The 70,449-nt window shown below is 47.5% G+C and overlaps 4 protein-coding genes and 1 pseudogene across 5 annotated transcripts; 3 read left to right on the plus strand and 2 right to left on the minus strand.

Annotated features, from left to right (window-relative positions):
* The first annotated feature begins 14,473 nt into the window (after positions 1–14,473).
* On the plus strand, positions 14,474–16,554 carry LOC147966941 (uncharacterized). Its single transcript, XM_087530985.1, has 6 exons — positions 14,474–14,638; positions 14,715–14,873; positions 14,934–15,131; positions 15,267–15,334; positions 15,411–15,927; positions 16,324–16,554. The coding sequence occupies exons 1-6, from the start codon at positions 14,474–14,476 to the stop codon at positions 16,552–16,554; spliced, it is 1,338 nt and encodes a 445-aa protein (XP_087387111.1).
* A 735-nt stretch (positions 16,555–17,289) lies between these two features.
* LOC147966942 (uncharacterized) lies at positions 17,290–25,938 on the plus strand (annotated as a pseudogene).
* Positions 25,939–26,698: 760 nt separating this feature from the next.
* Positions 26,699–30,596, plus strand: LOC147966943 (uncharacterized). 2 transcript variants are annotated; one of them, XM_087527417.1, is made up of 5 exons: positions 26,699–26,895; positions 27,024–27,505; positions 28,326–28,482; positions 29,126–29,342; positions 29,425–30,595. In XM_087527417.1, the coding sequence occupies exons 3-5, from the start codon at positions 28,380–28,382 to the stop codon at positions 29,924–29,926; spliced, it is 822 nt and encodes a 273-aa protein (XP_087383543.1). In that variant the 5' UTR covers positions 26,699–26,895; positions 27,024–27,505; positions 28,326–28,379; the 3' UTR covers positions 29,927–30,595. The 2 variants fall into 2 exon arrangements, with proteins under 2 accessions (XP_087383543.1, XP_087383544.1); XM_087527418.1 differs by lacking the exons at positions 26,699–26,895; positions 27,024–27,505 and having other exon boundaries at positions 29,425–30,596.
* Positions 30,597–32,814: 2,218 nt separating this feature from the next.
* On the minus strand, positions 32,815–35,127 carry LOC125530471 (uncharacterized). The gene is made up of 3 exons (XM_048694862.2): positions 34,781–35,127; positions 34,421–34,644; positions 32,815–33,717 (listed from the first exon to the last, which is right to left on the minus strand). Exons 1-3 carry the CDS (start codon positions 35,046–35,048, stop codon positions 33,043–33,045), a joined length of 1,167 nt encoding a protein of 388 aa, XP_048550819.1. The 5' UTR covers positions 35,049–35,127; the 3' UTR covers positions 32,815–33,042.
* A 3,787-nt stretch (positions 35,128–38,914) lies between these two features.
* On the minus strand, positions 38,915–41,276 carry LOC125530470 (uncharacterized). Its single transcript, XM_087529181.1, has 3 exons — positions 40,942–41,276; positions 40,579–40,802; positions 38,915–39,930 (listed from the first exon to the last, which is right to left on the minus strand). The coding sequence occupies exons 1-3, from the start codon at positions 41,204–41,206 to the stop codon at positions 39,250–39,252; spliced, it is 1,170 nt and encodes a 389-aa protein (XP_087385307.1). The 5' UTR covers positions 41,207–41,276; the 3' UTR covers positions 38,915–39,249.
* Between the last annotated feature and the right edge of the window lie 29,173 nt (positions 41,277–70,449).

The following is a 70,449-nucleotide window of genomic DNA, read 5'->3' on the forward strand; positions in this document are numbered from 1 at the left end:
TAGGGTTTTACGCATCCGTGCGGCCCGAACCTGGGTAAACTGCTCGTGTGCTTCGCCTCGATCTGCTCTTCGTGCGCTCTCCGCCCCCCCCCCCCCCCCCCCCGCCGAACCAAAAGGGGCTTGGTCCGCCGGTCCCATAGGTGTTCGTGGGTCAGTTTCCCCGACATCTTTGGCGCGCCAGGTAGGGGGTGCGTCGAGGTTGTGTGAACCTGATCCGGCGTCCACATGAGCTAGATCTTCATCATCTTCATCGACATGCCGCCGAAGAAGAAGGCTTCGGAGGTGGCTGCTCCGTCCGCGCTGAACCCACCGCCGCCGGAGCAAACGGCTGGTGGGGTAGACGCCGGCGGAAGGGCGGGTGTCGACGAGGGAGCTCATGGTGCTGCCAGGTCCAAGGACAAGGCTGCGCTGCACATCGGCGGCACAATCGGCTCCTACAACGACCGGGCGCACTCCAAGACCTCGGCGTCCGTACACGCACCGTGCCCATCCCAGGAGGCGCGGGACTGGCAGCGTTATGGTACTCACGGTACCATACGTTCGCTGGATCAAGATCGAGCTGGTGGATCTCGGAGTGCTCAAGACCAGCACGCGCGCCAACATGCTGGCACGAGCAGGGCACGGTCGCCTGGACGAGATACTGCTCCTTCTAACATAGTTAGAAGTCCGAGCATATCCCGCTCCTCGCACCGTTCGCCGCCGCCACCCACCACTTCAGCAGAAGCTTTGGCGCGAGCTCAACTGCTCCTAGACTACCCTCCAGCGGCAGACAAGATCGATGACTGGAGGGCCACCATTCAGAGTCTCATCGGCTTCGCCAACGGCGACGCTCCACGGCAGCCGAGCACATCGCAGCCGCGGCAAGTCAGCCAGGCACGAGCCGGTGGCGACAAGACCGGTGGGGGTGCAACCACCGTGCACTCTCCGCCCCGAAGGCCAAGATCGCCGACTCGTCGGATCCACCTCGACTCCGACTCCACCGCATCATCAGATCCACGAGCTCGTCGCGATCAGCGCCAAGTTCTTCACGAACAACAGCAAGAAGACGCTCGTACCCGCATCGAGCGCCAAAGAGAAGCGCGGCGTCAATCAGACCTGCGCGCTGGGCCCTCTGTCGACACGCATGCGCCAGGGGAACCAGGCGACTTGCCGTACGCGGTAGGTTGCCCTGCGTTTACTCGTGAGCTGCGGCAAGTCCAGTGGCCCAGCATGAAGAATTTCAAGCCAGACGTACCCGAGAAGTACGACAGCAAGTCGCACCCGTCGGAGTTCCTCAGCATCTACACCATCACGGTGCAGGCTGCTGGGGGGCGGGACGACAAGGTCCTTGCCAACTACTTCCCGCTGGTGCTCAAGCCCAACGTCAGGTCCTGGCTCATGCATTTGCCGGACAACTCCATATCCTCCTGGGCAGACCTATGCCATCGGTTTGTCGGCGCCTTTACAGGCGGCCACAAACCTCATGGCCAAGAGAGTGACCTTCACCTGCTCGCCCAGAAGGAAGGAGAGCCCCTGCGCAAGTACATCCAGAGATTCAGCCGTGTACAGTACAACATCCCAGATATCCACCCTGCCGCGGTCATCAGTGTGTTCCATCAGAACATGCATAACCGCAGGATGCGGGAGGAGATGGCCATGTGCAAGATCAGAGACGTTAGTGAGCTGTATGCCCTGGCCGACAAGTGTGCACGTGTTGAGGAAGGGAGGAAACTCCCCGGAGAGAGTACAGGAGCAGGAGGATCTGACAGTGAGGATGCTGCCCCGGCAAAGAAAAACCGGCGGCGGAACAACAGGAAGAAGAAAGGCAAAGAGGTGCTAATCGTTGAGCAGTCCGGCAACGAAGGTGGCGCCAAGAAAGCCAAAGTTGGTAGCTCCGGCAAGGAGATTGCCGCATGCACCAACTGCCAGGCTGTGGCGGTCGCCGACAAACAGGACGGCACCGACAAGCAGTACTGCAAGATCCACCGCACCAAGGGCCATGACCTCCAGAGCTGCAAGAAGGTCGAGCAGCTTGTCCAGCAGCAAAAGGCTGAGTACGAGCGACGCAACAAGGAGAGGGCCCAAGGAGGCGCTGGAGAATCCGGCAAGAAGCGTGCCGGCCGGGGAGGACGCCGCGGCAAGGCCAAGCAGCGGCAAGGAGACAGACCTCCCCGCGGCCGCGACAAGGATGAAGATGACAACGACGAAGACGAAGACATGGATGATGTCGAGACCAGTGAGCAGGAGTTCCAGAAAGCCACAGAGGTCTTGTGCATTGACGACGGTGCTTCTCTGCATACTTCGCACCGCCAACTCAAGCAGTGGGTGCGAGAAGTCAATGCGGTAGAACCACCTGTCGAGTCACGCAAACTTCTGAAATGGTCCAGCACGCCTATCATATTTGATATTGAGGACCACCCTGATCGCACAACTGCGGTCGGGTGCTTGCCGATGTTGGTTTCACCAACTATCCGCAACCTCAAGGTCACTAAGATGCTAGTTGACGGCGGGGCCAGCTTGAACCTGATCTCCTCCGCTGTACTCCAGAAACTCCAGATCGCTGACAGCGAGCTCGAAGAGACCGGCACATTCCAAGGAATAAACCCGGGAAGGAGCAAGCTGAAGGGGAAGGTCACACTGCCAGTAACATTTGGCAGCGAGTTGAACTTCAGGACTGAGAGGGTCACTTTTGACGTTGCCGATTTTCCATTGCCTTACAATGGGATACTCGGCCGTCTAGCACTCGCCAAGTTCATGGCAGCTTCTCACTATGCATACAACATGCTGAAGATGCCAGGCCCGATAAACGTCATCTCTGTCCCTGGCGACAAGAAGGATGCTCTTATCTGCGCCGACAAGATCTACCGGGAAGCGGCAGCCGCAACAGACCGCAAATCACTTGCCGCTGAAGCTCTCGGGGGGAAGAAGAAGTCCAAGTCCGGCAAGAGTTCTGATGCCCACTCCGGCAAGAGCACCTCTTCGGAGTGCTGCGCTACCGTCGAGGACGCACCATCGAGCTCCACCGGCAAGTGTAAGAAGACAATGGCAGCTCCGCCAGAGACGAAGAAGGTGTCCGCCAAGGAGGACAGCACTGGTGGTACCTTCACCATCAGTGCCACGCTTGACCCTAAATAGGAAAGCGCGCTCATTGCTTTCCTGCGGGCGAACGTCGACGTGTTTGCGTGGCAGCCGTCTGACATCCCCGGTGTTCCCAGGAAAGTAATTGAGCACCACCTTGCCGTTTGTCCTCATGCGCGGCCCGTCAAGCAGAAGGTCAGGAAGCAAGCAGTGGAGCGCCAAGAATTCATCGCAGAAGAGATCAAGAAATTGGAAGCAGCAGGCCTTGTCAGAGGAGTGCTCCATCCTACATGGTTGGCCAATCCTGTAGTCGTGCGCAAGGCAAACAGGAAATGGAGGCTTTGTATCGACTTTACCGATGTTAATAAAGCTTGTCCCAAAGACCCATTTCCCTTGCCGCGCATTGACCAGATTGTTGACTCCACGGCTGGATGTGACTTGCTTTCATTTCTTGACGCATACTTAGGATACCATCAAATCTTCATGGCAGAAGAGGACGAGGAGAAAACCGCATTCATTACTCCCTGTGGCATGTACTGTTTCATACGGATGCCTTTCGGATTAAAGAATGCTGGTTCAACATTTGCAAGAGTAGTCCATGTCGCTCTCGAGCCACAAATACACAGAAATGTGGAAGCCTACATGGATGACACAGTGGTCAAGAGCAAGGACAGGGCAACTCTGATTCAAGATTTAGACGAGACCATTGCAAATCTGCGCAAGATCAACCTCAAGCTCAACCCCGAGAAGTGTGTGTTTGGAGTCCCCTTCGGCAAGCTTCTCGGGTTCTTCGTGTCTTAGCGGGGAATTGAAGCCAATCCCGATAAGATCAGGGCCATTGAGCAGATTGAAGCACCAAAGCGCGTCAAGGATGTACGAAGACTTGCCGGTTGCGTGGCTGCTCTCAGCAGGTTTATCTCTAGGTCTGCTAAGCGCGCCCTGCCGTTTTTCAAAATATTGAAAAAGGCAGGTCCAATGAAATGGACTCCGGAAGCGGAGGCTGCGCTGCAGGACTTGAAGAGATACCTGTCCTCCACTCCAACACTTGTCGCACCTAAGCCACAAGAGAAGTTGCTGCTGTATATAGCGGCAACCAATCAAGTGGTTAGTGCTGCGTTAGTAGCAGAGAGGGAGGCAGATGACGAGTCAGCAATCGCGGCAAGCGCATCCAGCGACAAGCAGGGGGCTTCCCCGACAAGCTCTGGTCCCGACAAAGATGGATCTGCGCAGGTGCGTGAGGAGATACAGAAGAGAATGGTGCAGCGCCCAGTTTACTTTGTCAGTTCCCTTCTGCAGGGGGCTAGGTCAAGGTACTCTGGTGTGCAGAAATTGCTTTTCGGCCTTCTCATGGCCTCGAGAAAGCTGCGCCATTACTTTCAAGCACATGAGATCACAGTTGTCACTCGTTTTCCGCTGAAGAGGATACTACAAAACCCAGAAGCAACAGGCAGGATTGTCGAGTGGGCACTGGAACTGTCAAGCTTTGGCCTCAAGTTTGAAAGTACTTCAACTATCCAAAGCAGAGCATTGGCAGAATTCATAGCAGAGTGGACGCCAACACCAGACGAAGATATTCCGGAGAGGAGCATCCCCGCCAAGGAAACAAGCAAAGAGTGGCTGATGTACTTTGACGGTGCCTTCTCGCTGCAAGGCGCCGGTGCTGGCGTGCTGCTTGTCGCACCCACCGGAGAGCACCTCAAGTACGTAGTCCAGATGCACTTTCCCAAGGAGCAAGCAACAAGCAATACTGCAGAGTATGAAGGCTTGCTTGTCGGTCTCAGGATCGCGGCAGACCTTGGGATCAAGAAGCTCATTGTCAGGGGTGACTCGCAGCTTGTCATCCGCCAAGTGAACAAGAATTATCAGAGTCCGTTAATGGAAGCCTACGTTGACGAAGTGAGAAAGCTAGAAGAGCACTTTGACGGCCTACAGATGGAGCATACTCCAAGAGCTCAGAACGACATTGCCGATGGCCTGTCAAAGTGCGCTGCACTTAAGTTACCTGTGGAACCAGGGATCTTTGTGCTCAAGCTGACTCAACCGTCCGTAACGCCGTCAACTGGACAGAGCAAGAAGAGGAAGTTGATTTCTGGTGATTATTTTCCGGCAGAGCTTCCCGGAGCCGCCGCCAAGAAGGTCCCCAAGATCAACACCAAGAATGCTGAGGAGTAGTCTGCTCCGGCAAGCCCTAGGGTTTGTTCCGTTGAAGCAGACGCTCCCGACAAGTTTTGCTCCGGCAAGCTTGCCGGGGAACGTCAAACTCCGGCTGAGCCGCAGGTTCTTGTCATAGAAGCGGATGTTCCCGCAGCAGCAGATGTGCCTTTAGTCCTTGTTGTCGAGCCACAAGCTCCAGCATGGGCATAGCAGATTGTCCGTTTCCTTCAGACATGAGAACTTCCCGAAGAGCAAGAAGAAGAGGAAAGAGTAGCCCGGCAGTCAAGTATGTACCAGTTTGTCGACAGCACACTGTACAGAAGAAGACTCAACGGTGTGAAATTGAAGTGTATTCCCCGGGAAGACGGACAAAAGCTGTTGGCAGAGATACATGGAGGCATATGTGGTCACCACATTGGCGCGAGAGCACTTGCCGGCAAAGCATTCCGGCAAGGTTTCTTTTGGCCGACAGCCCTCCAGGATGCAACTGCACAAGTAACCAAGTGTGAAGCGTGCCAGTTCCATTCCAAGCAGATACACCAGCCAGCTCAAGCTCTCCAGACGATCCCTTTATCCTGGCCATTTTCGGTCTGGGGGATCGATATCCTCGGCCCCTTTCCCCGAGCTGTCGGGGGCTTTGAGTACTTGTACGTCGCAATCGACAAGTTCACAAAGTGGCCGGAAGTGGAAGCAGTGAGGAAGGTGACAGGACAGTCAGCAGTCAAGTTCTTCAGGTCGATTGTTTGCCGCTTCGGGATCCCCAACAGGATAATCACCAACAACGGTACGCAATTCACGAGCCGCACCTTCATGCAGTACGTCCAAGATCTTGGCGCCAAGGTCTGCTTCACTTCTGTTGCTCACCCGAGAAGCAACGGTCAAGCGGAGAGGGCAAATGCTGAAGTGCTGCGTGGGCTCAAGACCAGGACTTTCGACAGGCTGCACAAGTGCGGAAGAAACTGGATCGAGGAGCTGCCGGTGGTTCTTTGGTCGATCATAACAACGCCAAATCGAGCCACTGGCCAGGCACCTTTCGCTCTAGTCTATGGAGCAGAGGCAGTTCTCCCCACGGAACTCGTATACGGGTCGCCTCGAGTGCTCGCTTATGATGAGCTTGAGCAAGAGCAGCTGCGACAAGATGACGCGCTGCTCCTTGAGGAAGACCGTCTTCAGGCTGCTTTATGAGCTGCTCGCTACCAGCAAGCTTTGCGCCGCTACCATAGCCGCAAAGTTAACGCCAGAAGTCTCGAGGAAGGCGACCTTGTTCTTCGGCGCGTTCAGTCCGCCAAGAATTCCAACAAGTTGATGCCGAAGTGGGAAGGCCCTTACCGGGTGAAACAAGTCACTAGGCCTGGCGCTGTCCGCCTTGAGACCGAAGATGGCATGCCAGTGAGCAACTCCTGGAACATAGAGCATCTTCGTAAGTTTTACCCGTAGGGCGCGGTTGTCGGAACCCGTTCCGGCAACCACCTTTTGTACAAGTCTTGCCGCTGTTGCATGTAATCCTTTGTACAAAGCCGGGCGCAGACCCCGTGCATAAAGCTCATGTGCTCCGCACATCTTGTCAATTTTATGCTTTCTATCTTTTGCATATGTTATCTGACATTTTGTGCAGCACCTACCCCCGGTAAGCAATAACGAGCCATAAGGCTCCATATCTTTGTTTTCTCTTCTCTCTTTTTTCTAAAGGAAAGAAAAGTTCCCTCGCCCACAAATTTGCCGGGGGGAAAGGAGAAGATAATGGTATGGACCAGGCGTCGTTCAAGAAAGTTTCGCCTTGCCGGGAAGCAAACAACAGAAAAGCTAAGTTGCCAAAGTTTGAGCAATCAGATTTTTTAAATTTTTAAGTTATCTTCCTTGAACAACCGTGCTTTGTATGGAAAACCTGTGCGCGGAGGAACCAACTCGTAGCTAGTTGCTCCCTTACTTTGTTTCGAGTCCGCTCAACAACTTAAGTGAGCTGCGACTAGCCGCGACAAGGTTTCTTGTCGGTAGCGGCACCACCAGCAGGCTGCTGACGTCCCGCACTCAGCGCTCGCGGCTAAGGTGCCTGCGCCGGCAAGTTCCCTAAAAGCGTAGGGCAAAAACATACAAAGGAAGGGGTCAAGTAAAGGAAATAACATTGCAATCATTACCCAGAATAAAGTTATATTACAAGATAGCTTGTCGCGGCTCTAATAGACTGTTCTCATGACATGACTAGCAGCGACAAGCAAAGAAGAAAGCGGGCGGCCTAATCTACGCGATCGCCCTCAACCCTCTTGATCCCGCTCACCCTGTCCACAATGGGTGCGACAAGGGCCTTGAGCTCCTCCAGATCAGCATCCGGTGGCAAGGACCTGAGGACGTTGGTGAGGCGGAGGCCCGGGTTTCGGAAGGCCACCTTCATCAACACCTTCTGAAGAGCTCCCACGCAGATCTTGCGCGACTCGTCGGCCAGCTGCTTTGGGATCTGCTCCCGGAGTCGCTGAAGGGCCGTCGCCACGCCTTTGAAGAACAAAGTGAGCTTGGCGCTGGGTTGGAGGTTCTCGTCGGAGGATTACCCAAGATGCACCATCCCCAGCTGCGCCAGCTCCTTATCGATGTCTGCGGCGACGTTCACGAGACCCCTCGTCCAGTGCTCCACATTCTCTAACAAGGTTTTCTGGGCGGCAGCAGCACTCGCCAGCAGCACCTTGTCGGCCTCGATCTCCTCCTTCAAGGCCACCTCCTGCTCCTTGGCACCGTCCAGCGTCTTGGTCAAAGCAGCCAGCTTCAATTCAAGATCGGCGTTGGAGTCCTTGGCGGCGCTGAGCTCTTTGCCCTTCTCGACGAGGCGAGCCTGCAGCTCTGAGTGGCTGTCGGCGTCCTTCTCTCGCTCAAGCTTGAGCGCGGCAAGCTCTTCGCCGCTCGCCTTGAGATCGGCCTCCAGCTGCGCTACCTTTGTCTCCAGCTCTTTCTTGGCGGCCTCAGCAGTTGCGGCAGCATCCTCTGCTTGCTTGAGCGCTTCGCCAAGTGTTCGCTCGCGCGCGGCAAGCTCCTCCTCGTGGCTGTCGAGGTTCACCTTCCGCTGCATCAGCTCGCCGTCCTGCGCAGCCAGCTTCTCAGCGGCAAGCCGCTGTCGCTCTTCGACATCAGCCTTCTCGAGGAGGAAAGCCTGCTGCTCCTCGGCGAGTTGCTCCCGCTCCTTTGCCAGGGACCGGAGAGCTTCCTGGTTATGACTCCGGAGCTCCTCCGCGCGCTTCTCGATGTCTACTCCCGCCTTCGCGACAAGCGCCTCGCGGGACTCCAGGTTGGCTTGTCGGGCGCGGTAGAGTGACACCAGTTTCCGCAGCAGCCGCTCCTCCTCGGGCTCACTGCTGCTGCTGCTGCTCGGCGCGTCAACCAGCTTCAGCCCGGCGGAGGCAAGCACCTCTCCGTCAAGGCTCTCTCCTTCGACTGGCGCCCTGGAGCTCGACGCCCAGGGGAGGTTGATGAAGATGTCGTCGCCGGCCTTCAAGTAGATGCCTGGCTGGGGCTCTTCGGAGCCTGACGCTGCGGCAGCGGCGGAGGGGTCGGCGGTCGGCGCGGCGTCTGGCGCTCCTGCGGCCTTAGGGCCGTCAGTACGATCGCCAGACTCCCCGCCTGCTTCTGCGGCGGCAGCATCGGCGGCCTCTGCGTCGGCGGGCTCGTCAGCGCCAGCTGCTTCTTCGGTGGCGGCGACGTTGTCAGCGGCAACCTCGGTCTCCATCGGCTCCGCAGCAGATGGATATGACGGCCGGAAAAGAGAGAAGAGTCAAGCAAGATCCAAAGAAGAAGATCAAAAGAAGAAGAATCCAAGGGAAGATTTGAAGCAACAGGATTACCTGCGCCGGGCTCTGCAGTCGTGGTCTCCACCGCCGGAGGGCCGCTGGTGCTGTCCCTTGCCGGAGAAGTCTCCCTTGCCGGAGAGCTCTCGATTGCTGGAGAGGTCTCCCTTGCCGGAGAACTCTCCCTTGCCGGAGACCTCTCCCTTGCCGGAGGACTCTCCCTTGGCGTTTCAAGGGCGGCCTCCGGGCGCTCCTGGGCGGGCTGCTCTGCTCCTACACCAACCAACAATCAGATGTCAGCAAAGAAATAAGATCCAAGCGCGCCCAACAGCGAAAAGCGAACCAAGTACTTACGCTGGGGGCTGCTCTGGACAACAGTTGCCGGGTTCGGCAAGGTTGTCTCGGGCGCATCCCCTGCTGCCGCGGTGGGTTCGTCCTCGATGATAATCACCGGGACCTTGGCTCTCTTTGCCTCTCTCTGGGCCAGAGTCCTGAAAAGGAATAAGTTCAGAGAAAAGCAAATAAGATACAAGACAAAACAGCAAGAATTGAAGAACTACAAGTGCAACAAGGGATCTTACTCTTCTTCTTCCTCGTCGGAGCTGAACACGGAGAAGTCGAAGTCTGGTTCCCTTGGCCGCTTGGCGGGAACAGTGGCGGTGGCCTGAGACGACCCCGCTCCGGCTACCGCCGCGGCGTGAGAAGCGGCAGGAGCAGAAGCGGTGGTCTGGCTGGACCCTGCTCCAGTTGCCGCAGCAGCGTGGGGCGCTCCCGCGGCAACAGTGCTTGCCGCGGTGGAGCGTCTCACGCGGCGCGGCGACTGTCGACTCGCCCGCCGCCCCGCTACGTCCCCGGCCTTGCGGAGACGCCTTCTTGGTGGAGATGGAGGCGCTGCTTGCGGCGTGCTGTCTGAGGATGAGGAGGAAGAAGAGTTGATCTCCAGCGAGCCGCTCGTATCCTCGGCGGGCTCGCTCGGCTCGGTGTCACGCCCGGCAACCTCCTTCTTGCCGGCAAGCTCTTTCTTGTCGGCAAGCTCCTCTCGCTCGGCACGGTTTGCTGCCTCTGCCTTCTCCATGGTGAATCCGAACTCGCCCGCAGCTGCGGCTGCCGCCGCCTCTTCCAGCCTGGTGGCGATGCGCTTCAACTCCTCCTCGGTGGTGTCACGAGTGAGGCCATTCTTCTCGTCAGAGCGGATCGGCACTTCTACCAAGTTGTCGAAGAAATCCTGCATGACGTCGTCGGCAGGCTCTTGCCAAGTTGGCACAATTCCATGCGAGTCGCACAGCGGCATCATTGCCCGGATGCGGTCGAGCGCGGAGTTGTTGCACAATGGAACGACGCCCTGCGGCAACCTAAAAACTTCGGGATGCTCAGGATCATACTTGAAGAGCTCCTGGAGCATCGCGTTGAGCTCCAGGGTGGTGAAGTTGTAGTTGAGGCCCGGACGTAGCCTCATGATATCCGCCGCATTCTTGAACTCCCAAGCGGGCCTCCTCCGTTCCTGCAGGGGGGCGATGCGGCGGCGAAGGAAATCTGCGCCAGCGGCGCCTACAGTGAATCCGGCAAGCCTGAGGTGTTGGATCCTGGTGATAGCAATCTTCAGCCTACTGTCCTCCGGGGCCACGTCACTCCAATCGCTACCGCGTGTTGCTGGGGCTTGGCGCCGGGCGGTGAACGGCTGCGGGTTCTCCTCGACAATCCAGCACCAGTCTGCTCTCCATTCCTCCCACTTGCCGCGGAACTCGCCCTCCAGATAAGAGTCCTTCTTGCCGGTCCCCGAGACCCAGGCGATCCCGCCAGATAAGGGCTCTCCTCTCTCTACTCGGGGCATGAAGAAGTGGCGGAAAAGGGCTACGTTGGGATGGACTCCGACAAAGTTTTCACAGAGATGCGCGAAAACCACCATGGTCAGAACGGCATTGGGGGTGAAATCAAGGAGGCAGAGCCCGTAGGTGTTCATGATGTCACAGAAAAATTCAGAGAAGGGCGGGCAGAGCCCGCAGTAGAAGAACACGACAAAGAAGGGATATCCGTTTGGAGCCATTTTATGAGCAGCGGCTGGAAGTACCTTCATGCTCGGATGCGCTCGCATCTCCGTCGACCAGAAGAGGTAGTAGTACTCCCTCAGCTCCTTCGCGGCAAGCTTGGGGGGGGAGATTGCCCGCTCCTTCCGCAGCGCCGCAAGCCACTGCGCCTCGGTCGACTTCACAGCCTTCCCCTTGTCGGCTTTCGGAGCCATGGCGGAAGTGGTGGAGGAGGTCGACGGCGTTGGTGGTGCTGGTGGCGATGGGGGGCAGGGCGCTGCTCTCTCTCTACTTTGGGAAGACGGGGGAGCGGCGGAAGTTTTCGAGATTGGAAGTAGCAATGGGCGAGTAGGGCGCACTACCCCTATTTCCCCTGCTTATAAAGAGGGAGGGGGCGGACGTTCCGCTTTTCCGAATAAAGAAACCACCCACGATCTCTCCCACGACGCCGCAATCAACGCGTGCCGTTCAGGGAGGGTGCGGTGGATATGGAGTGAGATACGGCGTAATCCAGGCCGCGCGTGCCCGTGCCCTGTTTTGGGCCTGGCCCAACAGCGCTCGGCACCGTGTATGGCCCAGGCCCGGGGTCTCCTGTCGGTGTACTAGAGTAGGGGTACCCTAGTATCCCGAACTTGTGCACGGGCAGTCGCAGCACCCTGCGGCAAGGCTTGCCGGGTGACCGCCAAGGTCCTCCGTGGTTCCTTTGGAGCCATTCAAGAACAAAGTATCCAAGCCAAGGAGACAAGACCTCGGCAAGAGAAGCTTGCCGGGAAGGCCAACCAAGGCATCTCAAGGAACTTGCCGCAACGCACCACGCGTCCCGGCAAGGCCCGGTGAGCGACAAGCTCCCGGACGCGACAAGACAATAACCGCGGCAAGCCCCCACTCTGTACCTGCACCCCAGCACATCCGCCAACGTGTCGCTCTGGGACCCTTCCGGGCGTACGTGGCGGGAGGCTGTGCAGCCAGAGGTACACGGTGGCAAGCGGCGCTGACAAGATTGCCATCGTGGCAAGCAGTGGCGTCCCTGGCGGTCCCTTTCTGCACCGTCTAGGCGACGCAGACAGGCATTTAATACCCTTGTCCCCTGTCGTCAGGGTTAGGTAGGATACACTGTAGTAAGCGGCGGTGCCAACCGCACCGCCTTTCCATTTCTGCCCTTGCCTACGTTGCCACCTGTCGGTGACCCCTTGAGCATATAAAAGGAGGCCCATCCGCAACGTAGAGGGGGAGAACACTCACTCACGCTGGGTCTCGCTAGCTGCCTGTGTGTACTGTAGCACTCGGCGCTCCCGAGCAAGAACTCAATACAATCCACAAAGCAGGAGTAGGGTTTTACGCATCCGTGTGGCCCGAACCTGGGTAAACTGCTCGTGTGCTTCGCCTCGATCTGCTCTTCGTGCGCTCTCCGCCCCCCCGCCGAACCAAAAGGGGCTTGGTCCGCCGGTCCCATAGGTGTTCGTGGGTCAGTTTCCCCGACACCTTATATACATGGGTGGCGCCCGTCGATTTACAGAGTCCCGAGACCGGCTCATAAGCGTGTCCGGTTCGGTCTCCACTCTTTCTATCTTACAATACAAGTTACATACCAAAAGCCTGTTTACAGCTACATGCCTTAAACCGGTTCTGGGCCCTGGGCCTTTACATAGCATCCTCATCTGTCTTCATGGGCTTCAAGCATAATCAACTACTGATGAAGTTAACCCGGCCTCTTCTGGCTGGTTTACGCCCAGTAGTAATATCCCCAACATTAGGCCCCAGATTGATTTGAACAGGTTCATGTCAATCCTTAGTAAAAACTTCATCTTCAACATCTTCTCATAATTTGGTAAACCGCCGTGACGTCATCTTCTCAGACCGTGGTAAACCGTCGTGACATCATCTGTTATTAAAAACTATGTATGACACCTCTTCATTAATGGGTCTCTGACAATCGAGGCGATAGCTCCGCCTCACTTCCAAATTTCTGGCCCCTCGATTTTCGCGCCTGACACTTATCCCTTGCCTTTATAAATAGGACTGAGAGGTCATTTTCACCTTTTCCCCCTCGTGCCCCTTCGCGTCGTCTTCCTTGTGCCGCTCAGCCTCTGAAGCTCCGCCGCCACCGTCGACCGTCGCCTCTGCTCCGACCCTTGGTCACTGCATCACCCTGAACGCACCAGAACACTGTGGCGCCTTCCCGCTTCCTCATCAGCTCTGGTAAGTTCTCTGCTTTTTCCGCCATAGATCTGTTCTAGGGTTTCGATGTTCTTCGGCGTTCATCAACGTTCTTTGTTCATACGATGATTCTTGACAAAATCTTGAATATCTGTTCTGCATGATGATAGCTTTTAACTTCTGTTTCCATTTATGCATCTCAAAATAGAAGATCTCATCTGAACCTTCACCCATTGATTCAGTACTACTTCTTAGGCTTTGAATATATTTCCTTTTCTGATATGCCTCAGATCCAAAATTGCAACATTAACTTGCGAAACCTGTTTTCCTTCACTTACACATCTGCAGTCTTGACTCTTTGATGTTAGACTTGGCGGTTTAACTTTTTAGAAAAAACAATGACAACCCTGTATATACCATTAGTCCCCTTGTTGAACCGCCAAAACCTTTGCTAGGGCACTGTTTCATTGTTAAACTCCGGTTTATAGATAGCTGCCTCCGGTTTAGCATTATACTTATGCCTTTGCATCACCGTATAACTACCCAACGTAATTCTTGAACCGGCAATTATTATATTATAGATCTTTGTTGCCATGGCCAAACAAGTATATGAATGCAACTGGGCGCCTTCTCGAGTGACTAAAGATCAGTTGAACAATCTGGTCAAAACGGGCGCTTTAAGCAAGAAGGACACCATTCACTCGAGGGTCCCTGGCTCGGAATGTCCTCCTACTCCAAAAGATGGAGAAGTTATTGTTTTTGCTGATCATTTAAGCTGGGGCTTCAATCCTCCTGGTTCAAAAAAATTCCAGGACGTCCTAGCCAACTTTCAACTGCGCCCACAAGATATCGGTCCTAACTCCGTAACCAATATCTGCCACTTCCAAGTTTTCAGTGAGGTTTACCTTCAAGAGGAACCTGCAGTAGAGCTATTCAGGGATTGCTTTCACCTGAACCGTCGCACAGAATTCAAAGACGGACCCAACACAGAATTGGGCGGCATGGCAATTCAGAAAAGGAAAGAAGTCACCTTCCCTCATGCCAATCTTCACAGCCACCCCAAAGAATGGAACCAGACCTGGTTTTATTGCAAGGACACCTCTCCATCTGAGGAAAAACCCCTGCCGGGTTACCGTCCGGAACTCTGAGCAACACACACCCTTTTCCTCAGAGGCTAACTGCTAAAGAGAGCCAAATATGCTCCTCAACTATCCAAGCTTAGGGCCTTTATGGCAAACGGGTTGACAGGGGGTTGATTTTGCGCGCTGCTGAATATCCTGGAGCGTACTGCCCTTAAGCCAGCGCCCCGGTTTGATGTGTGAGTACACAGGAGATGTAAAGGATGCTCAGCGGCACATTGACATCCAGCTTACAGACGACGAAGTTACTGAAGCTGTCAAAAAGATGTTGAATGAACCGGAAGATGTCTGTGCTCAAACCGGCCTACTCCCTTTTTGCGCCATCAACAAACCGCCAGCTGTAAGAATCATACCATCTGCTTATCTGAAATTGCTTCTGTCCAAATATTCTCTGAAAATGTTATTATTTCTGACAGGGCGATGATCCGTTCTGGAACAAGAAACCTCCACAAGATAAACCAGCGAAGCCAACCAGCCAAAAGACCGAAGCTGTGAAAAAGCCTGCCAACAGGAAGAGAACCACTGCATCCTCCGATCCACCGGCTGGCGATGATGTGGGTAACCCGGATTTTGAGGTAGAACTTGACTCACTTGGTTCATTTTTCATACGCCTTATTGATGATGATTATTGCCAGGACGATGCTGAAGTCAGTCACGCCGACGCTGTAGAGTTAATCGTTCTTTCCTCCGATTCAAACCCTTTGCCTTCACCAAAAATCCATCGGGCAAACCGAAAAGTTAAATTTTCTCATCCTCTTGCTTATTTAGACCCAAACTTTCTTGTGAAGACACAACAGCACGAGGCTCGCCGCACAACCCGGCACAGCGGCCAGGTAGTTACCTCCGCCGGTTTACCGAACAGTCCGGTTCAGAAACGTCGTTCAGAGGTCTCTAATTCTCTTGCCACTTCACGCCCTAGAGCGGGTTGTTTTCGTCAACCTCTTAATCCGTATGATTCCAATTATCAGGGCACTTCTCATTCATCCTCTGGCGAGTCATCAGCCACCAAGCTTCCACCCCTCAAAACAGTGCTTGGGTAAGCCATATTCCGTCTTATATCTTTGACATATTAATTCACATATGTTGTACTGATCATTTTTAATTTTTCTCAGAGCCAAGCCCAGACCCAGCAAAAAGGCTCGTCTGGGTAAACTGACAGAGGAAGACACAGCTGCTGAACCATATAGAACTATAGATCCTGAAGAGGCCAACCTTGTCGATATGCTGAATGATCCACCACTGCAAGACCATGACTTCGTTGCTGAACAGGCAGAAGCTAATACCACAGGCCCTGTTGACCAGCCGACCAGCTCTATCCGGACTGATAAACCGGCAAGTCCAGCGAAGAATGCTGACAAACCGGCAACTCCAGTACGAGCTGCTGAGGAGCAGGATGATGACGTTTTGATTACTGGCATTGGCCATACAGATCCAGGAAATCCTATCACTTTGTCAAGGCACACTACCAAAGAAGAGTTCCCTGCAATTGGCAAAGGCAAGTGGAATGCTGATTTATCAACGTACGCCGCTCTGAATGTTCAAGACCTTCATTCCGGCTATCTAAACTGTCTGTACACCAGCCGTGATTATGAAGCTGGCCTGGTCAATATGATGAAGGAAAAATATGAGGTAACTTCATACGTGCTTCCCTTTTTGTATTAATTTGTAGTTTATCAATTCCAGTAGCCCCCAAAGTGATGGTTTAAGATACCGATGTAAACCGGGACTTTAGTAGGCACTTAATATGAGCCAGAATGCACCTTAACTTCACTGAAGTAGCCCCCAAGGGCCGGTTTAATTGTATAGAGATGAACCGGGACTTTGTAAAATGTTCTGACACAAAGCAAATATGCATTAGCCCCCAAGTGCCAAGTTGAATACTTGTATTATGCTTGGGACTTTGAAAAATTCTTCTGACATAGAGCAAATACGCGTTAGCCCCCAAGTACTAAGGGCATAACTTGTTATGTGCTTGGTACTTCAAATATGTACTGCCATCTCATCATATAACTGTCTCTTGTGCAGGCTGAGTTGAGCAAGAGAGAAAACCAAACCGCTGACCTGCAGGAGAACCTTAAGTCGCAACAGGCTGAAACCTCCAAGGCAAAGGAAGAATTGACCAGCGCATTGAGTGCTATGGAGAAACTTAAAGAGGGCTTCAACAAAGAGCGGGCGGATTGGGAAATGAGAAATCCGCTTTGGCACAAAGGGCTGAAAAAACAGAAGCCGCTCTTAAACCGGTGGTTGATGAATTGACCAGCGTGAAGCGGCAGGTTCATGCCATGACTGCAACTGTGTTTGGTAAGCATCCTTATATCTCAAATTGAGCAGATCTTTTCATGTAGCCACCGGTTTACTAACCCTTGCAATGATATAGGAACTCGCATTAGCCACCTGGGATCGGATGTTCGGAAGAAGTTAAAAGCTGCCTACACTCTGATAGAACAGCTGTAAACCGGTGCACAACGGATCATCTACACTGCCTCCCACAACAATCCGCCGCCCACTTTGATCAAAGATACAATTGAAAGGTTATCTATCCTTCCTGCCCGGGTTCAAGAGCTGAAAAAATCTGCTGCTAGAACGGGTGCTTTGGCCGCCCTAATCCGGGCAAAAGCATGGGTGCCTGACTTTGATCCTATTGAAGCGGCCCAGGGCTATCCCAGCTTGAACGAAGACGGGACATATTTTAACGAAGATGATCTCCGAATCATAAACCGGGAGGTGCGCCCACTGGCTTGTCAACTGGTTGAAGAGGCGGATCTTTCCCACTATCAAGCCAATTATGATGATAAAAACAAGCAGGTTGCTGCACCAATTCCTGAAGCTGAAATCTTATCCCGCCAATCCGTAAGCATACTTACGCCCCTGAAATTGAACCGTCCCTGCTGATAAGTGATGAAGCTGTATTTCAAGCCTTAACTGGGATCGACTGGACAACTGTTGATTTCCAGCCACTGGGTAGGGAGGAAGAAGTTGAACCGGCGCGAGATGATCCGCAACCGTCAGGTCAAGCCGGTGACCAAGCGTGAACCGGAGGCTGGTTTAGACTACTACATGCTGTGATACGTATTTGATAAAAACAATGATCCTTTTGGGCACTGGAACGCCTTGCAATAGGCTAGTTAATATACTTGGTCTGGTATGACTTCGTGCATATTTATCTTCAACTGATGCTTGTTTGATTCGTCATACTTAAGATATGATATCCATATTCATTTGTCCAAGTTGTTTCTGCAGTCAAGAAGCTTAAAATGCCCTGGCGGTTTACCGCCGGGCGGGTCATGATACCCATATATATAGAACCAAAGATGATAACTTAGGCTATAACATATAACCAAATATAGAAATATATAATACCTGCCACCTTCAGGCATGATGTTGGCTGGCTAACCTTGTAGCGGGGCTTATAACCCAAATTTTTGAGGAGAAAACAACTCCTGTTAATATAAGGGCAGTTTATAATGTAAACCGTTTCGGGCTATGATAAACACCGGTTTACTCCATAAGAAGATTTTAACAGAAAATCAGACCGGGCAGATAGTTTCCGGATTATGATTTGACCGTGTTCGGTCAATTTGTAATTGACAGTTGAACCGGATTATTAATGCCGGTTTGAAAAAGCAAACAAAAAAATCTTCATCAAAAAAGAGAACAGAATTCAAACAAAAGCAAAATAAAACCACTATAAGCGAGGCTGTGAGCCGATCAAGAGGTATTACCACGGTCGGACATGACCAAGCCCCCAAAGGGTGTAGCTATGGTTCGAGTCAGCCAGGTCCCCAAATGATGCTTTGGCATTACGCCGATCAAGGGGTGTAGCTATGGTTCGGGTTCGACCAAGCCCCCAAGTGATGCTGTGGCCTTGCGCCGATCAAGAGGTGTAGCCATGGTTCGGATACGACCAAGCCCCCAAGTGATGCTGTGGCATTGCGCCTATCAAAAGGTGTTGCTATGGTTCGGACACGACCAAGCCCCCAAGTGATATAATATAACATCATGGTGAAGTACTTTGCACAGGCTGCATCATCCACATCTAGCATCTCCATGGCCATCTCATAGCTTCCAACCCATATCTCTGGAGATAAATCTGCGGTGTAGTTTGGCACCTTGTGCGGGCCCTTGAAATCCTTGGGCAGGCGCACGTTGCGCAACGCTGCAACGAGACACGGCACCCCCAAAGAACAAGAGGTAACCCCTGGCTCTATTGACGTGGTCGGTCGAACCGGAGTAAGCTGACGGGCTTCATGCTGTGCTGCTAACTCGGCCTCTCTGCGTGCACGAGCCCGGTCCACCACTTCCTGAGCATCGCCAGCTCCCCCTGCCGGGTTGTTTCCACGGGGCGGTTCACAGTTTCGCGCATTACTTGACACGGCCGGTTCATCCATACGCCTACTGTAACTCCGGCTCGGGCGGGGGGTGGAATGAATCCGATCACGGTTGTATGAGTAAGCCTCCTGTTGAACCAAGGCTGTTCGAAGGAGCTCTTTAACCCAACGCGTCTCGACCGCCACCGGAGAATCACCTTCGATTGGGATAGCCTCCAGCCGTGAAGCGGCAGGGACAAGATTGTCCATTGGAGTAGAGTAATGACCCGGTGGTGTTGAGACAGGCTGCATCACAATGTTGTTCTGACGAGGCGGATCCATCAAACGTGGCTGAACCGACGCGCCCGCTCCAGGTGCCTCCGCCCGGTTTACTACCAGCGGGTTACTAGTCCCCGCTCCTGGGGTGTTAAAGAGGTTCCTAGCATCATAAACCGGAGGTAGGCGAGACCGGTGCCTTCTCTTCAGGACTTCGTGCGATGCATTCTGATCCAGCATAAGCCGATAAGCCTGCGCGTCCAAAGGGCCCGCTCCGCGGTCATCCTGGCATCCTTAGCCGCCAAATCGGCCTTGGCCTGGGTGATCTGATCCTTTATTTTTGCAATTTCCACATTGTGGGCATCCTGATCCGCCGGGTTAGCCTCTGCCATCAGCGTGGCCAACGCATCAAATAGATAAGATAAAACTTGAGCCAGCGGCCGCACAAGGCCTCCTGCCCCGGCCGCCGTCGCCGCTGCTGATCCGGAGATCATTGCTGCTACGGTCGAAGAGTGGATCGCCGGCTGTGTACCGGCCATGAATATTCCAACCCGGTTTGGCAGATCAGAGGGGTCCGGAATACTGTCGCCATCGGAACAGCCCCCAATCCGGCCATCTTGTAGTTGATATAACGACTCGGTCTCATCGATCGACGACTCATCGCCGGAATAAACGACGTTCTCGCTACCAGATTCTGATCTGTCCTCGTATTCCCCTCCATGGATGACTCCCACGAAGGCACGCTTCATGGCAGGCTTGACCCGGTCAGATCTCGCACGCTGAGCCGTTACGACGAGGTCGGTGCAGATGTCCGGCTCAGGGCCCGGTTCGCCGATCTTTCCAATGAAGACGTGTATGCCACCAAAGGGGACCTGGTACCCGTACTTGATTGAGCCGGCCTCGGGGCCCCAGCCTGCATCGTCGATGTAGAGCTTGCCGCGATGACTCTTGGTCATCCGGCCCACAGCATAACCCTTGAGTCCTTCGAAGTTGCCCTCCAAGATCTTGAAATCATCGTGCGATAGCCCCACGGTGGGTGCCAACTATCGTGGTTTTGTCACGGCAGATGTCCTCGTGAAAGGACTTAGTCGTGGAGCCATCGCTACGGGTTATCTTGAAGGGGTTTAAGCGGACAAGGGACGCAAGAGAGTTTATACTAGTTTGGCCCCTTACGATGAAGGTAAAAGCCTACGTCTAGTTGTGATGGAATTGATGGGGTTTCGATGACCAGGGAGCGAATACGCTTTGCCTGGGTCTCGAGTTGTTGTTTGTTGTCCTGAACCGCCGCCGGGTCGTCCCCTTATATACATGGGTGGTGCCCATCGGTTTACAGAGTCCCGAGACCGGCTCATAAGCGTGTCCTTTTCGGTCTCCACTCTTTCTATCTTACAATACAAGTTACATACCAAAAGCTGATTTACAGCTACAGGCCTTAAACCGGTTCTGGGCCCTGGGCCTTTACATAGCATCCTCATCTGTCTTCATGGGCTTCAAGCATAATCAACTACTGATGAAGTTAACCCGGCCTCTCCTGGCCGGTTTACGTCCAGTAGTAATATCCCCAACAGATGGTGCCCTTTTTTAACGTGAATGCAGCTGTCTCTAATGCATAACCCCAAAACGATAGTGCTAGATTGGTAAGAAACATCATAGATTGCACCATATCTAATAAAGTACGGTTATGACGTCCGGACACACCATTACGGTGTGGTTCTCCAGGTGGCGTGAGTAGTGAAACTATTTCACATTGTTTTAACTGAAGGCCAAACTCGTTAACTTAAATATTTTATTTCTGCGATCATATCGTAGAAACTTTTATTTTCTTGTTACGATGATTCTCCACTTCACTCTGAAATTCTTTGAACTTTTCAAATGTTTCAGACTTGTATTTCATCAAGTAGATATACCCATATCTTCTCAAATCATCTGTGAAGGTCAGAAAATAACGATACCCGCCGCGAGCCTCAATACTCATCGGACTGCATACATCAATATGTATTATTTCCAATAAGTCAGTTGCTCGCTCCATTGTTCCGGAGAACGGAGTTTTAGTCATATTGCCCATAAGGCATGGTTCGCAAGCATCAAGTGATTCATAACCAAGTGATTCCAAAATCCCATCAGCATGGAGTTTCTTCATGCGCTTTACACCAATATGACCTAAACGGCAGTGCCACAAATAAGTTGCACTATCATTATTAACTTTGCATCTTTTGGCTTCAATATTATGAATATGTGTATCACTATGATCGAGATCCAACAAACCATTTTTGTTGGTGTGTATGACCATAGAAGGTTTTATTCATGTAAACAGAACAACAATTGTTCTCTAACTTAAATGAATAACTGTATTGCAATAAACATGATCAAATCATATTCATGCTCAACGCAAACACCAAATAACACTTATTTAGGTTCAACACAAATCCCGAAAGTATAGGGAGTGTGCGATGATGATCATATCAATCTTGGAACCACTTCCAACACACATCGTCACTTCACCCTTAACTAGTCTCTGTTTATTCTGCAACTCCCGTTTCGAGTTATTAATCTTAGCAACTGAACTAGTATCAAATACTGAGGGGTTGCTATAAACACTAGTAAAGTACACATCAATAACATGTATATCAAATATACCTTTGTTCACTTTGCCATCCTTCTTATCCGCCAAATACTTGGGGCAGTTCCGCTTCCAGTGACCAGTCGCTTTGCAGTAGAAGCACTCAGTCTCAGGCTTAGGTACAGACTTGGGCTTCTTCACTTGAGCAGCAACTTGCTTGCCGTTCTTCTTGAAGTTCCAGTTCTTCCCTTTGCCCTTTTCTTGAAACTAGTGGTCTTGTCAACCATCAACACTTGATGCTTTTCTTGATTTCTACCTTCGCCGATTTTAGCATCGCGAAGAGCTTGGGAATTGTTTTCGTCATCCCTTGCATACTATAGTTCATCACGAAGTTCTACTAACTCGGTGATGGTGACTAGAGAATTTTGTCAATCGCTATCTTATCTGGAAGATTAACTCCCACTGATTCAAGCGATTGTAGTACCCAGACAATCTGAGCACATGCTCACTGCTTGAGCTATTCTCCTCCAACTTTTAGCTATAGAACTTGTTGGAGACTTCATATCTCTCAACTCGGGTATTTGCTTGAAATATTAACTTCAACTCCTGGAACATCTCATATGGTCCATGACGTTCAAAACGTCTTTGAAGTCCTGATTCTAAGCCGTTAAGCATGATGCACTAAACTATCAAGTAGTCATCATATTGAGGTTGCCAAACATTCATAACGTCTGCTTTTGCTCCTGCAATCGGTCTATCATCTAGCGGTGCATCAAGGACATAATTCTTCTGTGCAGCAATGAGGATAAACCTCAGATTACGGAGCTAGTCCGCATCATTGCTACTAACATTTTTCAACATTTTTTCTCTAGGAACATATCAAAAAATAAAATAGGGAGCAAAACGCGAGCTATTGATCTACAACATAGATATGCTAATACTACCAGGACTAAGTTCATGATAAATTAAAGTTCAATTAATCATATTACTTAAGAACTCCCACTTAGATAGACATCCCTCTAATCTTCTAGGTGATCACGTGATCCATATCAACTAAACCATGTCCGATCATCACGTGAGATGAAGTAGTTTCAATGGTGAACATCACTATATATGTTGATCATATCTACTATATGATTCACGCTCGACCTTTCGGTCTCAGTGTTTTGAGGCCATATCTGTTATATGCTAGGCTCGTCAAGTTTAACCTGAGTATTCCGCGTGTGCAACTGTTTTGCACCCGTTGTATTTGAACGTAGAGCCTATCACACCCGATCACCACGTGGTGTCTCAGCACGAAGAACTTTCGCAACGGTGCATACTCAGGGAGAACACTTATACCTTTATAATTTAGTGAGGGGTCATCTTATAAAGCTACCGTCGAACTAAGCAAAATAAGATGTTTAAAAGATAAACATCACATGAAATCAAAATATGTGATATGATATGGCCATCATCATCTTGTGCCTTTGATCTCCATCTTCAAAGCATCGTCATGATTTCCATCGTCACCGGCATGACACCATGATCTCCATCATCTTGATCTATATCAATGTGTCGTCATATGGTCGTCTCGCCAACTATTGCTCTTGCAACTATTGCTATCGCATAGCAATAAAGTAAAGCAATTATTTGGCACTTGCATCTTATGCAATAGAGAGACAACCATAAGGCTTTTGCCAGTTTCCGATAATTTCAACTAAACATGATTATCTCATACAACAACTTATATCTCATCACGTCTTGACCATATCACATCACAACATGCCCTGCAAAACAAGTTAGACGTCCTCTACTTTGTTGTTGCAAGTTTTACGTGGCTGCTATGGGCTGAGCAAGAACCATTCTTACCTACGCATCAAAATCACAACGATAGTTTGTCAAGTTGGTGTTGTTTCAACCTTCGCAAGGACCGGGCGTAGCCACACTCGATTCAACTAAAGTTGGAGAAACTGACACCCGCTAGTCACCTGTGTGCATAGCACGTCGGTAAAACCAGTCTTGTGTAAGCGCACGTGTAATGTCGGTCCGGGCCGCTTAATCCAACAATACCGCCGAACCAAAGTATGACATGCTGGTAAGCAGTATGACTTATATCGCCCACAACTCACTTGTGTTCTACTCGTGCATATTACATCAACGCATAAAACCTGGCTCTGATACCACTGTTGGGGAACGTAGTAATTTCAAAAAAATTCCTACGCACACGCAAGATCATGGTGATGCATAGCAACGAGAGGGAAGAGTGTTGTCCACGTACCCTCGTAGACCGAAAGCGGAAGCATTAGCACAATGCGGTTGATGTAGTCGTACGTCTTCACGATCCGACCGATCAAGTACCGAACGCACGACACCTCCGAGTTCAGCCCGATGACGTCCCTCGAACTCCGATTCAGCCGAGTGTTGAGGGAGAGTTTCGTCAGCACGACGACGTGGTGACGATGATGATGTTCTACCGACGCAGGGCTTCGCCTAAGCACCGCTACAGTATTATCGAGGTGGACTATGGTGGAGGGGGGCACCGCACACGGCTAAAAGATCAAACGATCAATTGTTGTTCCTATGGGGTGCCCCCTGCTCCCATATATAAAGGAGTGGAGGAGGGGAAGGGTCGGCCCTCTCTATGGCGCGCCCTAGGGGAGTCCTACTCCCACCGAAAGTAGGATTCCCCCTTTCCTAGTAGAACTAGGAGCCCTTCCAAGTAGTAGGAGTAGGATGGAAGGAATAGGAAGGGAAAAGGAGAAGGAAGGAAGGGGGCGCCCCCCCCCTCCCTAGTCCAATTCGGACCAGCCCATGGGGAGGGGTGCGGCCACCCTTTGAGGCCTTTCTCTCCTTTCCCGTATGGCCCATTAAGGCCCAATACAAATTCTCGTAACTCCCCGGTACTTCCGAAAATACCCGAATCACTTGGAACCTTTACGATGTCCGAATATAGTCGTCCAATATATCGATCTTTACGTCTCGACCATTTTGAGACTCCTCGTCATGTCCCCGATCTCATCCGGGACTCCGAACTCCTTCAGTACATCAAAACACATAAACTCATAATATAACCGTCATCGAACTTTAAGCGTGCGGACCCTACGGGTTCGAGAACTATGTAGACATGACTGAGACACGTCTCCGGTCAATAACCAATAGCGGAACCTGGATGCTCATATTGGCTCCCACATATTCTACGAAGATCTTTATCGGTCAGACCGCATAACAACATACGTTATTCCCTTTGTCCTCGGTATGTTACTTGCCCGAGATTCGATCGTCGGTATCTTAATGCCTAGTTCAATCTCGTTGCCGGCAAGTTTCTTTACTCGTTCCGTAATATATCATCCCGCAACTAACTCATTAGTTGCGATGCTTGCAAGGCTTAAGTGATGTGCATTACCGAGTGGGCCCAGAGATACCTCTCCGACGATCGGAGTGACAAATCCTAATCTCGAAATACGCCAACCCAACAAGTACCTTCGGAGACACCTGTAGAGCACCTTTATAATCACCCAGTTACGTTGTGACGTTTGGTAGCACACAAAGTGTTCCTCCGGTAAATGGGAGTTGCATAATCTCATAGTCATAGGAACATGTATAAGTCATGAAGAAAGCAATAGCAACATACTAAACGATCGTGTGCTAAGCTAACGGAATGGGTCAAGTCAATCACATCATTCTCCTAATGATGTGATCCTGTTAATCAAATGACAACTCATGTCTATGGCTAGGAAACATAACCATCTTTTATCAACGAGCTAGTCAAGTAGAGGCATACTAGTGACACTCTGTTTGTCTATGTATTCACACATGTATCATTTTTCCGGTTAATACAATTCTAGCATGAATAATAAACATTTATTATGAAATAAGGAAATAAATAATAACTTTATTATTGCCTCTAAGGCATATTTCCTTCAATTTGTCACTCCATTAATTATATTTTTATGCAGCTTCTTAAGGTTGACAAAATAGGAGGAATGCCAAAGTAACACTAAAAGGAAAGATGGTCCAGACCTCCACCGGAAATCTTGAAAATCAATACGGACGGTGCATTTCTAAAAGAAACAAAAAAATGGAGGATGGGGCTTTGTAATCAGAGATGATTGTGGTATGTTGATGGCTGCTGGAGCACGTAGTCTGGAGCGAGTGTCGGATGCGCTTCGTTCAGAGGCTTTGGCGATGCTTTATGCCATAAACACAACCATCCAAATGGGATGCAATCGAGTAATTATGGAGACGGACTCTATACAGGTGAAGAACGCAGTTTGCACTGAAGAATATGATATGTCGACTCTCGGAGTTGTTTTCAAAGACATCAAGTTCCATTTGCGTGTGGGATTTAGTGAAGGTTCTGTTGTATCATGTCCCAGAGTTTGTAATATAGTAGCGCGTTGTTTAGCAGCACATGGTGCTAAATTGGAAGCTCGCACATGTGAGACTTGGCTTGGCCAGTTTCCAGATTTTGTAAATGACGTTGTAGCTGGAGATCTGTCCAGCACTGATATATAATGAAATGCAATTGTGTTCCTTTCAAAAAAAAGTGACCCCTGGAGGTCCGTACCAGGGATAACCTTCATTAGTTGTTCTCAAATGGCTCAAATCACTGCCCCTCGCTCGTCATGTGTCCCCGACACCTCGCGCCTCCCGCGCCAACAACTCAATTCGATGGAGGCGTGCCTGGCCGACCCACCTACGAAATGTGTCCAGCATGCGTGCCGCATGCCGGGCACTGCCCTTTTAGTCTTGTGTCGGGCCGGACACGTGTGTCCATTAGCCGGTCCGCGTAGCACGACTCAATTGGTCAAGTTTGACTACACTAGAGTAGTAGACACAAAATCGTCAGCAACAAAAAAAGTAGACACACACCGACTCAAAGTTTGCCAAACGGGCCGGCCTGGCCTGGCCCACCGCAATTGTGCCTGGCACGGCATGGCCCACAGGGTCACGATTATTGGACGGACCGTGTCGTGCCAGCCTGCGTGCAGCACTCCCCGGCCCAGGCACGACCTAGTTAGTAAACGGGTTAGCCGGTGGCACGTTTAGCATCCCGGGCCACATATTTTTAGCCCGTTGGGCTGTATTTTTTAGGTATATATACCTAATATAAAATAATAAGAAACGGGCCGTCCCGTGCCATGCCTGGCCCATGGCGGATCCACGGGCTCGCTCCGCTCCCCGAAAGAAACGGAGAGGGCCAATCAAAAGCCCATCTGTTCGCTACCTTTTGCCGCCTCTCCTCCTTCTCCGTTGGTGGCGGCGGCGCAAAACCCTCTCCTCTTTCTCGGGCGGCGAAGGCCAGGGCGGCGGATACAGCGCCGTCACCGGGAAGCGGCGGCGGGCGGCGCAAACCCGGGCGGCCAAGATCACGACGTGGGACGACAGCGGCACAAAACTCAAGCAGCGAAGGCCCGACGTAGGGCGGCGGATACAGCGCCGTCGCCGGGCAGCGGCGGCGGGACAGGAGAGGTCTGCTCTCTCTCTCTCTCTCTCTCTCTCTCTCTCTCTCTCTCCGGAGCAATTAAACACGGCGCACGTCATCGGTGTCGACGTGTCGTCTTCACCGCCCACCCTCTCATATTTTCCTCCCTCAACAGGAGGAGATCCCCACAGCGGCGCAGATCTTGGCATGGCGGCGCCACCTCCGCCGCGGCCACTCCGTTCACCTCGCCAGCATTCCTTGGAGGCAGGTTTATTTAATTTGTTTTACGTAATAATAATATTTATGGTATACCGATCTAATTAATATATTTTCTAGAATCATCCGGAGAAGGAAATACGCGAGGAATCAAATCAATTTCCAAGCCCTGTACGGTTAATCCCCTCACCAAAGGGATTGAGTGGGATTGAAGAGGTTTGAGAGGATTTTGACTTGCAAGGGATTTAATCCCTTTCAATCCCTTCCAAACCTCTCCAAATCCTGCCTAACCGAACAAGCTCTAATGGGATGTGCAAATCCACCCATATCTTTTAAGCAGAGATATGGGCATGCCCCGTTTGGGAAAGCAATATTTTCTGCACATCTGTGCGGAAGTTGTGTCGCAGATTGTTGTGCTCGCTCAGTGAGACTGCACTTCAGGTTCGTATCTTTCTACCATGCTGTCGCAGTTCAGTGCACGGATTGCAAATGAGAAGGTTAGAGAAGACTTGTACATTATGGTTGAGACCTTATATTAAGGTTTCAACAGCTTAAACTGTGACTGGATTTCGGCTTTTGATCGGTGTAGATATGTGCATGCAGATGAACACTATGAATTCACAAATTTAGAAATGTTATAAATAATATGTGCAGGTGCAGATAAAAGCAACAAAACATGCATACATCTCAATTGCTATACTCCTGCATATGGTTTTCATATTCTGTGCGCTCACCCTTGTGCTTTCCTTTGTTGAACTCTTTTAGTTAAGGTGCAAATAAAAGCAATTATAGAACATGTATAGATCTCAATTATTATCCTCCTGCTTATGGTTTTGATGTTTAGTATGCTCACCCTTATGCTTTTCTTTATGGAGCTCTTCTAGCTAAGGCGCAAATGAAAGCAGTAGAATCTGTATATATTTCAATTGGTATGCTCCTGCATATGGCTTTGATAATCTGTGTCCTTGCCCTTATGTTTTTCTTTGTTGGACTCTTTTAGTTATGAGTGGTTTTCTTCAAACAGATATGTGAATTGCGTAATTTCGTTTGCATGTGTATAGAGTATAGACACACGGAACTTAAATACTTGCAGATGTAAAGTTGTTATAGTATATATGCATATGCAAATATTATGATTATTTGTAGTTATATTGTTTATTCACATGTTGTTCAGTGTTTCCCAATACTAGCTGTAACATTCTACTGCGTATCCATGTTTTTCTTTGTTTTGATTCGGCTTTCAATTCATGCTTATGCACAGAATGTCCGTGTCATCATCTTTGACGTGAGAGGCGGAGGGCAAGAATTGCGCTCTATGGTCAATAGAAGGATGACCCGTCACCGTGCCATGGCTCTGCTGGTGTACATGGGTGTACCGGTCACCCCGGCTCCCAATCCCTTCAACCGACCTTCCCCGGGTAATATCACTGATCATGTAGATATTTTCCGAACGTAAAAGCTATATCAATGGCTAAATAGGATTACTTTCATCCTCATCTGCTTGCAAAGTTGAAGCTGATCGACGCATGCACTTTGAGTAGAAAGTAAATTCAGAATTTTGCATGTTCTCTATTCAATGGTTTTTATGTGACACATGATCATGACTAAACATTAATTTATATCAAATAAATTTTTCAGCCCAAAAATCCCTTGCATCTGTCACACTGTAACCGGAAATGAATGGGGAGTAGATTTTTCGTGCTTGAGTTCAGTTACACGCACTATCCACAGCGTCCACTTTACTTGAGATCTGTGTCGTGTGTAGAGTGTTAGCAGAGTTCAGGGGAATCTCTGTTTTTATCACATTTTGTTTTCCCCTACAACAGTGCCTCTAACGGTCCTCCTTTTTATGTTCACGTGTACCCGACATGTGAGTGAGAGGCTGTGAAGGGGAGAGTGAACCAGTGAGGGTGTCTACTCTGCTATTATTTTTAAATGTCATTTTGTTTCTCCTTTATATTCAAAATTTGTGTTTAAGTTATGCCGGTCTTTTGCTTTTCATTTGTACTTTATGAATCAACATTTGGGATTCATCGATTCACCGTTACATGTTTAATTCAGGCCATAGCTATCATATCATCCGGTTGATAGACCCTTACCAGCCGCGGCTGCAAGTGGATTTGCTGATTAGAGATACTGACTTATACCTTGTCGCATTTCGCCGTTCACTCGATGACAATTGGGGCAATTGGTATAGATTCAGTGATCAACAAGTCCCTAGCTTTATTGTTGCTCTTGATTTGGGTTTCACTTCCAACTATTCTCGTGTTCCTGGCAGGTATGGTTAATCAGTAAAACAATTTTCATGTTTGTTCTTATGTGAAACAAGTGTGCTAACGGTGACCAAGCGAACTATGCAGCATTCCGACAGTAGGTGGTCCCGAGGACATGGTTTTTATCTTCAACACCTTGGCACGCCATGAGGACAGGTTGAGGTTGGTGATTCCTGCAGTCCAGAGAACTCTGCACATTGCTACAGTCCAGAGAGCTGTGCAGAATGCTGCAGTGGTTTTCTGTGAGGTTATGAGATTCATTGCTGTTTTGCTCGAGATGGTCCGTAGACTGGAAGCAGGGGAGGCCGCGTCTGTGTTGCCTGGGGAGATGTGGGATATGATTACCTCGTGGCATGTGGATTGTTGGTTTATCCTTGACGTGAGGAGGCGATTGGCGTTACCCGCACATCACTGGGAAAGCCACGTTAATGAGGTTGACAGACAGAGATTCGATCAGCTGATCAACCGTGTGAGTGTCATCATCTACATTCCAGAGTTGTTCACTTCTGATACACGGCGGATGACTCGATGGCAGGAGAATGAGGTGCGCAATATCCAGGATCCAGGTTTTCCCGCTGCAGATGCTTAGAGCCTGTTCGGCAGCTCTCCGCTCCTGGAGCGGCCAGAGCATCATCGAACAAATCAGCTCCACGCTTTCCTCGTCCCGGAGTGGAGCGGTCCGCAGGCCATTTTCTCGGAGCCCCCGAAGTGTCGCTCCATGCGCTCCCGTATTTCGTGGAGCTGGTGAATTGCCGAACAGGCTCTTAGTGTCATATCATGCTGTTCCAGGTCCTTGAGGGCTATGCTGATCTTAGTGTTAGCACTGCTGCCTATAAGTAATTTTGTGTTGTATTTGCAACTGCTGTTACTATTAGCATAGACCATATAGGGTGTGGTGTCCCGTGACATCTTTGTGCTAGGGTCATTATGTCTTGTGGTAGTTGATGTAGTCGCTGAGTTGCGTCTGGTCTTGATGATGAAACGTTTGGGATATTCCCTGCTTAATCCACTTGCAGTATCTCTATACATCTGTAAATAAGCTGCAGATGTCCAAACAAACACCTTAATGAGAAACTTGCACTATCTGCATTTCATTTTAATTGTTATTGTGATTGTTTTCCTTTCGTGAGAGGAATAAATGTGCAGTATTCTGGCTACATGAGTTATGACCAAACCGAACGAGAAATATTGCTGAGCTTCATTATAAACTATAGTTGATACCCTGCGCATAGCTGTGGTGAATTCTGCTGCTTATATAGTTGTTTTGTAGAAATGTTTTTTTACGCAAAACCTTGTACAGTAGGAACGTGGATGCAAAAGGAGAAGAATAGGAAAGTTAAGATCAAATTAAGTGTGTTGACTGTTCATATTGTCACGCTTGTTGGGTCAAAGCTGAAGAAAAACAATTGTTCGGCCCAGGCGATGGCTTGCTTGTGTGAAACCACATGAGCTGATATGCGTCGCTTGTAGCGAGCGGCAAGCATTTGTTTTTTCTAACAAAGAGGTTTACATCCATGATTTTACAATGGCTGATGTTTAGATTGCCTAGCTTCAAACGCATAGGACAAGTTATCAACTAAATGAGCCTTGCTATTACAAGCCATTTGAGGAGTGTGGCGATTTGGTGCCTGGGCTCGTCCGAGCCCGGGCATGAACGGTACCGCCATTTAAAACAGGAAAAAACCTCAAAAAAATTCAATTTTTTTGTCGTGCAAGAGGCTCCTGTGCGTGAACTTTGTGCAAAATTTTGTGAAGTTTGGACATTCGAGGAGCTCGTGGCAAAAAAAGACAAATTTCAGATGTACCAGAAACTTTTGAAAATCGCATTGTTCACGCTTGATTTTGTCTTTTTTGCCGTGAGCTCTTCGAATGTCTAAATTTCATGCCATTGTCTATGGAGTGGGAAAAGTGATCAAGATGAAACTTATATTTCTCTCGTGTCTTCGGACATAGGGTTATATCTAAAGGATAAAGAAGGGTTGGGAGTAATTAACCTTGAAACTCAAAATCAAGCTATGGTCCTAACCTATTTGGACAGGTAACCATGTGCAGTGGCGAATCTTGGAAGAAAATGAAGGGGCTCAAAGTTAATGGGGTGTAGAAAAAGTTAAACTCTCTCGATTATTTAGTCCAAATAAGGTCAAAATTTTGATACAAATACTAGTAATTTTTCTTTTCCAATTTTTTGGAAGGGGGGCTTGAGCCTGTCGAAGCCCTCCTGGTAGATTCACCGCTGACCATGTGGGTGTTCCTTAAGGTAGGCATATTATTGCCTGGATTCTATTCCTCGCGCCTCTCAGACTTGTGGCCCTTAAAGTGGTAGTTTGTAGGTACGGTTTCACGAATTGTGGTAGTTTTTTTTGCTAAATACTCGGTTTCCTCCAAGTCTTTTGCTTGTCATTCTATTCTAGGAGCTTGAGTTTGGTATAATCTCGATGTGTTTGAGCTTCTAAAAGAATGATAAATACTTGAGATAGTGCCTTATAATCCTATATGCGTCAGCCATACACACACACACACTTGACAGCTAAAATAATGATGAATTGGTTCCTTAAACTGAATGACAACTGAAATATTTATAAGTCGATCCATTTTAATATGCACTAGAGTTTACCCATTTTGAGCTGTTGCCTAGTGTGATGAACTTAATTATCAGACCATTGTTTTCAGGCTATCAATTCAATCTCTTCAAAAGTTGTTTGCTCCCAATCCTGCACTGCTCTGCGCACTGCCAAGTGTATTTGTTGTTTGTACCAATTAGGTGTGTGCCATGGTATAACATGCTTGCTGACTTAACTCATTTTATGGGCACTTAATAATTTGTGTGTAACTTAGTTCTGCGTTTGCCACCTCAGAGACTTCCAGTTCAACTTATTTATGATAAAGTTTCACTTGTTTACTGAATCATACAGTGTATCTTTTGTTTTCTGCTAATCACTGTGCAATTTGTCTCCTTTTCTTGGCCACACATAGAATTTGTTCTGTTCCACTCTTATTAGGACTGAATGAAACAATGTCGATTTGCTTACTTAGTGGTGCTGGATGCAGGGGATTCATGCTTGGTAATGACAGGTCCTACCCGTCCTATTGTTATGTTGGGTGCCGCGGCCTTTGAGATTGCGCTAAAAGTGAAGGAAGGCAGCACGGAGTCTAGGGATAAAGTTTTAAGCGTCTTGGTTGTTCCTCATGACAATTTCAACTATTTGGAGTAGGACCTGTCATTCCCCTGGATGGGAATAGGGTTAGGAGCATCACAAATAGGGTTAGGAGCAACATTCCCCTGGATGGGAGCCTGCATATGATCAGATTGGGCATCAACATCTTTTTCAGCAAGTCCCACCTCAGGATCACATATTAGCAACCACATAGCTAAGAGGTTGAAATTTAAACCAGATTAATTTCGCCTTGTGCGATCGATCACCATAGGGCTTAATGATGATCCTACTTAATTTACTGCAAGTAGGCAAGCAAGCAAAGTCAGGAGAATAAACGACCATTTTGGCACCACACTTGTCCATGAAAACGACGGATAACTTGGCACCACCAAAGCAACTCAACCCATAGCGCTGCTTTGCATCCACACAAAGTTGGCCATGGGATTCGAAATGAAACTACAATACATGATTACTAGTACAATCTAAACTTCATGTGTTCATGCAACGCCTGAACAAGGCGCACCAGAAGTATATCGTAACTCTAACACTACTAAACAGTACGTCCTTCTGCCTCCCTGAGTAAAGCCAGTGAACCGTAAGGACTATTGGGGCGGTTAACCGGATAGTAGGAAAGAAGCGACCAGGCAACGGTGACTTTCATCTTACACATGCCGACAAGATTGAAGGTGCCATAGTTCCTACCAGCTTTCTTGGGCTTGAAAACCTTCCAGGCTTTCTTGGGTTTCATCTCGCCTTGCCACCATGCATCCACACAAACCTTCAGCTCTCCGGTGAATTCGACGGAAGCGACACGCCTAGATAGCTGGATCATGCCATCTGCACCAACCTCCACATCCTTCTCGCTTCCAGAATCGAGTAAAACTACTTTCCTGTCGGCCATACTGGTGGTACAGGCGGAAAATTCACCTCGGACACCGTGTGGCCATGACGACCCATCGACCATTTGCACGCTGATTGTCGCCTCCAGGGAGCGAGCAATTTGACTCATTGTAAACTCCAGTGTGCTAAGCTTGCTGATGTATTTCCTATCTGTTGCGCAGGAAAGCTCCAAATAGCTAACATTGTCATGAGGAACCGCCAAGAAGCTTAATACTTTATCCCTAGACTCAGTGCTGCCTTCCTTCACTTTTAGCGCAATCTCAAAGGTTGCGGCACCCAACATAACAATAGGACGGGTAGGACCTGTCATTACCAAGCACGAATCCTGCATCCAACACCACTAAGTAAGCAAATCGACAGTGTTTCATTCAGTCCTAATAAGATTGGAATAGAACAAATTCTATGTGTGGCCAAGAAAAGGAGACAAATTGCACAGTGATTTAGCAGAAAACAAAAGATACACTATATGATTCAGTAAACAAGTGGAACTTGATCATAAATAAGTTGAACTGGAAGTCTCTGAGGTGGCAACCGCAGAACTAAGTTACACACAAATTATTAAGTGCCCATAGACCGAGTTAAGCCAGCAAGCAGCACACACTTAAATGCTACGAAAAACAAATGTGCTTGCTAGTGACTGCGCAGAGTAGTGCAAGACTGGGAGCAAACAACTTTGGAAGAGATTGAATTGATACCCTCAAAAAGAATGGTCTAATAAGATGATTAAGTTGATCACACTAGACAAGGTTGAGATGGGTAAATTCTGGGTGAGCAGACAACGGTTTTTAAGGTGCACACAGATTAAAATGGATCGACTTATAAACATTTCAGATGTTTTTTTTTCAGTTTAAGGAACAAACATCATTCATTCTTTTAGCTGATATCTCAGGTGTGTATCTATCATCCTTTTAGCAGTTGAAATGCATTGAGATAATACCAACATCAAGCTCCTTAGACAAAGAGCAGAGCAGAGCAGAGAAATCACCATCTGGCAACAATGAATGGGCAGAGAGGTAACGAAAAAAAACCTCTTTGGTGAGGGTTTGGCAGTGATCCCTGGAGCGGTCGAAGATGATGTTGCGGTTTCTGTCGACGATGTCGCGCGCGGCGATCATACCATAGACATGGATGGGCCAACGCAGGCCCCCTCTGATCTCCGCTACTTTGATGGAGTAGATCTGCAGGGAATGGAGGGGCTGGGCGTAGCCCCCTGGAGCCTCCGCGTCCGTGTAGCGCATGGGCTGAATGTCGGCTGCACGTATAGACACACGCACACACACATATTTTGTGATCAAATCCTGTTTGCTACATCTAATCTAACCTAATCTAATCTAGTCTGCTGGCTGCTGCTGAAGGAATCTAATCTAATCTAATCTAATTTTGCTTACTGGTTTGGTCGAAGGAGCCGAATTTGGCGCCCCAGATGGAAATCCAGCTATCGCGGAAGGTGAGGGCCTGCTCGTACTCCCACTCTGCCACGTACTCCCAGCACTCCTTCTCCTCAGTCGTTGCTGTCGCTCCGCCCCCGGCGTCGGCGTCGGCGTCGGCCTCCATCTCGTCGAGGTCGGCGGCGTGCTCTGGGAGGACGACCCCCTTCACCGCGGTCCCCGCCTCCATCTCGTCCAGGCCGCCGATCCACTCCGCCTCCGTCTCCATCTCGGCGAGGTCAGGGTTCCGCTGATTTGGGAAGAGCTTTTCCTCTCCACGACCTTCCAGGCTCGAGGTATGTTGTGTTTTTTCTTTTTCTTTTTCTTTTTCTTTTTCCTTTCCTTTTTCTTTTTGAGGCAATCGGCCCACGGTAATGGGCCAGCCCACTACGTCCAAGAGCTTTCCAAGACAGAACCAGCAGCAGAGTGAGAGGTACAGACACCTCAAAGAACTGGACAGGGTGAAACTCAAACTGCAGAGGCATCCATCATCCCAAGTTGTTTTCAGAGCAGTTAGAGAATCGAAATTCCACTCATTTAGATATCGATCGGCGAATGCCAGAGGAAGGATAAGGGGAGCCTACACCAACGTAGTCTTAGCCCTAAAACACATGGAGCTTGGAGCATTGATAATAAGTCCGTCTGATTTTCAAGAAGTTTATGAACAATCACCACATCCATATTGAGGAGAAAGCTCACTCAGGCTACTGAACTTGTAAATACAGTTGCTCTCATGACTAGAAAATATTCATGGTTGCAAGAGCGAGGTTAGTCATCCTCACCATCACCATCAAATACTGGTACTCGCTTTTTCTACAAGCTTGATTTATGAACTCGAACTGTTAATATCATTCCAATTTGCCATTAACAAAAGTAATTAATGTTTTTGGGAGGCATGGAGGGTCGACTACAAGACTACGACTACAATACAAGCCATGAGTGATAGCGAAGCCTTCAGCTTTTTTTCGAAAGCCCCACAACTAGCTATCTTATAGCAGATAAGGCAAGCCTACTCAACTAATCTCATGTAAACGCTTGTTCACTAAAATCTAAATAGAAAAAGACAGGGATTCGCAAACAAAAAGGGGAATTCGTAGTCACTTTTCTCTGTCGCGTAAAAAAAAGTCTTTACGCGAGGCTACTTCTATTAGTTTAGAACAATTGGAAAAGTCTAAAAACGATTTTACATATTTCTGCCAAATCCTTCTATTATTAAGTACGGCTGGTACCATTTCGATGTGTTTCGATTTTTTCAAAAAAGAGAGGTTTGATGCTTCTGAATTCATTGTATTAATTCCACTTCCTACTTGCAGTGGAATGAGAAAGCATGTAAATTTCTCTAATTCATAATATTCTAAAATATTAAATATTACATCGGCATCAGTCCTACATTTTTTTCTCTATGGACCGAGGAGAAAGGGGGCTCAGCAAGAAGAGGATTGTACCATGAGAGAAGCACAGAGGTCAATCCGCTTCAAATATGGAACATGGATTCTGGCAATGCAATGTAGTACGCCCTTCCTCGTCTCTGGGTGCCTCGGTATCCACCGCAAGTCTTTCCTCTTTTGAACCTCGCCATTAACGTTAAAGCTATGCCATCCTAAGGTGCTACTAAATGGAAGGATCTTATCAACGTCCATGAATGTGAAATCATAGATAGAACTGCCGAATTGGCAACGAGACTACGCACTAGTAAGATCTTTCCTATTACCTACATCTAGTTCATTAATCGGCTCTGCATCCTTCTCTAACAAATCTTTATCCACAGACCGATTGCCTGGGTCATCATCATTCTCAACATCAATGTCCACGCGACCAAAATCATCATTAGGATCATCACCTCCCGTCTCGGCTGCTCAAAAACTTCAATAGTGAAAGAAAACAGATACATGTTTTTCTTCATTTCCAGCAACCTCTCAAAGGGGATCTTAGCAGGATATTGCCTAGAATACCGTGGAATGGTTTGCAAAATTGCTTTCTTCGATCTACCACCCTTGTCAAACATGTGTTGTCCGCCATGGCAACACCACCACAAATGGGTGGCCAAGCGGATCGAAAAGCTTAGAACTTTAGAAGGGCGTTCCTCTGTACCAGGGCGGAACAGACGGTACAGAGGCCAGTATTTGGTGAGACATGTTTCTTCTGACTTGTGGCACCAAAGCAGAGAGGCATGTTGGCTTTGATTTACTGGACGCAGTCTGCCACTTTGGATGCCACACCCTTTGCTTGCGAGTGTTTCACCCAGCTTGATAAGCTCACTGAGGATGCCACACCCTTTGCTTGTGAGTGTTTCACCTCGCTTGATAAGCTGAGGATGCCATCCTCTGCTTGTTATCTGTTTCACCCTCTTAACTCCGATTTTTTTTATTAATTGTAAATGATAATTCTGTAATTCCGAAATTGGTAAAGGGCCCGTGGAAATTGTAGAAGTAGGAAGGGCGCCAGGAATAACAACATCCAGGGCGGACTCTGTTGCTAACAACATCCAAGTGTGGACGCCAGTATGGACGGTGTCCAATCATGTTGTTCGATTGGTGCTCTGTCTAAGCTCAACCGAGTTGTTTTCCTCGTATAGATAGAGGTTTCTTGACTTATTAAACCTAATACGCATGTAGCCTTCGCTCCTTACCTCATATGGTTGTAAGCAAGCTCTAGCGCGGACATCACTAATCATCACAAGAGCAACATCATCTCACTGACTGCTCGTCATTAGGATCATTCGCTCATCATTAGGATCATCCCCTTGACCTATGGATGGTGCATGTGAGTTGTTCCACAACCTCGTTGAATCTTCTTTGTTTGGTATTCTGTACAATTTATTCAATGGTTGCAAGCATACAATGTATATATGACTTGGTTGTTACTCTTGGGTAATATAGTTGGTAATTCGCTAGTTTATGAGAAAAGATAAATCGACCTAGAGTCAGCGCCCACGGTTTCGCCTCTACATGTCGGTGCTCCACCGCCAGTACTTTTGGGAGCATGGCGTGCCAGCGCCGTAGCCCAATGTGAACCTACCGCACGGGCCGGTGCCGGGCTCAGGCCACGCACAGCTGATGGAGATCCCAAAAGTATGTCCGTGTAGGAGCACATTGCCGGCGTATGTGTCGTGCACATCCGTGTGGATGGGCGCGATCGACAAGGAGGCCGAGCGGCAGGCAGAGCAGCAGCTGGCAGCCTTCCAGCAGGTGTTCCCATGGATGATGGCGCCAGTCTACGTCGACCTGACAAAGGAGGAGGAGGAGAACTCCGCCGCCGCCTAGATATACTGCCCGCCGCTGATAGATTTTTTGTTTTTATTTAATTTTTTAGATTTAATTAATATAAATAGGACTTCTGATGGCTGTTTATTTTTAAAGTTTCGAAAATCCAGTGCGAATTTGAAATGCTTTCGTCCATGTTGAACACACCTACGAACCAGCGACAAAAACGAACACTGGTGTTCCCCTGACCAATCTAAATGAACAAAGAACGGAGAAAATTCACGTCGGTTTAGATCGTCTCGTCATAGTTGCTCTTAGGCCTTGTACAATGCTAGATGCTTAGGGAGGTATTTAGAAAAATAAACTCGATTTTACCGAAACACCGGTGCCTATTTCTACAGCTAGCAGACACACCTAACTAAACGTCCACCCTATACAAATAAGCATCGATACTTAAGAAAAACCTAATTTATTTCTCTAAGCGTCTTCCCTAAGCACCTTGCGTTGTACAAGGCCTTAGGTCGAACGGAGGCCAGGTTCAACCAAACACGGGACGTCGAACGGAGGCCAGGTTCAACCAAACACGGGACGCTGCTAACAATAGCGTCCAGGTGTGGACATGGTTCGCAACAGCGACCAGGCCTGGACGCTACTAATCATCGTGCCCTTCCTATTTTTCAAAATTTCAACTTATAATTACTAGTTTGGGAATTGCAGAATTATTATTTACTATTAATAAAAAATCGGCTCTTAACTACCGGAGATCCTTTGAAATTTAAACCAGATCAATTTCACCTTGTGCAATCGATCAGTTGCCAGGTTATACCATGGGCTTAACGATCTTATGAAGACCCTACTTAATTTACTGCAAGTAGGCAAGCAAGCAAAGCCAGGAGGATAATCGACCATTTTGGCACCACACTTGTCCATGCAAACGATGGATAACTTGGCACCACCAAAGCAACTCAATCCATAGCGCTGCTTTGCATCCACACAAAGTTGGCCATGGAATTCTAAATGAAACTACAATACATGATTACTAGTACAATCTAAACTTCATGTGTACATGCAACGCCTGAGCAAGGCGCACCAGAAGTAATCCCTCCGTCCGGAAATACTTGTCATCAAAATGAATAAAAAAGAATATATCTAGAGTTCTAGATACATCCTTTTTGTCCATGTTGATGACGAGTATTTTCGGACGGAGGTATCGTAACTCTAACACTACTAGACAGTACGTCCTTCTGCCTCCGCCTCCCTGCGTAAAGCCAGTGAACCGTAAGGACTATTGGGGCGGTTAACCGGATAGTAGGAAAGAAGCGACCAGGCAACAGTGACTTTCATCTTACACACACCGCCAAGATTGAAGGTACCATAGTTCCTACCAGCTCTCTTGGGCTTGAAAACCTTCCAAGCTTTCTTGGGTTTCACCTCGCCTTGCCACCATGCATCCACACAAACCTTGAGCTCTCCGGTGAATTCAACGGAAGCGACACGTCTGGATAGCCGGATCATGCCATCTGCACTAACCTCCACTTCCTTCTCGCTTCCAGAATTGAGTAGAACTACTTTCCTGTCGGCCATACTGGTGGTACAGGCGGAAAATTCACCTCGGACACCGTGTGGCCATGACGACCCATCAACCATTTGCACGCTGATTGTCGCCTCCACGGAGCAAGCAATTTGACTCATTGTAAACTCCAGCGTGCTAAGCTTGCTGATGTATTTCCTATCTGTTGTGCAGGAAAGCTCCAAACAGTTAACACTGTCATGAGGAACAGCCAAGAAGCTTAAAACTTTATCCCTAGACTCCGTGCTGCCTTCCTTCACTTTGAGCACAATCTCAAAGGTCGCGGCACCCAACATAACAATGGGACGGGTAGGACCTGTCATTACCAAGCACGAATCCTGCATCCAACACCACTAAGTAAGCAAATCGACAGTGTTTCATTCGGTCCTAATAATATTGGAATGGAACAAATTCCAAGAAAAGGAGACAAATTGCACAGTGATTAGCAGAAAAATAAAGATACAACACTATATTATTCAGTAAACAGGTGGAACTTTATAATAAATAAGTTGAACTGGAAGTCTCTTTGGTGGCAAACGCACAAGTAAGTTAGACACAAATTATTAAGTGCCCATAAACTGAGTTAAGCCAGCAAGCAGCACACAGTTGAATGCTGCTACGAAGAACAAATGCGCTTGCTAGTGCAAGACTGGGAGCAAACAACTTTGGAAGAGATTGAATTGATAACCTGAGAAGAATGGTCTAATAAGATGATTAAGTTCATCACACTAGACAACATTGAGATGGGTAAATTCTGGGTGAGCAGGCAGTGGTTTTTAAGGTGCACACAGATTAAAATGGATCGACCTGTAAACATTTCAGATGTTTTTCAGTTCAAGGAACCAACATCATGTTATCTCAGGTGTGTATCATCCTTTTAGCTGTTGAAATGCATTGAGATAATACCAACATCAAGCTCCTTAGACAAAGAGCAGAGCAATCAACATCTGGCAACAATGGATGGCAGAGGGGGTAACGAACAGAACCTTGCTGGTGAGGGTTTGGCAGTCATCCCTGGAGCGGTCGAAGATGATGTTGCGGTTTCTGTCGACTATGTCACGTGCGGCGATCATGCCGTAGACATGGATGGGCCAACGCAGGCCCCCTCTGATCTCCGCGACTTTGATGGAGTAGATCTGCAGGGTGTCGAGGGGCTCGGCGTAGCCCCCTGGAGCCTCTGCATCCGTGTAGCGCATGGGCTGAATGTCGGCTGCACCGCACGTATCGACACACGCACACACACATATTTTGTGATCAAATTCTGCTTGCTACATCTAATCTAATCTAGTCTAGGGGAAATTCCTGCTGGCTGCTGCAGAAGGAATCTAATCTAATCTAATTTTGCTTACTGGTTTGGTCGAAGGAGCCGAATTCGGCGCCCCAGATGGAAATCCAGCTATCGCGGAAGGTGAGGGCTTGCTCGTACTCCCACTCTGCCTCGTACTCCCAGCACTCCTTCTCCTCCGTCGTCGCTGTCGCTGTCGCTCCGCCCCCGGCGTCGGCCTCCATCTCGTCGAGGTCGGCGGCGTGCTCTGGGAGGACGACCCCCTTTACCGCGGTCCCCGCCTCCATCTCGTCTAGGCCGCCGATCCACCGGGCCTCCTCCGCCTCCATCACCGCTGCTTTGGGGAGAGAGGGAGCGGCGGCCAGACGGACCCGTAGCTTTTCCTTCTTCTTTTTTAGATTCTTTTTTTTCCTTCTGTTTTTCACTATTCAGGTGACCATCTTACAAAAACATGATTGATAAAAATTTAAGACATGATATTTTTCAAATGCATGACAGAAAATTTTAAAATACAAGATGAACATTCTAGAAATACATGACGGGCAAATTTTGAACACAGGATATTTTTTAAATACCGGTTTTCAAATACGTGACGATCATTATTTTAAACTAGAAGACACCCCGCGCGTTGCGGCGGGAATTTATAGAAACCGAATATAATGCACACGAAAAATCTTAAGCGGAAGCAATTGCTAAAAGATAAATATAATTATTGAAAAATATGTACGTTCAGGATCACAAACATCAAGACCTCAAATGCATGAATTATTATTTTCTACTCGCAACGGGTGGAGTTTTAGCGAGCATAAAATACCAACTACCTAAGCATAACAATATCACTCATGGAATACCCAAATCAGATGCTACAGTTCTTCATAGCAGCTGCGTTTCAGTTGACCAACTATGATGATGCAAGGTACTATTAGAGTGAGACTTCACCGGTGTACTAATGCAAGATTGTTCTGCAATGTGAGCAACTTCTGCAATAATATGTTACTGTTCATCATTAGAACTAATGTGGTGGTTTAAGAGCCCTGTCAAGATCCAAGAGAGGCAAAAGTATTTAAATTAATAATGTCAAACTCTTTTTTTCCGCTAGAATAATGTGACAACTCTAAATGGTACAAAAGTGCTGAGGCAGATTTTGGCATTGAACTAATGGTGTCACTCAAAATGAAGATTACAGTTTTGAAGAAAAATGTAAAACATATGTAATCCGGATTACACACCTGTAGGTGCGCAAATGACTAAAGGTGCTCCACTGTAGAAACGTCTGGCAAACAAAGAACATCACATGGCAGAAAAAAATCAATCCAGAATGAGTGTATAGCAAACGATCATATAAAAAGGGTCAGTGTAAAGTTACCCCATTACAAATAAGGTGTACCAATCTAGCACTGCTAGCTGCAAGTCAATTAGGAAGATAAATCTCTAAAAAATCATGTTAATATTTAACGAACCGAAATTGAATTATGGCATGCACCCGGCATACTGGAATAAATTTCTTATGTGCTTTCCATTGCATACAAATACATAAACAGATAAGAAAAAGGTAAGAAAACATGACCCTCTTTCAGTGAAGCATAAATCAGTACATATACTATTGGGCCGTACCCTCGCGCCTCGACGTGGACCGCCCACGCATAGGCGTTCCTGGCACCGGCATCTACATCGTGGAGGCCGAAGCGAGCTGCAGAAGCACTCGAGGACCAAGTACTGGTCCGTGAGCACTAGCACGATGGAGCCTTTCTTAGGGAGGGCATCGGCCGCGAGCTGGAAGATACTTGTCGAGGCGAACAGGCCATGAACATTTTGAATTACTTGATGCTCATTTTTGAAATATGTGATAAATCAGCATGCAAGTGGAGGCGACAATCATCATGCAAGTGGTTGATGGGTTGTCATGGCCAGACGGTGTCCGCGGTGAATTTTCCGTGTGCACCACCAGTATCCAGTATGCCCGACAGGAAAGTAATTTTACTCGATTCTGGAAGTGAGATGGAAGTGCCGGTTGATGCGGATGGCGTGGTCCAGCTATCGTGGTGTGTCGCTTCCGTTGAATTCATCGGAGAGCTCAAGGTTTGTGTGGATGCATGGCGGCAAGGCGAGAGGAAGCCCAAGAAAGCTTGGACGGTCTTCAAGCCCAAGAAAGCTGGTAGGAACCATGGCACCTTCAATCTTGGCGGCGTGTGTAAGATGAAAGTCATCGTTGCGTGCTCGCTTCTTTCCTACTATCCGTTTAAACGAGGCCGGCTGATGGGTGTCCTGCTGGCTTTCGGTGGCTTCAGGTGCATCTTGGCGTTGAGCTTTGACGAGATCTAGAAGCCTCGAATCCGGCATGGACGACCTGACGGAGGGCACCGACGGCGACATACGTCTTCGTGGCGAGGTTCCGCTCGGTTCCAGCCAGCTACGAGGTCGGGAAGACGTGGCTTCCGGTGAAAATCGCGCCTGACTGCGGTCTTGGCGGACGATGGCGGCGTCTCAGACGTCGTTTCCTTCTGGAGGCATCGTCGTTGCAGGTCACATCAACCTGACCGGGAAGTTCCGGGGGAAACCCTAAATCTGGGTCTACCGGATCGGACGATGACGGTGCCATCGGTATCGTTTTCCTTCATGGGGGCATTGTTTTGGAGCAAGTGTTGGTTGGAGGGGACAAGAGGATGAGCGGTGTTTCATCTGCTCCATTGATGACGACGGATCTTGGCGGCGTGGCGCAGTGGAGACTCGGCGCCTGATGAGCGGAGATGGACTCGCGCAGGAGGGTGATGCTGTCTGGCGTCGTGGTGGCGTCGGCGGCAGTTGGACCGGGCAAGGTTGATGCAGCAGTACAGCTCTGAAGATGGATTGGTGGCAGGTGGCTGCGGCGGCCTCATACCCGGCAGGGGTCCTAGATGAGAAGCACGTCGGACTGATGGGTGCCCATACCCGGCAGGCGTCCTGGTTGGGATCTCAAGTCTTAGATGTTAGGTTTGGTTGCGTGGTCTGTTTGATATTAGGCCCAGACTTTCAACACCCCTTCATCAACTGGATAGGGATAGCGACAGATGTTGCTTTGTTTGATGGCTTTAGACTTATTGTTGTATGACTTTGTAAGGTCTTGTGTCAATAATTAATAAAGTGGCCGTATGCATCGTCCAAATGCAGAGGCCGGGGGTCGTCCTCCTTTTTAAAAAAAAAAACCGTCACAATAGTCCTTACAGTTCACTAGCTTTGCCGAGGGAGGCTAAGGGTGGTATATACTATATAGTGTCAGAATTACGATGTATGGTGCGCATGGTAGTCTCATCACGATGTAGTTGGACGGTGTGGTTAACGTGTGTACCTACATGGGAGCTTAGTCTTCCATGCAGAGGCATCACCTATTATGGAGTTTGTGTGCGGTTGCAATTCCTCCTCATGACAAGCGGTGTTGGCCAGCCTCCCCATGGATCGGTGGTCCACCTCCTGTCGGATATCGCCTGTGGAAGCCAGGTTGCACAGATCCCAACGGGGCCAGCGGAGGAGCGGACGCCTTCCTTTCTCAAAATAGTAGCAGCCGGAGCTTCGCCTTTGCCAAACCGCGCATGTTGAGCACAGGTTCACCGGGGTGAATCTGAAGGTGTCCATGCTCCTCCATGTGGTCGTCTTGCCTCCTGGGGTTGTACATGATAACAAGGGCGCACCAATAGCCCCTCCTTATCAAAAAATGATGATAAACAAATAAATAGGTATGTTTGAATATATTTTTGACAACAAGAGATTTATTCTTCTAAACCTTCTGTTGTCTCTCACTGCATCTATATCTAAAACATTTATACACTCACATGACGTGGTGATTCGGTGTGATGATTATTGCTTGTAGGAGCACTTGTTTAGGTACCTCATAAAACATTTACAGTTCATGATAGCAACAAAATTGGCAATAAGCATGAATTGCACAGAGCATTTCCATGTCAGAATGTAAAACCGTTAAATACCGAAACACTATGGTATTCTCTTGGACAATTTTACCATTTTTTTATTTCCACTCAAAATTAGTTGGACCCCCAAAATGATTCCTCGGTTTCGGAATCCCCATTTTTGTTTTAACCACTACAAACTATCCAGATTTCAAACATACAACCATTTTTAGTCGTCGGGTTTGTCGGAGGATGAATCATCACCAAGTTCAGAGGAGGAGGTTTCATCATCAAGTTCAGAGGATGAGTCTTCGTCGGATTCAAGTCCATCATCTGAGTAACCCCATGTCGGGGAACGTAGTATTTCAAAAAAATTGCCTACGCACACGCAAGATCCATCTAGGTGATGCATAGCAACGAGCGGGGAGAGTGTGTCCACGTACCCTCGTAGACCGAAAGCGGAAGCGTTTAGTAACGTGGTTGATGTAGTCGAACGTCTTCGCGGTCCAACCGATCCAAGTACCGAACGCACGGCACCTCCGCGATCTGCACACATTCAGCTCGGTGACGTCTCTTGTACTCTTGATCCAGCTGAGGCCGAGGGAGAGTTTCGTCAGCACAACGATGTGATGACGGTGATGATGAAGTTACCGACGCAGGGCTTCGCCTAAGCTCTACAACGATATGACCGAGGTGGAAATCTGTGAAGGGGGGCACCGCACACGGCTAAGACAACTGTCAACTTGTGTGTCTATGGGGTGCCCCCCTCCTCCGTATATAAAGGAGGGGAGGAGGGGGTCGGCCGACCCTCACGGTGAGCCCCGAAGGGGGGATTCCTACTCCCACTAGGAGTAGGTTTCCCCCCTTTCCTAGTCCTAATAGGAGGGGGGAGGAAGGGGAAGAGGAGAGGAAGGAAAGGGGGTCGGCCCCCCTCCCAATTCGGATTGGGCTTGGGGGACGCGCCCCCACCTCTTGGCCGCCTCCTCTATCTCTCCCACTAAAGCCCATGTAGACCCATTAAGCCCCCAGGGGTTCCGGTAACCTCCCGGTACTCCGGTAAATGCCCGAACTCATCCGGAACCATTCCAATGTCCAAATATAGCCTTCCAATATATCGATCTTTATGCCTCGACCATTTCGAGACTCCTCGTCATGTCCGTGATCACATCCGGGACTCCGAACTACCCTCAGTACATCAAAACACATAAACTCATAATGCCAATCGTCATCGAACGTTAAGCGTGCGGACCCTACGGGTTCGAGAACTATGTAGACATGACCGAGACTCATCTCCGGTCAATAACCAATAGCAGAACATGGATGCTCATATTGGTTCCTACATATTCTACAAAGATCTTTATTGGTCAAACCACATAACAACATACGTTGTTCCCTTTGTCATCGGTATGTTACTTGCCCGAGATTCGATCGTCGGTATCTCAATACCTAGTTTAATCTCGTTACTGGCAAGTCTCTTTACTCGTTCCGTAATGCATCATCCCGTAACTAACTCATTAGTCACATCGCTTGCAAGGCTTATAGTGATGTGCATTACCGAGAGGGCCTAGAGATACCTCTCCGACAATCGGAGTGACAAATCCTAATCTTGATCCATGCCAACTCAACAAACACCATCGGAGACACCTGTAGAGCATCTTTATAGTCACCCAGTTACGTTGTGACGTTTGATAGAACATTAAGTGTTCCTCCGGTATTCGGGAGTTGCATAATCTCATAGTCATAGGAACATGTATAAGTTATGGAGAAAGCAATAGCAATAAACTAAACGATCATAGTGCTAAGCTAACAGATGGGTCAAGTCAATCACATCATTCTCCAATGATGTGATCCCGTTTATCAAATGACAACTATTTGTCCATGGCTAGGAAACTTAACCATCTTTGATTAACGAGCTAGTCAAGTAGAGGCATACTAGTGACACTCTGTTTGTCTATGTATCCACACATGTACTAAGTTTCCGGTTAATACAATTCTAGCATGAATAATAAACATTTATCATGATATAAGGAAATATAAATAACAACTTATTATTGCCTCTAGGGCATATTTCCATCACCCCACTCATTGGCCATCATATGGTATAGTTCAGAATAATGAATGGACCTGCGGTAATCTGTAAAGACTTGGGCGAGGGTGAATGGACGGAAGCAGCCTTCTAGGTTATCCCATTCAACCATGATGCGCCTATCAGCAACATGAAAAAATGTCATTTTTGAAGGCTCAAAGTTCCCTCGAGTTACCATTGGCTCTATAAAGTAGATGCATCCACCAAGGATGCCCTGAAACTTATCAGCATTGATGGAGAGGCACTTGGCATGGCTGACGAATAGAGCATGCTTGCACCTTCTTCTTGATATCCACTCTACGAACAACTGGTTGATCGAGAGTAAAGTATAATGGTTTAGCCACAAGCAGCAGATCTCCCCCAGACTCCTTGGTGGCTTGTGTCGCCAATATTAGGAAAGATGGTTTCCATCAAGATTGTCAACGCAGAGCACTTGTGCCTTTGTTCCCCAACAATGACATCAACAACCGTGGGCGAGTAGATTGATCCGTCCAGATCAGTGGCATACACATTTTCTGCGAAGGAAACCATACATGTAGGTTTGTAAGGGTAATTGGTCCAAAATTGCTTGAAGTACTTGTTGTTTTGATCTGCCCACAAGATGTCGCAATTCTTGGTGGAGACGAAGACCATCAATGGTTGTGTGTCATGGCAACTGGCCTTACCCCTACATCAGGTATGCTCGCCTTGAAATGCACGATTGAGCCTGTGAACGGGTTGAGAACACAAGCCTTGTGGGGCTTTGTTGATTCCCAAGTAGGATGAGGCTGCCGCTTGTGGCGCCGATGAAGAAAAACCTGCGGAGTAGTGGGATGCTCTTACGGAGGAATCGACCAGTGTCGATATTGACTAGTGTGATAAGGTCATCGCAGAGATCGAGCAATGCCCATTTACTAGGCTTGAAGTAGTGAGGATCGGTGTAGTCCCCCTTCTCGGGGTAGTCCTTTGTCGCGGAGCGCCAGTCATGGCAGACAACGCGTAAGGCCATGTAGTTGTCGATGTCGTTGTTGGACAACAAGCAGTCGCCGATGTTGCAGACGTTGTCATATGGAAGTGACGTCCAGTCAGGCATCGTAGCCTCTGCCGCCGCATGAGTCAGGCGCCCCCTTTTTTGGGTGTGTTGCGTGCAAGTCATGGTGGTTGCTTCTGTGGCTAGTAGCTATGCTCTGGGCTCTTGCTTGTACTTCTGCTTGGAAGGGGTATTTCACAATGGAGTTGCTAGCTATATATAGATGTAAAATGTACTTGTTTGGTTTTACCATGCAGTTTAGCAGTGTTGTATTTTTGTGGAAATAAACCCGATGACATACAACTGTTATTGAGCGTGCGAGGACGCACATTGTACCATGTTCTCACCTCTAAATGTTTGTTCTTCTTGGAAGGAGTACTTCACAATGGAGTTGGTGGCTATATATAGATGTAAATTGTTCTTATTTGGTTATACTATGCCGTTTAGTAGTGTTGTATTTTTGTGGAAATAAACGTGGTGCCATACAACTGTAAATGAGAGTGTGAGGATATACATTGCACCTTGTTCTCACGTCTAATGTTACGTGCCTGCATTCATTTCTCTAAAAAAATGGTGGCTTTAGAACAAATTTATCACGGTAGTGAATGAGGTTTGACCAATAGGTATTTCCAGTCATCTCTTGTTTTTTTAGGGAAAGTCATCTCTTGTTAATTTAGTATAGGTGTCAAACTAAAACATGCTTGTATATAAAGGGTGCCATGCATGTGGTTCAATCACACGTGCAGCTAGAAATTAAAAAAATACCACTTCCTCCGATTAAAAAATGTGTCGTGGCTCTAGTTCAGCTTTGGTTTAAATTTGAACTAAAGCCACAACAAATTATTTTTTTGAATCAGAGGGAGTAGGAAAATTGGCAATCAGTAGACCAGTTTGCTACAATGAGACGTTTTCTCTACAATCAACTTGTTAACGCTCGCAGATAGCAATATTTTTTTATACACAATCAGGGTTTAAGTCCTAAAATCACCACATTTTTTATTGCTATGAACATGTATTGAAAATGCACCACAATTTTAAAAAATTCTAAATGCATGAAACCTTTTTAAAAATTTCATTAATAATTGTGATCACTTTAATTAAAACCATGTGAACATTTTTGAATGGCATGACCTTTTTTATAAGTCATGATTTTTCCTTAAACTAATTGAACATTTTTATAAGACATGGCACTATTTTTGTAAATACACATGACCATTTTTATATCTGTGAATATTTCAAAAATAAAAACACACATATTTATTCAAAGGATTAAAAACTTGCACATTGCTCTGCTCACCAGGGAGCAAACAATTGCCAGAAAAGAAAAAAGAGGAAATATCAGCTTGGTGGGATGACCCGCGCTGGAAGGACTAAAGGTGGCCGCTACAAGTAACTCGCTGAAAGCGAGATATAGATGTGTCTTATACATAGTAGCCTAAACCTAGAAATCTCCCACAACCCATGTGTCGTCGCCGCCTCCCTCCCCCTAGTGCACACACCACCACACACACGAACCCACTCGAATTCACTCCCTCGTCCCCCGATCCCCAAAGAAATAAAAAAAATGCGCTAATTTAAAACAGAAAGCAAGAGTGAACTATACAATGGTGTTTTCCCAATGATTTTAACAATACGTGTATCCAAACAATCTTCATTACATTTGAATCAAAAATTACCACCTCCAAACGAAACAATAAAGACAAATTGGTGAGGTCAGGCCATAACATGGCAATTGGAGTTGATAGCTTGAAGTAATCCACATTTGAGCTTGAAACAATGCCAGGTTTGGCTCGACCAAATCCGAGCTTGAAGAAGACATGCCATCTCTCTACGAGCATAGTGAAAATGGGCAACAAAGCTTCCACACAACAGATTGTAACGGTTAACCGGCGGAGATGCGGGGCTACCAACCGATATGATCTGGTGGAGTACCCTTCAATCAACTTAAAAAGGAAAAAAGCGACCATATCCTTTGAAAACTGGCATGGTGAGTTACCAACCGATGCTCCTCTTGTTGAGACCTGGATTATAGTTGAAGGTCTGCCCCCAAAATGGTATAATTGGGGGGGGGGGGTGTTTGCTCAGGTTGCTACTATGTTAGGGGTTTTGGTAAATGTTGATTGGCACACGATCTTTAGAAGCTTTTATGAGCGGGTCAGAATTCAAGTGGCTGTGAGAGATCCAACCAAAATCCCCCCTGACAGAATGGTAGAGATAAATCATGAGCTGTTTTTGCTGAAGTTTACTATTGAGAGAGAATCCCTTGAGGTGTCTGGCTCAGATGACCCTTCAGACCCTGACAATGGTGGTGATAAAAGGAAAAATCCAGCAGAAGAGATTGGTAGTGATGATGATTTGCTAGGAGAAGAGATGGATACTAGACAAGGGAATGAGGTGGGGAAATCTAAAACTCCCAGAGCTGGCTCCTCAACAAGGGGAGGGAAAAGTGCCACACCTGGAGTTACCCCCACTCAAGTTAAGGATGTGGAGAGAACAGTTTTTTCTAAGTATCTGGGTGCTCCAATCTCCAAAGGCTATTTGGAGGTTGTCAAAAAACCACCTTCTGACAACATTGCGAGCCACCTGTTACCTAAGTTTGATGCTGTTGCCACCCAAATTATTGCACCTCCTGTTCAAGCAAAAAAAGTGACCCTTCAAGACAAGAAATGGGGACCTGTGGTTGCTTCCAGGATGAGTGACAGGATTAAAAGGGATGGTAAAAATGCTATTGTCAGAGATCAAGAGTTGAAGAAGATTCAGAATTTGGAAATTCCCATAAGTCACAAAGTCAAAGGTACTCACAACTCTTTTGCTTGCTTAGCTGATGATGATTTAATTAAATATGCGGATAGTTCTGGTATTAATCTAGGAAACTCTAGCCAGTCCATATCTCAAAATGTAAACATATTAAACAGCTTGAGTTAGAAAGGCTAGAGGATTTCTATGATAGTAATCCAGAAATCTTCCTCCAGCAAATATAGACATTACTTGTGAGGAATTTAAATTTGAAAATGCCCAGACCATGGATAATGTTGAAACACATCATGAGTTGCATATGAATGTTTCTCAAGAATGTGCTTCCCCGTGGATTGAGGTTAGTACTAGCAAAAATAGGGGTAGGTGTAAAAAATAATAACGTTTTTAATGATTGGTATTTTTTGGAATGTCAGAGGCCTAAATGGGCCCATAAATGTGAATAGAGTGCATGATCTCATTAGAGAACACTGCCCTGATTTTGTTTGCCTTTCTAAGACTAAGAAAGAGTCTTTTACAATTGATCAGCTAGACTCCCTTGATTCTAGAAGTGGCTTCCTTTGGAAGTGGCTACCTGCTAATAACACAGCAGGGGGGATTCTGGTGGGAGTTAAGGAAGATATTTTTAATATCATCTCTTGTGACATTTATACTTTTAGCATTTCTCTACTGATTGAAGATAAGAAACATAGATGTACTTGGAGACTGATATCTGTTTATGGTACTGCCTATGAGGCTTTCAAGTTGGAATTTATTAATGAGCTTCATAACCTCCTCAATGGGTGGACTGGCCCAACTCTAGTAGGAGGTGATTTCAACCTAATCAGAGAAGTTGGTGAGAAAAACACTGGTAATATTAACCAACACTGGGCTGACCTCTTCAATGATTGGGTTAACAAATTTGGCCTTATTGACCTAAAGAACACTGGTAGGAAGTATACTTGGGGCAATAACCAAGATGATATTATTATGGCTACCTTAGATAGGATTTTTGAAGGAAATATGCCCTAGAGGCAATAATAAAGTTATTATTTATTTCCTTATATCATGATAAATGTTTATTATTCATGCTAGAATTGTATTAACCAGAAACATAATACATGTGTAAATACATAGACAAACAAAGTGTCACTAGTATGCCTCTACTTGACTAGCTCGTTAATCAAAGATGGTTGTGTTTCCTAACCATAGACAAAGGGTTGTTATTTGATTAACGGGATCACATCATTAGTTGAATGATCTGATTGACATGACCCATTCCATTAGCTTAGCACCCGATCGTTTAGTATGTTGCTATTGCTTTCTTCATGACTTATACATGTTCCTATGACTATGAGATTGTAACGCCCCGGATATAACTTTCCCAATTTGTACTCCAACTCTTGCCGTTTCCGGCGTTAAGTTATATTTATTTTCTCGGGTTCGGGTTTTTGTCTTCGTGTGTAGTTATCGTTGTCATGCATCTCATATCATGTCATCATGTGCGTTGCATTTGCATACGTGTTCATCTCATGCATTCGAGCATTTTCCCCGTTGTCCGTTTTGCATTCCGGCGCTTCGTTCTCCTCCGCTGGTCATTTCTAGCTTTTTTTCGTGTGTGGGGATTAAACATTTCCGGATTGGACCGAGACTTGCCAAGCGGCCTTGGTTTACTACCGGTAGACCGCCTGTCAAGTTTCGTATCATTTGGACTTCGTTTGATACTCCAACGGTTAACCGAGGGACCGAAAATGCCTCGTGTGTGTTGCAGCCCAACACCCCTCCAATTTGGCCCAAAACCCACCAAAATCTGCCCCATCACCTAGAGCGTTCGATCACGATCGCGTGGCCGAAAACCGCACCTCATTTGGACTCTCCTAGCTCCCTCTATGCCTATTTAAACACCCCCCTCGAAAATTCGCGGATCCCCTCTCGAAACCCTAAAAATCCCTCTCCGCCGCCGCCGGACGTGTCCGGACGAGCCGGACAACGTCCGGATCCCACCACCGCCAACCGCGCAGCGCCACATGGCACGCCGGGCTCCTCCCGCCGTCGGCCCGTCCCGGCCCGAAGCCGGCCCTCCGCTGCTCCCGCCTGGGCCAGAGGCGCCGCCCCGCCGCCCGGCTTCTTCCTCGGCCTCGCGCCGCCACTTCGCCGCCTGGCGCCGTCTCCGGCGAACTTCGGCGCCGCCCCGCTGCCTCAACGCCCCGCCGCGCTGCCCCGGCCTCGCGCCGCCCGCCTCCTCCTCCCGCAGCGGCGAGCGCCGCCGCCACGTCGCCGGCGAGCTCCGGCCGGTCCGGCGAGCTCCCCCCTCCAAGTCCGGCGACGAACTCGACGCCTCCGGCCACCGCGGACCCATTGCCGGCGATCCTCGGGAACCGCACTGCTACAGTACTCCCACATCCAGATCTGGGATATTTTCGGATCCGGTTGACTTTTTCCTCCGAACCCTAATTTTTCATGCCTACTTTGACCTGCTATATCTCCGCATCCGTAGCTCCGATTCATGCATATAGCATATCAAAATGTTCGTCTTAGAGAGTACATCATTTCATCCCATTGCATCATTTTCATTAGAGTTCATCTTGATGCCCGAAATGCTGTTAGAAGAGGGCTTCGTGAGTTAATTGTCAGATCTGCTATTTCATCTTAGACATTTGTCATTTTTGCCATGATTAATGTGTGCATGATATGACCTGATGCTCTACATATGTTTTGTTAAGGGTTTTTTCATCTTTCCAGAGGTGCAACCCATGTATTTTTGTGATGTGTGTGGTGACTAGTGCAAGCTTGCAAAGTGAGGCACCCGGTAAATCTGTTTTCAGGGACTTAGTATTTTCACTAAGTCCTAGGATTGTTTAGTTCATGATGCCATATGTTCAGGTTGTTTCCTAGTGATCCGTGCCTCTTTTGAGGATGATCAGTAAAGGAGTTTTGTTAATATTGTAGTGCTTTATCCATCCATGTCTTTGTTTGAAATTATGGAGCACCCTAGCTTGAGTCAATCGAGCTCTACTTTTGCTTCGTTGTGAGTCTGGGCAGATTGTCAACTCGTTTGCAATTTTGCCGGTGATGTTGTAGTTGATCCGTGCATGCCATGCCATTATTCTTGCCATGTCTAGCTTGCATTTTGTGCCTTATTAATGGATGTATGCTTGCCTTGCCATGACTTGCACCGTAGTGAGTGCATCGAGCTCGTTAACATGCCTTCATGAGTTATATTTCAGCATGTGTCAGTTTTCACTAAGTCTGAAAACTGATTATGTTTTTGCTATGTTCGTGTGCTTGTTAGCATATTTTGTGATCCCTTTTGGCTCAAGGTAACTAAGGGACTTTTATTAACCTTGTTGAGTAGCTCCATGCTATGTTCTTCTTTGTCATAATCAGGTCCTGTAGCATGTTGTTTTGTTGCTCCGAAGAGGGCTATATGATCTGAAGTTTCAGACAAGTGTTAATTTCACTAAGTCTGAGATCTGTTTACCATTTGCGTTTTTGCCATGCTTGTTTGAACCTGTTAATGGATGAATTGGCCGTGGCTCAGTGCTAGTCTTTTGTTAAGCATCTTGAATGCTTCCCTGCCATGTATTTTGTTGCCATGTTTGAGTGCTGTAGCATGTTCATTTCATTGCTTTTAGATGCCTACTTGCTGTAAATCGCAGACCGGTGTCAATTTTGAATCGCTTGCCATTTCCAAACCGTAACTCCGATTCCGGCGATCTTTATATCGTTTTCAAGAGATTTCATCTCATCTTTCCAGTGGCACACTTGGTTTTCCAAGTTGAGGCCAGGTTCATGCATTTCCTGTCATATCTTGCATTTTGCATACCGCATCGCATCCCGCATAGCATATCATCTTTGCGTCGTGTTGTTTGAGTTTGCACGTGGTTGATTGTATCCTTGTTGCTTGTTTGTCTTATTTGGGTAGAGCCGGGAGACGAGTTCGCTAACGAGGAGCCCGTTGAGTTTGCTTTCGAGGATCCTGTCAACTCTGACAGCTTTGCAAGCAAGATGATCATACCCTCGAAATCACTACTATCTTTGCTATGCTAGTTTGCTCGCCCTTTTGCTATGCCAATGCTACGATGCCTACCTTTTGCTTGTCAGCCTCCCAATTGCCATGTTGAACCTCTAACCCACCATGTCCTAGCAAACCGTTGATTGGCTATGTTACCGCTTTTCGAAGGTTGAGGTACATGGTTTCCGAAGGTTTCTTGGTTATGTGTTGAAGGATGGATACAGCTGGATGTAGGAATTGCTAGATTTGGGTGAGATATTATGCTTCCCCTGTATCCCCAACACCTTATTGCATAACCGGAAAGTTTCGGGAGTTTCATAGGTGGGAATTCTCGTAGCTCTAGTTCTTCTTCCACGGATATTGGGTTGAAATTGGGATTTCTTACCGATTATTCGTTCTTGATCCGTACCTTGTTGATTTACTTCTTCTACCTAATTCTACGTGGCTTCTCAATTTATGGATATGTGACCACTTCAAGAGAAATGCATTCATTCATTTTGTTCGGATGTGAAGACTTTATGTTGCAATTTTCATTCCGTTGGTTTCAGCTTCATTTATCTGTCTATGTGCTAACGGTGGTCAACCTCTTCGGGATGGCTCCCGCTAAGAGCACCAGTCAGAACCAGAATCAAGATTCGCCACCACCTCCACCTCCTCCGGAGGCATGGCAATCTGTGATGGCCGCAACCAATGCAAACACACAGTTGATCATGCAAATCCTCCAAGAGCGCAATCAAGGCAGTCAAGGGAATCAAGGCAGCAATCAGAATCATTTTGCTACACTGAACCAGTTTCTTGCTAATGGGCCAAAGACGTTCAGCAATTGTGTTGAGGCTTCCGATGCTGATGATTGGCTTGCGGATCTGTGTAAGCATTTTGAGTGCAGCAATGTCAGGCCTGAAGATTTCGTCAAGTTCGCTTCCTTCCAACTCAAAGATCAAGCTGCAGAATGGTTCCAGCAGTACAAGGATTCCAGAGGTGGACGTGTGATCACTTGGGATGATTTCCGTCAAGATTTCCGAGCTCATCACATCCCTCAAAGTGTGGTTGAGAGTAAGTGGCAGGAATTCCGCAACTTGAAGCAAGGCTCTTTGTCTGTCTATGACTACAACAAGTTGTTCCAGAAGCTCGCCCGCTTTGCCAAGCAGGACGTCCCTGATGAGAAGATCATGATATACCAGTTCAGGGGTGGTCTCAGAGAAGAAATTCAGCTCGCTCTTGTCCTCTTTGAGCCGTTGAGATACGTTGAGTTCTACAACATGGCACTGAAGCAAGAGGCTGCTCAGTTGAGGTGTGATGCTTCCAAGAAGCGAGTCAGAGATGCTACTCCTTCTTCCTCTACTCAAGTGGCCAAGCAGCAGAAGTATTGGCTTCCTCCTCCTCCATTCCATCAGCCGTATCAGCAGAAGAGCAAAGGTGGCAGTGGTTCTTCCCACCCACCCAACCCTGGCTTTCAGAACAAGTCTTCGTCTCAACCTCCAAGATCGAGTGCTCTGTACCACCGTCCGCTTTCAGAGGTCACGTGCAACAATTGCCAAGAAAAGGGTCACTATGCCAACAAGTGTACCAACCAGAGGCGTCTTCCTCCTCCTCCTCCTGTCAGATCGGCAAGTACAGCTGTGGTCAAGCATAACCCCAAGTACGCCAAGGTCAATATGGTGAATGCAGCTCAGGCAGAGGATTCTTCAGATGTCATCATGGGTAACCTTCCTGTTAACAATGTTCCTGCAAAAGTTCTTTTTGACACTGGTGCATCGCATTGTTTTATCTCGAGACCTTTTGCTTCTAAGCATGGGTGGTTTTCTCAAGTTATGCATAAGCCGTTAGCAGTTGTCTCTCCGGGTAGATGCTTGCTTGCTAACTATGAAGTTCTGGATATTTCTATCATGATGGGTGATTTCAAGTTTCTGGCTTCTCCAATGATCCTTGGTAACTCGGATATTGATCTTATTCTCGGAATGGATTGGCTTTCTAAGCACAAGGCTCAGCTTGATTGTGCAGCCAGGCAGATTCAATTGACTCATTCGTTTGAGGATGTTATTGTCTTTGCCGCTCGCGATAATACCATCCGTCTGTTTTCTCTCAATGAGAAGGGTGAACTGGATGCTATCTCGCAAATTCCAGTTGTTTGCGAATATCAAGACGTCTTTCCAGAAGAGCTTCCAGGAATGCCTCCGCACCGGCCAGTTGAATTCATTATTGATCTTGAGCCTGGCACGGAACCTGTGTGCAAGCGTCCTTACAAGCTCGGACCTGAAGAGTTGAAGGAGCTGACGAAACAACTCGATGAGCAAGAAAGAATGGGTCTCATCCGGCCTAGTTCTTCTCCGTGGGGCTGTGGTGTTCTTTTTGTGAAGAAGAAGGATGGATCGGACCGACTTTGTGTTGATTACCGTCCATTGAACAAGAAGACCATCAAGAACAAATACCCACTTCCCAACATCAATGAGCTGTTCGAACAACTCAAAGGTGCCCAAGTATTCTCCAAGCTTGATCTCCGTATGGGTTATCATCATATCCGAATCCGTGAGCAAGATATTCCCAAGACGGCTTTCAGGACAAACTTTGGTTCATATGAATACACTGTCATGTCTTTTGGCCTCGTCAACGCTCCTCCGACGTTCTCTCGCATGATGAACTTCATCTTCAATGCCTACACCAATGACTTCGTTTTGGTCTATCTCGACGACATTCTGGTTTTCTCGAAGAACAAGGAAGATCATGCCAAACACTTGCATTTGGTGCTTGATAAGCTCAGAGAACATCAGTTCTACGCCAAGTTCTCCAAGTGTGAATGTTGGCTCGATGAGGTTCTTTATCTTGGATATATCATCTCTGCCAAGGGCATTGCCGTGAATCCTGAGAAGGTGTCTGCAATTGTGAATTGGGAACCTCCTCAGAACGTGAAGCAACTCTGCAGTTTCCTCGGTCTCGCAAGCTATTGCCGAAGATTCGTTGAAAACTTTTCTAAGATCGCGAAGCCTCTCTCAAATCTTCTTCAGAAGCACGTCAAGTACGTTTGGTCTCCGGAGTGTGATATTGCTTTCAACACTTTGAAAGAGAAATTGATCACTGCTCCAGTTTTGACCCCGCCTAATGAATCCAAACCGTACGAGGTCTTTTGTGATGCCTCTCTCCAAGGTCTTGGCGTAGTTTTGATGCAAGAGAAGAAAGTTGTTGCTTATACCTCTCGCCAGTTGAAGCCTAATGAGAAGAACTACCCCACTCATGATCTCGAGTTGGCGGCAGTTGTGCATGCTCTTTTGACTTGGAGACATCTTCTATTGGGAAGAAAAGTGGACATTTTCACTGATCACAAGAGTCTCAAGTACATCTTCACCAAGCCTAATCTCAACCTCAGGCAAACTCGATGGGTCAAAATGATTCAAGAGTATAATCCGAGTATCGAGTATACTCCAGGCAAGGCCAATGTGATTGCTGACGCTTTGAGCAGGAAAGCGTATTGCAACAGTCTGATTCTTAAGCCTTATCAACCCGAGCTTTGTGAAGCTTTCCGCAAACTGAATCTGCAAGTTTTTCCTCAAGGTTTCCTCGCCAACCTTCAAGTCTCTCCTACCTTGGAAGGCCAGATTCGCCAAGCCCAGCTTCTTGATGCTATGGTGAAGAAGGTCAAGATTGGGATTGCCAAGAGTCAACCCAAGTACAAGTGCTACCGCCTTGATGACAAGGACACTCTCTTCTTCGAGGATCAAATTGTTGTACCTAAAGGTGAACTCTGTAAAGTGCTCATGAACGAGGCTCACAATTCTCTCCTCTCCATCCACCCTGGGAGCACGAAGATGTATCAGGACCTCAAGCAAGCTTATTGGTGGACTCGAATGAAGCGTGAGATCGCTCAATTCGTGAATGAATGTGATGTCTGCAGAAGAGTGAAGGCAGAACACCAAAGGCCAGCAGGCCGCCTCCAACCTCTTGCCATTCCAGAATGGAAGTTTGATCACATTGAAATGGACTTCGTGACTGGGTTTCCAAAGTCCAAGCGTGGCAATGATGCTATATTCGTTGTCATCGACAAGCTCACCAAAGTAGCTCACATTCTGCCTATCAAAGAGTCGATCACTGCAGCTCAATTGGCGGAACTCTGTACCTCTCGAATTGTCTCTCTGCACGGTATTCCTCAAGTGATATCTTCAGACCGTGGCAGCATCTTTACCTCCAAGTTTTGGGATTCTTTTCAGAAGGCCATGGGCACGAACATCCGCTTCAGCACAGCTTTCCATCCTCAAACAAGCGGTCAAGTCGAGCGTGTCAACCAGATTCTTGAAGATATGCTCAGGGCTTGTGTGATCTCCTTCGGCATGAAGTGGGAGGATTGTCTTCCTTATGCTGAATTCTCCTACAACAACAGTTTTCAAGCAAGTTCGGGTAAGGCCCCATTTGAAATTCTGTATGGCAGGAAGTGTCGTACCCCTCTCAACTGGTCTGAAACCGGTGAACGTCAGCTGCTGGGTAATGACTTAATCACAGAGGCAGTAGAAATGTGCAAAGTCATTCGTGATAACCTCAAAGCAGCCCAATCCCGTCAGAAGAGCTACTATGATAGTAAGCACCGTGATTTGGCTTTCGAGATCGGAGATCATGTTTACCTCCGCGTCTCCCCTATGAAAGGCACTCATCGCTTCGGTATTAAAGGGAAGCTTGCCCCTAGATACGTGGGACCTTTCAAGATTGTCAGCAAGAGAGGCGACCTCGCCTATCAACTCGAGCTTCCTTCAAACTTTGCAATTGTTCATGACGTGTTCCATATCTCGCAGCTTCGAAAGTGCTTCAAGACTCCTGACCGCACCGTCAACTTCGGGGACATTGAGCTCCAAGAATATCTCTCTTATCGTGAGCACCCAGTTGCTATTCTTGAAGAGACTGAACGCAAGACTCGCAACAAGTCAATCAAATTTCTCAAAGTCAAGTGGTCACACCATTCCGACCGTGAAGCTACCTGGGAACGCGAGGATCACCTCCGTTCTGAGTACCCGGCGTTCTTTCAGTCCTAGATCTCGGGACGAGATCCTTTCGTAGTGGTGGAGTGTTGTAACGCCCCGGATATAACTTTCCCAATTTGTACTCCAACTCTTGCCGTTTCCGGCGTTAAGTTATATTTATTTTCTCGGGTTCGGGTTTTTGTCTCCGTGTGTAGTTATCGTTGTCATGCATCTCATATCATGTCATCATGTGCATTGCATTTGCATACGTGTTCATCTCATGCATTCGAGCATTTTCCTCGTTGTCCGTTTTGCATTCCGGCGCTTCGTTCTCCTCCGGTGGTCATTTCTAGCTTTCTTTCGTGTGTGGGGATTAAACATTTCCAGATTGGACCGAGACTTGCCAAGCGGCCTTGGTTTACTACCAGTAGACCGCCTGTCAAGTTTCGTATCATTTGGACTTCCTTTGATACTCCAACGGTTAACCAAGGGACCGGAAATGCCTCGTGTGTGTTGCAGCCCAACACCCCTCCAATTTGGCCCAAAACCCACCAAACTCTGCTCCATCACCTAGAGCGTTCGACCACGATCGTGTGGTCGAAAACCGCACCTCATTTGGACTCTCCTAGCTCCCTCTATGCCTATTTAAACACCCCCCCTCGAAAATTCGCGGATCCCCTCTCAAAACCCCAAAAATCCCTCTCCGCCGCCGCCGGACGTGTCCGGACGAGCCGGACAACGTCCGGATCCCACCACCGCCAACCGCGCAGCGCCACGTGGCACGCCGGGCTCCTCCCGCTGTCGGCCCGTCCCGGCCCGAAGCCGGCCCTCCGCTGCTCCCGCCTGGGCCAGAGGCGCCGCCCCGCCGCCCGGCTTCTTCCTCGGCCTCGCGCCGCCACTTCGCCGCCTGGCGCCGTCTCCGGCGAACTTCGGCGCCGCCCCGCTGCCTCAACGCCCCGCCGCGCTGCCCCGGCCTCGCGCCGCCCGCCTCCTCCTCCCGCAGCGGCGAGCGCCGCCACCACGTCGCCGGCGAGCTCCGGCCGGTCCGGCGAGCTCCCCCCTCCAAGTCCGGCGACGAACTCGACGCCTCCGGCCACCGCGGACCCATTGCCGGCGATCCTCGGGAACCGCACTGCTACAGTACTCCCACATCCAGATCTGGGATATTTTCGGATCCGGTTGACTTTTTCCTCCGAACCCTAATTTTTCATGCCTACTTTGACCTGCTATATCTCCGCATCCGTAGCTCCGATTCATGCATATAGCATATCAAAATGTTCGTCTTAGAGAGTACATCATTTGATCCCATTACATCATTTTCATTAGAGTTCATCTTGATGCCCGAAATGCTGTTAGAAGAGGGCTTCGTGAGTTAATTGTCAGATCTGCTATTTCATCTTAGACATTTGTCATTTTTGCCATGATTAATGTGTGCATGATATGACCTGATGCTCTACATATGTTTTGTTAAGGGTTTTTTCATCTTTCCAGAGGTGCAACCCATGTATTTTTGTGATGTGTGTGGTGACTAGTGCAAGCTTGCAAAGTGAGGCACCCGGTAAATCTGTTTTCAGGGACTTAGTATTTTCACTAAGTCCTAGGATTGTTTAGTTCATGATGCCATATGTTCAGGTTGTTTCCTAGTGATCCGTGCCTCTTTTGAGGATGATCAGTAAAGGAGTTTTGTTAATATTGTAGTGCTTTATCCATCCATGTCTTTGTTTGCAATTATGGAGCACCCTAGCTTGAGTCAATCGAGCTCTACTTTTGCTTCGTTGTGAGTCTGGGCAGATTGTCAACTCGTTTGCAATTTTGCCGGTGATGTTGTAGTTGATCCGTGCATGCCATGCCATTATTCTTGCCATGTCTAGCTTGCATTTTGTGCCTTATTAATGGATGTATGCTTGCCTTGCCATGACTTGCACCGTAGTGAGTGCATCGAGCTCGTTAACATGCCTTCATGAGTTATATTTCAGCATGTGTCAGTTTTCACTAAGTCTGAAAACTGATTATGTTTTTGCTATGTTCGTGTGCTTGTTAGCATATTTTGTGATCCCTTTTGGCTCAAGGTAACTAAGGGACTTTTATTAACCTTGTTGAGTAGCTCCATGCTATGTTCTTCTTTGTCATAATCAGGTCCTGTAGCATGTTGTTTTGTTGCTCCGAAGAGGGCTATATGATCTGAAGTTTCAGACAAGTGTTAATTTCACTAAGTCTGAGATCTGTTTACCATTTGCGTTTTTGCCATGCTTGTTTGAACCTGTTAATGGATGAATTGGCCGTGGCTCAGTGCTAGTCTTTTGTTAAGCATCTTGAATGCTTCCCTGCCATGTATTTTGTTGCCATGTTTGAGTGCTGTAGCATGTTCATTTCATTGCTTTTAGATGCCTACTTGCTGTAAATCGCAGACCGGTGTCAATTTTGAATCGCTTGCCATTTCCAAACCGTAACTCCGATTCCGGCGATCTTTATATCGTTTTCAAGAGATTTCATCTCATCTTTCCAGTGGCACACTTGGTTTTCCAAGTTGAGGCCAGGTTCATGCATTTCCTGTCATATCTTGCATTTTGCATACCGCATCGCATCCCGCATAGCATATCATCTTTGCGTCGTGTTGTTTGAGTTTGCACGTGGTTGATTGTATCCTTGTTGCTTGTTTGTCTTATTTGGGTAGAGCCGGGAGACGAGTTCGCTAACGAGGAGCCCGTTGAGTTTGCTTTCGAGGATCCAGTCAACTCTGACAGCTTTGCAGGCAAGATGATCATACCCTCGAAATCACTACTATCTTTGTTATGCTAGTTTGCTCTCTCTTTTGCTATGCCAATGCTACGATGCCTACCTTTTGCTTGTCAGCCTCCCAATTGCCATGTTGAACCTCTAACCCACCATGTCCTAGCAAACCGTTGATTGGCTATGTTACCGCTTTGCTCAGCCCTTCTTATAGCGTTGCTAGTTGCAGGTGAAGATTGGAGACCGTTCCTTGTTGGAACATTTATTTACTTGTTGGGATATCATTATATTGCTATGTTATCTTAATGCATCTATATACTTGGTTAAGGGTGGAAGGCTCGGCCTCTCGCCTAGTGTTTTGTTCCACTCTTGCCGCCCTAGTTTCCGTCATATCGGTGTTATGTTCCCGGATTTTGCGTTTTCTCACGCGGTTGGGTTATAATGGGAACCCCTTGATAGTTCGCCTTGATTAAAGCTTTTCCAGCAATGCCCAACCTTGGTTTTTCCATTTGCCACCTAGCCTTTTTCCTTCCCTTGGGTTCTGCAGACTCAAGGGTCATCATTATTTTAACCCCCCCCCCCGGGCCAGTGCTCCTCTGAGTGTTGGTCCAAACTGTCAGCCGCTGGTGGCTACCAGGGGCAACTCTGGGCTGGCCTACCGGAAGTTTAGACAATCTGAGTGTGCCCTGAGAGTGAGATATGTGCAGCTCCTATCGGGATTTGTCGGCACATTCGGGCGGTGTTGCTGGTCTTGTTTTAACCTGTCGAAGTGTCTTGAATTACCGAGATGCCGAGTCTGATCGAAACGTCTTGGGAGGAGGTCTATTCCTTCGTTGACCGTGAGAGCTTGTCATGGGCTAAGTTGGGACTCCCCTGCAGGGATTGAACTTTCGAAAGCCGTGCCCGCGGTTATGGGCAGATGGGAATTTGTTAATGTCCAGTTGTAGATAACTTGAACCTTAATTTAATTAAAATGAATCAACTGAGTGTGTAGCCGTGATGGCCTCTTCTCGGCGGAGTCCGGGAAGTGGACACGGTGTTGGAGTAATGTTTGCCCTGGATTGCCCTCTTTAGTTATGCGTTCGCGCTTTGCCTTCTCTTCTCGCTCTCATTTGCGCATAAGTTAGCCACCATACATGCTAGTCGCTTGCTGCAGCTCCACTTATATTCACCTTACCCTTCCTATAAGCTTAAATAGTTTTGATCGCGAGGGTGCGAGATTGCTGAGTCCCTGTGGCTCACAGATTCCTATTACACCAGATGCAGGTCCAGGTGATTCCGCTCCAGGTGACGCGCTCGAGCTCAAGTGGGAGTTCGACGAGGACTCTCGGCGTTACTATGTGTCCTTTCCTGATGATCAGTAGTGGTGCCCAGTTGGGGGTGATTGGGACTGTGTCGCATGTTGGGTTTTCTTCTATTTTGGCGCCGTAGTCGGGCCATGAGTGTTTGGTTGATGTATGCTATTTATGTACTTTGATTGACGTGGCGAGTGTAAGCCAACTATGTATCTCCCCTTTTATTCTCTATATTACATGGGATGTTGTGATGATTGCCTAACTTGCGACATTGCTTTCAATGCGGTTATGTCTCTAAGTCGTGCCTCGACACGTGGGAGCTATAGCCGCATCGAGGGCGTTACAGAGATTATGCAACTCCCGTTTACCGGAGGAACACTTTGCGTGCTACCAAACATCACAACGTAACTGGGTGATTATAAAGGAGCTCTACAGGTGTCTCCAAAGGTACATGTTGGGTTGGCGTATTTCGAGATTAGGATTTGTCACTCCGTTTGACGGAGAGGTATCTCTGGGCCCTCTCGGTAATACACATCACATAAGCCTTGCAAGCATTGCAACTAATGTGTTAGTTGTGAGATGATGTATTACGGAACGAGTAAAGAGACTTGCCGGTAACGAGATTGAACTAGGTATTGGATACCGACGATCGAATCTCGGGCAAGTAACATACCGATGACAAAGGGAACAACGTATGTAGTTATGCGATCTGATCGATAAAGATCTTCGTAGAATATGTAGGTGAAGGAAATATGCCCTAGAGGCAATAATAAAGTTATTATTTATTTCCTTATATCATGATAAATGTTTATTATTCATGCTAGAATTGTATTAACCGGAAACATAATACATGTGTGAATACATAGACAAACAGAGTGTCACTAGTATGCCTCTACTTGACTAGCTCGTTAATCAAAGATGGTTATGTTTCCTAACCATGGACAAAGAGTTGTTATTTGATTAATGGGATCACATCATTAGTTGAATGATCTGATTGACTTGACCCATTCTGTTAGCTTAGCACTCGATCGTTTAGTATGTTGCTATTGCTTTCTTCATGACTTATACATGTTCCTATGACTATGAGATTATGCAACTCCCGTTTACCGGAGGAACACTTTGTGTGCTACCAAACATCACAACGTAACTGGGTGATTATAAAGGAGCTCTACAGGTGTCTCCAAAGGTACATGTTGGGTTGGCGTATTTCGAGATTAGGATTTGTCACTCCGTTTGACGGAGAGGTATCTCTGGGCCCTCTCGGTAATACACGTCACATAAGCCTTGCAAGCATTGCAACTAATGTGTTAGTTGTGAGATGATGTATTACGGAATGAGTAAAGAGACTTGCCGGTAACGAGATTGAACTAGGTATTGGATACCGACGATCGAATCTCGGGCAAGTAGCATACCGATGACAAAGGGAACAACGTATGTAGTTATGCGGTCTGACCGATAAAGATCTTCGTAGAATATGTAGGAGCCAATACGAGCATCCAGGTCCCGCCATTGGTTATTGACCGGAGACGTGTCTCGGTCATGTCTACATTGTTCTCGAACCGTAGGGTCCGCACACTTAAAGTTACGATGACAGTTTCATTATGAGTTTATGTATTTTGATGTACCGAAGGTTGTTCGGAGTCCCAGATGTGATCACGGACATGACGAGGAGTCTCGAAATGGTCGAGACATAAAGATCGATATATTGGAAGCCTATATTTGGACATCGGAATCGTTCCGGGTGAAATCGGCATTTTACCGGAGTTCCGGGGGGGTTACCGGAACCCCCCGGGGGGTTATTGGGCCTACATGGGCCTTGAGGGAGAAGAGAGAAGGAGGCAGGAGGTGGCCGCGCGCCCCTCCCCTTCCTAGTCCGAATAGGACAAGGGAAGGGGGCGGCTCCCCCCCCTTTCCTTCCTCTCTTCCTCCTCTTTCCCCCCTTCTCCTTCTCCAACTAGGAAAGAAGGGAGTCCTACTCCCGGTGGGAGTAGGACTCCCCCTGGCGCGCCCCTCCTTGGCCGGCCGCCCCCTCCCCTTGGCTCCTTTATATACGGGGGCAGGGGGCACCCTAGGACACACAAGTTGATCTTCGTGATCGTTCCTTAGCCGTGTGCGGTGCCCCCTTCCACGATATTACACCTCGATCATATTGTAGCGGTGCTTAGGCGAAGCCTTGCGACGGTTAAACATCAAGATCGTCACCACGCCGTCGTGCTAACGAAACTCCTCCCCGAAGCTTTGCTGGATCGGAGCCCGGGGTGCGTCATCGAACTGTACGTGTGTCAAGAACTCGGAGGTGCCGGAGTAACGGTGCTTGGATCGGTTGGACCAGGAAGACGTACGACTACTTCCTCTATGTTGCGTCAATGCTTCCGCTTCGGTCTACGAGGGTACGTAGACAACACTCTCCCCTCTCGTTGCTATGCATCACCATGATCTTGCGTGTGCGTAGGAAAATTTTGAAATTACTACGTTCCCCAACAGTGGTATCCGAGCCAGGTTTTATGTGTTGATGTTATATGCATGAGTAGAACACAAGTGAGTTGTGGGCGATAGAAGTCATACTGCTTACCAGCATGTCATACTTTGGTTCGGCGGTATTGTTGGACGAAGCGGCCCGGACGACATTATGCATACGCTTATGCGAGACCGGTTCTCCCGACGTGCTTTGCACATAGGTGGCTTGAGGGTGACAGTTTCTCCAACTTTGGTTGAACCAAGTGTGGCTACGCCGGTCCTTGCGAAGGTTAAAACAGCACCAACTTGACAAACTATCGTTGTGGTTTTGATGCGTAGGTAAGATTGGTTCTTGCTTAAGCCCGTAGCAGCCACGTAAAACTTGCAACAACAAAGTAGAGGACGTCTAACTTGTTTTTGCAGGGCATGTTGTGATGTGATATGGTCAAGACATGATGCTAAATTTTATTGTATGAGATGATCATGTTTTGTAACCGAGTTATCGGCAACTGGCAGGAGCCATATGGTTGTCGCTTTATTGTATGCAATGCAATCGCGCTGTAATGCTTTACTTTATCACTAAGCGGTAGCGATAGTCGTGGAAGCATAAGATTGGCGAGACGACAACGATGCTACGATGGAGATCAAGGTGTCGCGCCGGTGACGATGGTGATCACGACGGTGCTTCGAAGATGGAGATCACAAGCACAAGATGATGATGGCCATATCATATCACCTATATTGATTGCATGTGATGTTTATCTTTTATGCATCTTATCTTGCTTTGATTGACGGTAGCATTATAAGATGATCTCTCACTAATTATCAAGAAGTGTTCTCCCTGAGTATGCACCGTTGCGAAAGTTCTTCATGATGAGACACCACGTGATGATCGGGTGTGATAGGCTCTACGTTCAAATACAACGGGTGCAAAACAGTTGCACACGCGGAATACTCAGGTTATACTTGATGAGCCAAGCATATACAGATATGGCCTCGGAACACGGAGACTGAAAGGTCGAGCGTGAATCATATAGTAGATATGATCAACATAGTGATATTCACCAATGAAACTGCTCCATCTCACGTGATGATCGGGCATGGTCTAGTTGATTTGGATCACATGATCACTTAGAGGATTAGAGGGATGTCTATCTAAGTGGGAGTTCTTAAGTAATATGATTAATTGAACTTAAATTTATCATGAACTTAGTCCTGGTAGTATTTTGCAAATCATGTTGTAGATCAATAGCTCGCGTTGTTGCTTCCCTGTGTTTATTTTGATATGTTCCTAGAGAAAATTGTGTTGAAAGATGTTAGTAGCAATGATGCGGATTGGATCCGTGATCTGAGGTTTATCCTCATTGCTGCACAGAAGAATTATGTCCTTGATGCACCGCTAGGTGACAGACCTATTGCAGGAGCAGATGCAAACGTTATGAATGTTTGGCTAGCTCAATATGATGACTACTTGATAGTTTAGTGCACCATGCTTAATGGCTTAGAATCGGGACTTCAAAGACGTTTTGAACAACATGGACCATATGAGATGTTCCAAGAGTTGAGGTTAATATTTCAAGAAAATACCCGAGTTGAGAGATATGAAGTCTCCAACAAGTTCTATAGCTAAAAGATGGAGGAGAATCGCTCAACTAGTGAGCATGTGCTTAGATTGTCTGGGTACTACAATCGCTTGAATCAAGTGGGAGTTAATCTTCCAGATAAGATAGTGATTGACAGAATTCTCTAGTCACCATCACCAAGTTAGTAGAACTTCGTGATGAACTATAATATGCAAGGGATAACGGAAATAACTCCCAAGCTCTTCGTGATGCTGAAATCAACGAAGGTAGAAATCAAGAAAAACATCAAGTGTTGATGGTTGACAAGACCACTAGTTTCAAGAAAAGGGCAGAGGGAAGAAGGGGAACTTCAAGAAGAACAGCAAGCAAGTTGCTGCTCAAGTGAAGAAGCCCAAGTCTGGACCTAAGCCTGATACTAAGTGCTTCTACTGCAAAGGAACTGGTCGCTGGAAGTGGAACTACCCCAAGTATTTGGCGGATAAGAAGGATGGAAAAGTGAACAAAGGTATATTTGATATACAGATTATTGATGTGTATTTTACTAGTGTTCATAGCAACCCCTCGGTATTTGATACTGATTCAGTTGCTAAGAGTAGTAACCCAAAACGGGAGTTGCAGAATGAACAGATACTAGTTAAGGGTGAAGTGACGATGTGTGTTGGAAATAGTTCCAAGATTGATATGATCATCATAGCACACTCCCTATACTTTCGGGATTAGTGTTGAACCTAAATAAGTGTTATTTGGTTTTTGCGTTGAGCATGAATATGATTTGATCATGTTTATTGCAATACGGTTATTCATTAAAGTCAGAGAATAATTGTTGTTTTGTTTACATGAATAAAACCTTCGATGGTCATACACCCAATGAAACAAGTTTGTTGGATCTCGATTGTAGTGATACACATATTCATAATATTGAAACCAAAAGATGCAAAGTTAATAATGATAGTGCAACTTATTTGTGGCACTGCCGTTTAAGTCATATTGGTGTAAAGCGCATGAAGAAACTCCATGCTGATGGGCTTTTGGAATCACTTGATTATGAATCACTTGATGCTTGCGAACCATGCCTTATGGGCAAGATGACTAAAAACGCTGTTCTCCGGAACAATGAAGCAAGCAACAGATTTGTTGGAAATCATACATACTGATGTATGTGGTCCGATGAATATTAAGGCTTGCAGCAGGTATCATTATTTTCTGACCTTCACAGATGATTTGACCAGATATGGGGATATCTACTTGATGAAACATAAGTCTGAAACATTTGAACAGTTCAAAGAATTTCAGAGTGAAGTGGAAAATCATCGTGACAAGAAAATAAAAGTTTCTGCGATATGATCGCAGAGGTAAAATATTTGAGTTACGAGTTTGGCCTTCAATTAAAACAATGTGGAATAGTTTCACAAATTCGTGCCACCTGGAACACCACAGCATAATGGTGTGTCCGAACGTCATAACCGTACTTTATTGGATATAGTACAATCTATGATGTTTCTTACCGATTTACCACTATAGTTTTTGGGGTTATGCATTAAAGACAACTGCATTCACGTTAAAAAGGGGCACCATCTAAATCCGTTGAGATGACACAATCTGAACTGTGTTTTGGCAAGAAACCAAATTTGTCATTTCTTAAAGTTTGGGATTGTGATGCTTATATGAAAAAGTTTCATCCTGATAAGCTCAAACCCAAATCGGAGAAATATGTCTTCATAGGATACCCAAAGGAGACTGTCGGGTACACCTTCTATCACAGATCCGAAGGCAAGACATTCGTTGCTAAGAATGGATCCTTTCTAGAGAAGGAGTTTCTCTCGAAAGAAGTGAGTGGGAGGAAAGTAGAAAACTTGATAAGGTAATTGTACCTTCTCCCTTATTGGAAAGTAGTTCATCACAAAAATCTGTTCTTGTGACTACTACACCAATTAGTGAGGAAGCTAATGATGATGATCATGTAACTTCAGATCAAGTTACTACCGAATCTCGTAGGTAAACTAGAGTGAGATCCGCACCAGAGTGGTACGGTAATCCTGTTCTGGAAGTCATGTTACTAGACCATGACGAACTTGAGAACTATGAGGAAGCGATGATGAGCCCAGATTCCGCGAAATGGCTTGAGGCCATGAAATCTGAGATATGATCCATGTATGAGAACAAAGTTTGGACTTTGGTTGACTTGCCCGATGATCGGCAAGCAATTGAGAATAAATGGATCTTCAAGAGGAAGACGGACGCTAATAGTAGTGTTACTATCTACAAAGCTAGAATTGTCGCAAAAGGTTTTCGACAAGTTCAAGGTGTTGACTACGATGAGAGTTTCTCACTCGTATCTATGCTTGAGTCTGTCCGAATCATGTTAGTAATTGCCGCATTTTATGAAATCTGGCAAATGGATAAACAAAACTGCATTCCTTAATGGATTTATTAAAGAAGAGTTGTATGTGATGCAACAAGATGGTTTTGTCAATCCTAAAGGTGCTAACAAAATATGCAAGCTCCAGCGATCCATTTATGGACTGTTGCAAGCATCTCGGAGTTGGAATATACGCTTTGATGAGTTGATCAAAGCATATAGTTTTATACAGACTTGCGGTGAAGCCTGTATTTACAAGAAAGTGAGTGGGAGCACTACAGCATTTCTGATAAGTATATGTGAATGACATATTGTTGATCGGAAATAATGTAGAATTATTCTGTAAAGCATAAAGGAGTGTTTGAAAGGAATTTTTCAAAGAAAGACTTCGGTGAAGCTGCTTACATATTGAGCTTCAAGATCTATAGAGATAGATCAAGACGCTTGATAAGTTTTTCCAATGAGTACATACCTTGACAAGATT

The sequence above is a fragment of the Triticum urartu genome, chromosome 6A (assembly GCF_056163025.1).
Source record: "Triticum urartu cultivar PI428250 chromosome 6A, HENAU_Tu73, whole genome shotgun sequence".
Classification (NCBI taxonomy): Eukaryota; Viridiplantae; Streptophyta; class Magnoliopsida; order Poales; family Poaceae; genus Triticum; species Triticum urartu.

Excerpts from the sequence above, each read along its gene's own strand:
- LOC125530470 (XM_087529181.1), bottom strand. The coding sequence starts at position 41,206 with ATGGAGGCGGAGGAGGCCCGGTGGATCGGCGGCCTAGACGAGATGGAG. Across the intron at positions 40,803-40,941 it reads CGGCTCCTTCGACCAAACCA|CCGACATTCAGCCCATGCGC; the intron begins GTAAGCAAAATT and ends CGTGCGGTGCAG. Across the intron at positions 39,931-40,578 it reads GCCAAACCCTCACCAGCAAG|GATTCGTGCTTGGTAATGAC; the intron begins GTTCTGTTCGTT and ends TGTTGGATGCAG.
- LOC125530471 (XM_048694862.2), bottom strand. The coding sequence starts at position 35,048 with ATGGAGACGGAGGCGGAGTGGATCGGCGGCCTGGACGAGATGGAGGCG. Across the intron at positions 34,645-34,780 it reads CGGCTCCTTCGACCAAACCA|CCGACATTCAGCCCATGCGC; the intron begins GTAAGCAAAATT and ends CTATACGTGCAG. Across the intron at positions 33,718-34,420 it reads GCCAAACCCTCACCAAAGAG|GATTCGTGCTTGGTAATGAC; the intron begins GTTTTTTTTCGT and ends TGTTGGATGCAG.
- LOC147966943 (XM_087527417.1), top strand. The coding sequence starts at position 28,380 with ATGGTCAATAGAAGGATGACCCGTCACCGTGCCATGGCTCTGCTGGTG. Across the intron at positions 28,483-29,125 it reads CTTCAACCGACCTTCCCCGG|GCCATAGCTATCATATCATC; the intron begins GTAATATCACTG and ends TGTTTAATTCAG. Across the intron at positions 29,343-29,424 it reads TATTCTCGTGTTCCTGGCAG|CATTCCGACAGTAGGTGGTC; the intron begins GTATGGTTAATC and ends CGAACTATGCAG.
- LOC147966941 (XM_087530985.1), top strand. The coding sequence starts at position 14,474 with ATGTGTGAGTACACAGGAGATGTAAAGGATGCTCAGCGGCACATTGAC. Across the intron at positions 14,639-14,714 it reads CCATCAACAAACCGCCAGCT|GGCGATGATCCGTTCTGGAA; the intron begins GTAAGAATCATA and ends TATTTCTGACAG. Across the intron at positions 15,132-15,266 it reads CAACCCGGCACAGCGGCCAG|GGCACTTCTCATTCATCCTC; the intron begins GTAGTTACCTCC and ends TCCAATTATCAG.